The sequence below is a fragment of the Nycticebus coucang genome, chromosome X (assembly GCF_027406575.1).
Source record: "Nycticebus coucang isolate mNycCou1 chromosome X, mNycCou1.pri, whole genome shotgun sequence".
Taxonomy (NCBI): domain Eukaryota; kingdom Metazoa; phylum Chordata; class Mammalia; order Primates; family Lorisidae; genus Nycticebus; species Nycticebus coucang.
In genome coordinates, this window is record NC_069804.1 from 118,795,664 (window position 1) to 118,867,752 (window position 72,089).

The 72,089-nt window shown below is 40.3% G+C and overlaps 2 protein-coding genes across 5 annotated transcripts; one reads left to right on the forward strand and one right to left on the reverse strand.

The window, feature by feature from the left end:
• The first annotated feature begins 19,878 nt into the window (after nt 1–19,878).
• On the forward strand, nt 19,879–57,031 carry PLP1 (proteolipid protein 1). Of its 4 annotated transcripts, none has more exons than XM_053581239.1 (7): nt 19,879–20,085; nt 28,577–28,763; nt 29,741–30,002; nt 31,613–31,781; nt 32,247–32,320; nt 33,094–33,159; nt 55,937–56,990. In XM_053581239.1, the coding sequence occupies exons 1-7, from the start codon at nt 20,082–20,084 to the stop codon at nt 56,018–56,020; spliced, it is 846 nt and encodes a 281-aa protein (XP_053437214.1). In that variant the 5' UTR covers nt 19,879–20,081; the 3' UTR covers nt 56,021–56,990. The 4 variants fall into 4 exon arrangements, with proteins under 4 accessions (XP_053437214.1, XP_053437216.1, XP_053437215.1 ...); XM_053581241.1 differs by having other exon boundaries at nt 19,894–20,085; nt 29,741–29,897; nt 55,937–57,031; XM_053581240.1 differs by lacking the exon at nt 55,937–56,990 and adding an exon at nt 34,177–36,240 and having other exon boundaries at nt 19,925–20,085.
• A 4,236-nt stretch (nt 57,032–61,267) lies between these two features.
• On the reverse strand, nt 61,268–71,910 carry RAB9B (RAB9B, member RAS oncogene family). Its single transcript, XM_053581245.1, has 3 exons — nt 71,763–71,910; nt 66,028–66,101; nt 61,268–64,855 (listed from the first exon to the last, which is right to left on the reverse strand). Exon 3 carries the CDS (start codon nt 64,811–64,813, stop codon nt 64,208–64,210), a length of 606 nt encoding a protein of 201 aa, XP_053437220.1. The 5' UTR covers nt 64,814–64,855; nt 66,028–66,101; nt 71,763–71,910; the 3' UTR covers nt 61,268–64,207.
• Between the last annotated feature and the right edge of the window lie 179 nt (nt 71,911–72,089).

A 72,089-nucleotide genomic window follows, 5' to 3' on the forward strand; every position in this document is an offset into this window, starting at 1 on the left:
ATTATAGCATTATAAGAATTTCATAAAATTAAACCCTCTGAAAGATATACATCGTTATGATTCTACTTAGTTGAATATAATTATATATAGCCAGAGAGTTTTAATTTTAAATAAGTTACAGAAACAGTAGCAACTTATTTAATTTATAAAACCAAGGTAGGAAATTTATAAAGTTTGAATTATGAGTAATTTAACTCTGGTCTTGAGCAAGCCACAATAGGGCACTAAAGACTCTAAATCACACCACATATTTTCTTTTATTTTGAAACTAAAGCTTATTATTTTCTCACAGTTATAGTAACAATGCTATTTCATAAATACTGTATACTTTTCATTATATACAAAAATAACAGTTTAATAACTTTTAGAATTTTCTTTTAGATAAATTTGACTTTATCTTGATTCCATGTTCCCAGAGTGTATATGAGAAAACCAAATTATTTTTTGATCAGTTAATCTTTAATGTTTCAAAAGAGAAGGAAAAAGGGAGGAAGAGGGACAGAAAAAAAAGAACATCACAGAATGAAAGAGGGAGTCAGCTATAGTTGAATATGTGATTATTACTGTAAAAGGATAGTTGTATTTCCTCTATAAGGAGAAAGAAGTTTAACATGCAGAAATACAGATTTTGAGATATATACACTCAATAGCGAGTAGCATATAGCTGATATAACATGGGCCCTTGACAATTTTATCGAGTTGTATAATTAAAAAGCCAGCCAGTATTTATTAATCCTCAAAATATGAAAACTGAGGAGGTGATACCTCTTACGTTCAACAAAATCATCTCTCTTAGACAAGACAACACCTCATGAGGGATTCTTTCACATTTTGTTCTCAAGTACCTCTTTGTTTATGTCCAAAGCTCCTCAAAGTGGCCATTGCAATGTTAAATTGTCCCTGGTGAAATGAAATTGTGCCAGTCAGAGGGATATGTATACAAGTTAGCTCTGCAGTGAGAAAACATGAAGGAAGCAGGTGGTTAACCTGGAAGAAGTGTATTTTTAGATTCAGAAAACCTCATGAGAACTCAAAGGTCTATAAAGATGATGGTGGCAGACTTTATATCTCCAGAGTTTGGCCAATGGCCAATCATTCCTGATTGAGGCCAGATAAAGCACCCTGATTCTGAGTAGATGAAATTAAAGAAAGCAGGTCTCAGGGACATAAAGACAATATTGAAAAGTCTTATAAAGTTTTGAAATAATGATTTGACAAGTTTGTCCAATGGACATCGGTCTGAGGAGACCTTCTGAACTTGTCAGACCACAGAGGCAGCTCAAGGACAAGTTTATTGAACCTATGCCTATCCTTTCCCTATAGACTTTTCCTCTTACAAATAAACAACATCAAAGACCTTAGACATACCATACAAGCACCTGCTAGAAAGCTAGAAAACACTTTCATCAAGGAGCAATGTGAATATGATAAAATAAACCAAAAACATCCCTAGGCACTTCATTACCAGAAAAACAAAATAAACCCAGAGCTATAAGGCTTTGATGAAATACCAGAGCTCAATTCACCATGAACTTACCTCCCAGAGATGGGCTGGCTAGCACCTCAAACAGGTAGATAGAAGGAATCTCGGATGTGGTCACTATCACTAAGTAGAAGTTCTAGGTCCAAGGCAGTGTGAGCTTCAGCTGAATCTAGGGCAGCCTCCATTTTAGTCAATGCCCTCCAGTCGAAGACCAAAATCAGCACATCTGCTCTTTTGAGGGAAAATGCATAAGGTGGGGAACAGTGGGGTGTCTTCCTTTGCTGCAATGAGCAATAAATTCAACTTGATCTACCCCAAGTATGTTCCTGGTGGTCTTTGGCTGAAGGGCAATTGATAGCACGTGAAACTCGAGAGCCTTGCATTCTGCCTTCTGCCACTTACTAGCTGTGTGACCTTGGGCAAGTCATTTGAGATCTCTGACACTCAGCTCAGGTATAAATTGGACATAGAAACAGTATCTACTTCTTTAGACTGCTTTAAGACCTAGAAGTAAAATTTCTTTAAAAAACAAAAGTTTGATAGCTAGGTTGTGTCTGAAGTGGCTCCTTAGACTAAACAACTAAGGAATCCAACCCACTCTTCTGGTGGGTCTGTGATTTTGTTGTACACAAATTGCTCTGCTCTGCTGGCTCTGGAACAGGTCTGAGGGAAAGACTTATAGCCTACAGTGGATAGATCCCTTTCTCCAGTCAGGGAAGTCTGTCTGACAGCAATTTCTCCAACTTTCATCCTGAGAAGGAACACAAAGAAAAGGGGATTCACGAGGATTGGGAGGGAAGCCTGGCCTGCTGAACCAGGAAGTCTGGAGGGCCCATAAGAATGTGGATATGAAGTAAGCTAGGTAACCAATGACCAATAGAAAGAGACAATCAATGATAAATAGGAAAGGGTAATACTCCTTGCAGGTGCAGAGAAGCCAATGAAAGACTTTCAACCAATTTCAAAGGGAGAGAGTATTTACACCCCTTCTCAGCCTTTGGTCTTCATCTCTCTCACCTTCTGTCCTTCATGAGAGTGATCCTCTTCCAATTCTCCTTGGAATTGCTCTAAACTTTCTTTGTTCTTCCTAATAAAATCTCTCTTTGTTTTCATGTATCCAAAAATGACTTGTGTAGGTTACTTTTGCTATCTATCCACACTGCCTGTGCCACTTCAGTTTTAAATTTCCACTCACTTTTGCTTTTGATTACTACTGTCCCTTTATTGAACGTTTTAGCTCAGCCGAGTAATCAAACTAGGTCAACTGGGTTCAGGGAACTGGGACCCCTGACTTCCAACGATCCCTGGTGTATTTGTTCTCTAATTGTCTGTAGTACATAATTTAGTGCTCTTTGATATATTCTCTTTGCAGCAACACCCTTGGGTAGTGGGAAGAACACTCCACTCATATTTAGAACAGGGTTTGAATCCTAGCTCTTTCAGTCCTAGCAGTGGGCTTCAGAAACCTCAGTTTGCTCATATCTGAAAAAGGTATAGGGCAGCGCCTGTGGCTCAGTGAGTAGGGCGCCGGCCCCATATACTGAGGGTGGTGGGTTCAAACCCAGCCCCGGCCAAACTGCAACAAAAAAATAGCCAGGCATTGTGGTGGGCGCCTGTAGTCCCAGCTGCTCGGGAGGCTGAGGCAAGAGAATCACGTAAGCCCAAGAGCTGGAGGTTCCTGTGAGCCATGTGATGCCACGGCACTCTACGAAGGGCAGTAAAGTGAGACTCTGTCTCTACCAAAAAAAAAAAAAAAAAAAAGAAAAAGGTATAACAATCCTACCTCATGTGTTGTGGGATTAACACTGATTATGTTTTTACAAAAGGGACAGGATGATAAAATGATTATTTCATTTGTGGACCTCAAAGTTCCTTAGGAAAGGAACAGCCTTTTTTAAAGAAAATAATCTGATAATTTCCAGTGTGGGGTACAGGGAGGAGAAGCTCTGATGAAAAGAACTAGAAGACAACACATACATAGCTAAACTGCTCTTCATTAGAAATGAACATGAATTTGGGGTGGGACACAGAAGAGAAAAGAGGAAATGAAGGAAGTGAGGAAGGAGTCAGAGAGGGTCAGTGGCACTATGTTGAAGTTTGTCAAGAAATTTCAAGTGGCAATGTAGCTGAGGATGTTTATTAATAAATACAGGAATGTCCAGCAATCAATTTTTATTTTATATATTTTTTGAGATAGAGTCTCACTTTGTGCCATGTTGTCATTGCTCACAGCAACCTCAAACTCTTGGGCTCAAGCAATTCTCTTACCTCAGCCTTCCAAGTAGCTGGGTCTGCCATAATGCCTGGCTATTTTTAGAGATGAGGTCTTGCTCTTGCTCATTCTGGTCTCAAACTCGTGAGCTCAGGCAATCCACCCTCCTCAACTTCCCAGAGTGCTAGGATTATAGATGTGAGCCACTGCACTCGGCCTTAGTAAAAATGAACAATTTTTAATTGTTTCTGTTGCTGTAGTGTATGTTCCCTCCATCTACCCAAACCTTGATAAATTCTGTTACTTGCACAAATCCTTCACGTGAGTGGCTTTTGTTGTTTTATAGAAATCAGGAAACAAGAGGAGTGTTCTCAATGTGGGGGTGACAAAAAATAGAAAGAAGTGGCCATGGAAGATGAATTGTGAAATTAGAAGTTCCTTGGGAGCTACAGTTCAGAACTATGGGAATTCTGAGTTGCCTCCATGCCCTGAATTCTGAGAAATCTTGAGGAAGATGATAGACTTCCTTTATAAGGGGTGGGATGGGGGCTCCAGCCAATTTTACTTGAATTTAAAAGGGACAAGATGAGAGTGCTTGTGGCTCAAAGGGGTAGGGCTCCGCTCCCATATGCCGGACCAAAAACTGCAAAAAAAAAGGAAAAAAAAATTGAAAAAAAAAAAAAAAAAAGGGACAAGATGAACCAAGCACAGGGTAGGTGCTCAGTGTTAGTTGTGTTTGGATCTCCAATGTTTTTTTTTTTTTTTTTTTGTAGAGACAGAGTCTCACTGTACCGCCCTCGGGTAGAGTGCCGTGGCGTCACACGGCTCACAGCAACCTCCAACTCTTGGGCTTACGCGATTCTCTTGCCTCAGCCTCCCGAGCAGCTGGGACTACAGGCGCCCGCCACAATGCCCGGCTATTTTTCTGTTGCAGTTTGGCCAGGGCTGGGTTTGAACCCGCCACCTTCGGAATATGGGGCCGGCGCCCTACTCACTGAGCCACAGGCGCCGCCCTGGATCTCCAATGTTAATGGCTTGCATATGCCTTCCAGAAGAGGCTCCAGAGACCATCTCATTTCTCTGTATTCCCCTCACTGTATGACAAATTGCTGGATCTAAGTTAAGAAGGGAAGAGAAGGCCAGGCATGGTGGCTCACGTCTGTAATCCCAGCATTCTGGGAGACCAAGGTGGGTGGATTGCCTGAGCTCACAGGTTCAAACCCAGCCTGAGCCAGAGCAAGACCTTGTCTCTAAAAATAGCTGGGTGTTGGGGGCAGATGCCTGTTGTCCCAACTACTTGGGAGGCTGAGGCAAGAGAATCACTTGAGCCCAAGAGTTTGAGGTTGCTGTGAGGTATGATGCTACAGCACTTTACCGAGGGTGACAAAGCAGAAACTGTGTCTCAAAAAAAAAAAAAAAAAAAAAGAGAGAGAAGAGAAAGGTTAGGCTCTAAGTAATAACAATTGCCACTTAATTGGCTGTGTCCCAGGCTGAGGTGGACCATGGACCCAAATTGGCTGGCTACACAGCCCAAGCTCCTAGTCATTACTCATTATGCGGCCTGCTCCAGGGCCCATCTCATCTTTCCTTGCCCCACAAGATCTTCACTAGAGTAACGTATGACAGGGAGCCCAGGGCAGACACAGGATGAAGGAATTGGGAGTTCAAATGCACAGTAGAAGATGTGTCAATAGGACTGTGATTTCCTGTTTGAGGTTTCCCTAGTAACTCTCCTGGCTTTTTCCCCAGAAGCCAGCTTGTCTTCCTCGGCAGACTGCCCTTGCCTGATGGGCTGCCAGATTAACAAATAAAAATACAGGAACTAAATTAAATTTGACTTTCAGATAAACAATGTATATAATTTTTAGTCTCTCCCCTTCAGTATGAGAGGTATACTTATACCAAATAATTATTTGTTTAGTATAATTTAATCAGGCATTTTGTCTTTATTTGGCAGCCCTACTGGCTGCACATGATAGTTTAGAAAGCACAGGAACGTGGGACTTTTGAAATTTCCCACTTAGTGGCTTCAGTATGGGGAACCTAACACCCGCTATTGTTAGCAGCCCTTGAGGCAACTGCTTTTCTTTTTTTTTGAGATAGAGTTTCACTTTTGTCACCTTCGACAGGGTAGAATGCTGTGGCATCACAGCTCACAGCAGCCATCTCAAACTCTTGGGTTTAAGCAATTTTCTTGCCTCACCCTCCCAAGTAGCTGGGACTACAGGCGCCCACCACAAAGCCCAGCTATTTTTGTTTGTTTGTTTAGCAGGCCCCGGCCGGATTCAAACCCATCAGCCCTGGTGCATGTGGCCAGCGTCCTAACCACTGAGCTACGGGTGCCCAACCGAGGCAACTGCTTCAAGCATGGTACTTAGGGCAGTGTCTGGTGTTGGTGTAAGCTCACCAACCTATCTGGGTTTCCCTGGCCTTGCAAAGTTTTATTTATTTATTTATTTATTTTTTATTAAATCATAACTGTGTACATTGATATGATCATGGGGCATCATACACTAGCTTCATAGACTGTTTGACACATTTTCATCACAATGGTTAACATAGCCTTCCTGGCATTTTCTCAGTTACTGTGCCAAGACGTTTACATTCCACATTTACCAAGTTTCGCATATACCCCTGTAAGATGAACCACAGGTGTAATCCCACCAATCCCCTTCCCTCTACCCACCACCCCCATACCTCCCCCCCTCCCTTTCCCCTTCCCCCTATTCTTAGGTTGTAACTGGGTTATAGCTTTCATGTGAAAGCCCCAAATTAGTTTCATAGTAGGGCTGAGTACATTGGGTACTTTTTCTTCCATTCTTGAGATACTTTACTAAGAAGAATATGTTCCAGCTCCATCCATGTAAACATGAAAAAGGTAAAGTCTCCATCCTTCTTTAAGGCTGCATAATATTCCATGGTGTACATATACCACAATTTATTAATCCATTCATGGATCCATGGGCACTTGGGCTTTTTCCATGACTTAGCAATTATGAATAGGGCTGCAATAAACATTCTACAAATATCTTTGTTATGATGTGATTTTTGGTCTTCTGGGTGTATGCCCAGCAGAGGGATTACAGGATTGAATGGCAGATCTATTTTTAGATCTCTAAGTGTTCCCCATATCTCTTTCCAAAAGGAATGTATTAATTTGCACTCCCACCAGCAGTGCAAAAGTGTTCCCTTTTCTCCACATCTGCGCCAACATCTCTGGTCTTGAGATTTTGTGATATAGGCTATTCTCACTGGAGTTAGATGGTATCTCAAAGTACTTTTGATTTGCATTTCTATGATGATTAAAGATGATGAGCATTTTTTCATATGTCTGAAGGCCGTGCGCCTATCTTCTTCAGAGAAGTTTCTCTTCAAATCCCTTGCCCAGCCTGCGATGGGATCCCTTGTTTTTTTCTTGCTAATGCGTTTGAGTTCCCTGTGGATTCTGGTTATTAAACCTTTGTCGGAGCTATAACCTGCAAATATCTTCTCCCATTCTGAGGGCTGTTTGCTTGCTTTACTTACGGTATTCTTGGCTGTGCAGAAGCTTTTTAGTTTGATCAAGTCCCAGTGGTGTATTTTTGAAGCTGCTTCAATTGCCCGGGGGGTCCTCCTCATAAAATACTCGCCCAGACCGATTTCTTCAAGGGTTTTCCCCTGTACTCCCCTCTAGTATTTTTATAGTTTCATGTCTTAAGTTTAAATCTTTAATCCAATGAGAGTCTATCTTAGTTAATGGTGAAAGGTGTGGGTCCAATTTCAGTCTTCTGCAGGTCGCCAGCCAGTTCACCCAGCACCATTTGTTAAATAGGGAATCTTTTCCCCACTGAATGTTTTTAATTGGCTTGTCAAAGATCAAATAACGGTAAGTAGCTGGATTCATCTCTTGGTTCTCTGTTCTGTTCCAGAAATCTACTTCTTTGTTTTTGTGCCAATACCATGCTGTTTTGATCACTATCGATTTGTAGTAAAGTCTGGGGTCTGGTAGTGTGATTCCTCCTGTTTTGTTTTTATTTCTGATTAATGTCTTGGCTATTCGAGGTTTTTTCTGATTCCATATAAAACAAAGTATTGTTTTTTTCAAGATCTTTAAAGTATGACAGTGGAGCTTTAATAGGGATTGCATTGAAATTATATATTGCTTTGGGTATTATGGACATTTTAACAATGTTGATTCTTCCCAGCCATGAACATGGTATGTTTTTCCATTCATTAACATTTTCAGCTGTTTCTTTTCTTAGACTTCATAGTTCTCTTTATAGAGATCTTTCGCGTCCTTTGTTAGGTAAATTCCCAAATACTTCATCTTCTTTGGCACTACTGTGAATGGAATAGAGTCCTTAACTGCTTTTTCAACTTGACCATTGTTGGTCTATATAAAGGCTACCGATTTATGAATGTTGATTTTGTATTCCTTGATCACTTCTAGGAGTTTTGTAGTAGAGTCCCTAGTGTTTTCCAGATACACAATCATATCATCTGTGAAGAGCGACAGTTTGATCTCTTCTGACCCTATATGGATACCCTTGATCGCCTTTTCTTCCCTGATTGTGGTGGCTAAAACTTCCATTACAATGTTAAAAAGCAATGGAGACAATGGGCAGCCTTGTCTGGTTCCTGATCTGACTGGAAATGATTCCAATTTAACTCCATTCAATATGATATTGGCTGTGGGTTTGCTGTAGATGGCCTCTATTAGTTTAAGAAATGTCCCTTCTATACCCATTTTCTTAAGTGTTCTGATCATGAAGGGATGCTGTATATTATCAAAAGCTTTTTCTGCATCGATTGAGAGAATCATATGGTCTTTGTTTTTTAATTTGTTTATGTGCTGGATTACATTTATAGATCTACGTATAGTGAACCAGCCTTGAGACCCTGGGATAAAACCGACTTGGTCATGATGTATAATTTGTTTGATGTGTTGCTGGATTCTGTTTTAGGATCTTGTTGAATATTTTTGCATCTATGTTCATTAGTGATATTGGTCTATAATTTTCTTTTCTTGTTGGGTTTTTTCCTGGTTTGGGGATCTGGGTGATGTTTGCTTCATAGAATGTGTTGGGTAGTCTTCCTTCTTTTTCTACCTTTTGGAACAGGTTGAGTAATATAGGTACTAATTCCTCCTTAAAGGTTTGGTAGAATTCTGACGTGAAACCATCTGGTCCAGGGCTTTTCTTTTAAGGGAGGTTTTGTATGGTTGATGCTATTTCCGAACTTTATATGGGCCTGTTCAGTATTTCCACTTGATTCTGGCTAAGACTTGGAAGGTGATGTGCTTCCAAGTATCGGTCAATTTCCTTCAGATTTTCATATTTCTGAGAATAAAGTTTCTTGTAATATTCATTAAGGATTTTTTTGATTTCTGAGGAGTCTGTTGTTATTTCGTCTTTGTCGTTTCTGATTGATGAGATTAGAGATTTTACTCTTTTCTTTTCTGATTAGGTTGGCCAGAGGTTTATCTATTTTATTGACCTTTTCAAAAAACCGGCTTTTTGATTTATTGATCTTTTGTATTATTCTTTTGTTTTCAATTTCATTTAATTCTGCTCTAATTTTGGTTATTTCTTTTCTTCTACTGGGTTTAGGGTTGGAATGTTCTTTCTTTTCCAGTTGCTTGAGATGTCCCATTAAGTTGTTAACTTCCTCTCTTTCCGTTCTCTCGAGGAAGGCTTTCAGTGCTGTAAATTTCCCTCTTAGAACTGCCTTTGTGATGTCCCAGAGGTTCTGATAGTTTGTCTTCATTGTCGTTTTGTTCCAAAAAATTGGCAATTTCTTTCTTAATCTTGTCTCTGATCCAGCTATCATTCAGCATAAGGTTATTTAACTTCCACATTTTTGTATGAGTATGCAGATTCCTGTTGTTACTCATCTCAAGTTTTATTCCGTGGTGGTCTGAGAAGATGCAAGGAATAATTTCTATTCCTTTAAATTTACTGAGGTTAGACTTGTGACCTAAGATGTGGTAGATTTTGGAGTAAGTTCCGTGGGCTGATGAGAAGTATGTGTATTCAGTTTTGTTGGGATGAAATGTTCTGTAGATGTCTGCTAAATCTAAATATTGGATGGTTAGGTTTAAATGTAAAATTTCTTTGCTCAGCTTCTTGTTGGAGGATCAATCCAACACTGCCAAAGGAGTGTTGAAATCTCCGACCATTATGAAGCTGGTGGAAATCAAGTTGCTCATGTCAGTTAGAGCTTCTCTTATAAATTGAGGTGCATTCTGGTTGGGTGCATAGATATTAATAGTTGAAATCTCATCATATTGAGTATTACCCTTAACAAATATGAAGTGACCATTCTTGTCTTTCCTTAATTTTGTTGGTTTAAAGCCTATTGTATCTGCAAATAAAATTGCAACACTTGCTTTTTTCTGATTACCATTTGCCTGAAATATGGATGACCATCATTTCACCCTGAGTCTGTATTTGTCTTTTAAGTTAAGATGTGACTCCTGTATGGAACAAATATCTGGCCTGAGTTTTTGTATCCAGTCAGCTAACCTATGCCTCTTCAGAGGACAGTTTAAGCCATTCACATTAATGGAGAATATTGATAAGTCTGGTGGAATTTTGCGTATCGAGTTTTTCAAAGGTCCAGTGGATATTTTTAATCCTTTCGCCGTTGTGGAAGTTGGAGTTTGATCCAAAGTTTCTGAGGGAGTTTACTTTTGTGGTACAGGATTGGGTTGGTCATTGTGGGGAATTCTTCTGAGAATATCCTGAAGAGCTGGTTTACTTATGGCAAATTTCTTCAACATATGAATGTCATTGAAGTATTTAATTTCTCCATCATAAATGAAACTCAGTTTAGCTGGATACAAGATCCTGGGTTGAAAGTTATTTTGCTTTAGGAGATTAAAAGTCGATGACCACCCTCTTCTGGCTTGAAAAGTTTCAGCAGAGAGATCTGCAGTCATTCTAATATTCTTCCCTTTGTACATAATGGTTTTCGTTCGCCTGGCTGCTTTGAGAATCTTCTCCTTCATATTAACTTTAGTGAAGCTAATTATGATGTGCCTGGGGGATGACTTACTGGGGTTGAATTGTGCTGCAGTTGAAGCTGTCTGCTATCTGAATTTCAGAATCTGTAGGCATGTCTGGAAAATTTTCTTTCATAATTTCATGCAGAAGGGCCTCTGTGCCCATCAAGGCCACTTCATCATTTTCAGAAACTCCAATTATTCGTATATTAGTCTTCTTCGAATTATCCCAGAGCTCTCTGAGAGGGTGATCCATTTTTGCTCTCCATTTCTCTTCCTCTCTGAGAGTTTGGGAGCATTCAAAGCCTTTATCTTCGATGTCATAAATCCTTTCTTCTGCTTGCTCCATTCTGTTGCTGAGGGATTCTACTGTATTTTTCATATCTTTGAGGGCTGTAAATTCTTGCTTCAGTGTGTCTAAGTCTTTGGTGTTTTTGTTTTTAAATTCGTTAAATTCTTGTGACAACTTTTGAATTTCTCCTTGAATTCCTAATTCCATTTTATTAATCTTGTCTGCAATCCAAATTCTGAATTTGATTTCTGACATCTCAGCCAGTTGTTTATGAATGGGATCTTCAATTACATCTGCCGTATCTTTTCTTGGGGGGGTTGATCTATTCTGGTTATTCATGTTACCAGAGTTTTTCCACTGATTCCACCCCATGGTTATTTTACTCCCTTTGATTTTTCCCTGGGGGCTTTATCGAGGGCCCATACAGTGTTGTGGGCTGAGAAACTGGGGCCCTGTCTTGTATGGTGGGGCTAGTGGGTTCTGTATTGTTTTCAGCTGGTTTCTGTTTGACCCTAGTGTAACATTTACTCTGGGTTGAAGTCTCAGCTGTGTGGAAAAACCAGCAATTAAGTCAACTCGCCCACCCACCTCTGGCACCAATTGGAAAAGGAAAATCAAACTTTCCTACAACCGCAAACCCAGGTTACTGCCTGAAAATTCCTCAGTCTATTGGTTCAGTTCAAAAGGTCCAAATCAATTGTCTCAATCGGCACCTGTCTTGGATGGGAGAGTTCAAGAGGTCTCTGGGATCTGGATCACAGGGGTGTGGTGACTACTCTGATATGGCTTACTCCAGTGCTGCGTGGAGTCAGGAGGAGCCACCCAGCAAATAGATCAGTTTGGGAAGGTTGATGTCTCCTTCCCCACTTTGCCCCTTTGTCAAACCCAGTCACTGGTATCTCTGCAGATGGCTGACCCAGTTGCCTGTAGTGAACAGATACTCCAGGGGTTTGCACCTGCCTGAATCACAAGGAAATCTGCCAGGCCTCTGCAGTCTGCCACTATCTAGCAGGAGGATGTGAGGCCTGACATCCTTGGGTGCTTGATGCAGGTGTGGGGGGGCGGTGTTCACTCAGGCTTAGCCCCGCCCCTGATTGATGTTGCTAACAGAACAGAACAGACAACTTTGCGGGATTCTGTCTCTGTTTCTGCTAAAATCGCCTGCAGAAGACAGGCTGTTCTGAGTTCAAATGTCTTTGCTGCTGGAGGTTTGTGTCCGATTACCTCTCTGAGTTGTCCCTGCCCTGGAAGCTTCCTGGGTTTGTGAGCAGCGTCAGGCAAATCCTTTACTCATGGGTGGCCTACTCTGGTTGCCCCCCTTGCATAGTTTTAGCTTTGAAAGTTCTGCATCTCTCTGGTAACTTCTTGATTACCATCCTGGCAAACCCGGATGGTTGGTAGCCTTAGTGGTGGACATACCTAAAGGAGCCAAAGACATTGGAAGACAACTACTGCACATCAAAACTGCTAGGTAAATCTCAAAGGGTCTCAAAATTTCTTCTGAGTACATTTCCTCATCTCCATTTTAAAGACAGGCAGGTGTAGAGAAAGTCTAGGAATCCTGGATCTGAAAGGTATTGATTCTAGAGATCACTAAAGTCCAGCATCTATTTTTTTTTTTGAGACAGAGTCTCAAGCTATTGCCCTGTGTAGAGTGCTGTGCCATCATAACTCACAGCAACCTCCAACTCTTGGGTTCAAGTGATCCTCTTGCCTCAGTTTTTCTATTTTTAGTAGAGACAGGGGTCTTGCTTTTTGCTCAGGGTGGTCCCAAACCTGTGAGCTCAGGAAATCCATCTACCTCGGCCTCCCAGAGTGCTAGGATTACAGGCGTGAGCCATTACTCCCAGCCCCTCAGCCTTTATTTGTTATATATTTATCAAAGATTTCCATAGATACTTGGTTACCTCACCTGGTTATTACTATTATTGCTGTTATTGTACCTTAGCATAGACCCTATGCTAAGAATTTTATGTTCATTGTCTTGTGTAATCTTGTAAAGAGATTACAAGATCTTGTAAATCTCTTTACAAGATTACACAAGACAATGAACATAAAATTCATTATGGAGGTCACCACTATTATTATACCATTTTAGGAATGAAAAATTGGAGATTCAGAAAGGTTTAATCATTACCCCAAATCACAGAACTGCTATTTGATGGAGGTAATATATCAAGTCCAGGTGTGTCAGACTTCAGAGTCTATGTATTCTTTTTTTTTTTTTTTTGAGACAGAGTCTCAAGCTGTCGCCCTGGCTAGAGTGCTGTGGTGTCACAGCTCACAGCAACCTCAGACTCTTGGGCTTCAGTGGTTCTCAACCTTCCTAATGCCGCGGCCCTTTAATGCGCTTCCTGTGGGTTGTGACAGCTTAAGCAATTCTCTTGCCTCAGCCTCCCAAGTAGCTGGGACTACAGGCACCCGCCACAACGCCCAACTGTTGTTGTTGTTGTTGTTGTTGTCATTGTTGTTTTAGCTGGGCTGGGTTCAAACCCACTAGCCCCAGTGTATGTGGCCAGCGCCCTCACCCACTGAGCTACGGGCGCCACACATTCAACTGGTTTCATGCTGCCATTCTAATAACTTCCCTCTTGTCCAGTTATCAGTAGAGAGAAGAGATTTACTTCCAGGAAACCCAGGAATAACCACTCCCTCTGAAACTGGCTTTAACTGGAAAAGCCAGTCCCACCCTAGCATCCACTGGCCACCTCCATGTTGTTCTTTTTGAGGAAATTCTAGGACACCTGAACTTCTCCTGCTTCTGAATGGGGAGCCCTATTGGCTGTTTAGGTTCGTAAGCTTAGGTTCAGTGGCTCTCCCTAGGACCACATCCTTGTAGGAGGAGTCTTTAGGATAAAGAACTGAATGGGCCCTTTGTGGCTGGGCAGCAGTGTCAAAGCCAGGGTAGAGAGGAAGGACATCACAATGAAGATTTGTATCTCTTTTTGGAGGGAGGAGAGGCTACAGGGAACTGCTGCCACTGTGCCCTTTGAAACTTTCCAAGAGCTGCTGGATTGAGCCTGTGGAAATAATTGTAGTGCTTTAGAAATTTTGAAGGCTTCTCAAGGATAACCCAAGGAGCATGTAAAACCCTCCTTGAAGGGTTCTCCAGGGGAATTGCTTCTTAGACTTTATGGTTTTCGACTAATCATGCTTAATAAAAGAAACAATTTTTTCTCTGATGGCTAGGGTGCCCACAGCCTTGAAAAGGGCAGGCCAGGATGGAGGATGTATTAACCTCTCCCTCCTGTGGGAGCTGGGGGTAGATGGTAGCTCAGTGACCCTCAGGAACTCCTAGCTAGCACAGAGAAAACCCCACAGCAACAGGATTCCTTGGGAAGGAATAGTTGGAGGGTGGGGACTCCCACAGTCCAGAGCCTGGCCCATCCCACTTAGAGGCAGGAGGAAGTAGCAATCTTCCTCATGTGCCGGGATATAGGCTGTCACTTGGGGCACTTGCTGGTGGGAAGAGCAGCTGCCCAGGCCTCCTCCTGGGCTTGCCTGGGGTAGGGGTGGGGGTGTGGGAGGAGGTACAAGGGAAAGGAAAGCCTCAGCTAAAAGGGTGGGGCAGGTAGGGTGGGACTCTCGGTGTGGGGTATATGCTGTAAGCTCCCACAAGGCTATGTGTACTCACCTGGAGTGTGCAGCTCTCAGGAAGGAGAACTAAGGCTCTTCTCTTTCCTGACAGTTTCTCAAGGAAGGTAACCCAGACACAAAATTAGAAATCTGCTCCATAGGAGCCCAGCATTGGGTTAAGGCAGTGGTTCTCAACCTTCCTAATGCTGGGGCCCTTTAATACAGTTCCTGTGGGTTGCAACCCACAGGTTGAGAACTGCTGGCTTTCAAGGGCTCCTGTCTTCCCCTCCCACAGGGAACAGGGCAAAAGGAGCAATTCCTCTTTCCCATCCAGCTGTGCCTCCGGAGGTGTTCCTGGGAGCCCTTTCCTGAGGTTAGTTAAGAAGCAGCCTGTATGTCACAGTAGGTCAGTGTTCCAGAGATACAGGCAGAAAAAGTGCATAGGCAGTGTGGGTGGGGACAGTGGAGGCTGGGTAACTTGGTGACATGAGGGCTTCACTCTCATGATCCACCTGAGGTGAGTGGAACAAGACCAATGGCTGACTGCTGCTTCTCAGTCCAGCCTGAAGGACTTTTCAACTGAGATTTTTCAATAGATTAAGTCAGAAATGCATATAATTGCAAATTCCAAACACACTAAAGGGCATAGAGTGAAAAGTCTCCTTTCTACACCAAATCCCTAACCCTTTCCCCCCAAAATAGCCACTGTTATCAAACTATATGCATCAGAAATATTAGTGATTTCTCTTGGAAATTTTTTCTTTTTTCCTTTGGATTAATCTGAAGCGTAACTTCAATGGCTCCTCTTTTTTGACTTCACATTCAATCATGCACAAAGTAGAGAAAATAGTATAATGAACCTCCATGTACCCATCACCTGGCTTCAATAATTACCAACATTTGGCCAATGTTATTTCTTCTAACATTATTACTAAAATTTTCTGGAGAGAGAAAACCCCAGGTATCATGATATTTCACCTATAAATATTTCTCTATTCATATCTAATGGATAAAAATTCTTTTTAAAACATAATCATCATGTTATTATCACACCTAACAAATAACCCCCCCAAAAATATCTTTAATATCATCTAATCCCCAATGATTTCCACTGATTGATTTGGAATCCCACTGATTCTACAAACTGCAGGACACTTGCCTCTGCTCTGGATTTTGAACATGAGCTTCCTATTTAGCCTTAAAAGTACAGAAGGTTGGAAACCTGGGACACAGCAATCCAAAGCCTGTCTACCCTCCCCTGGGCTGTTCTTGTTCAGGGCAGAGGCTCTCTATTCAAACATTCTTCCAGAGCAGAACAATCATTAAAGCAACTTCCAAGCAATGAGTCTGGAGAGAGGCATTCTAGTGGTGGCCCTGTCCCTTGCCTGAGGTGGCATCAAGAAAGCTACCTCTGTACCTCATCAGTCATATGGAACAAATAGCATTAGTCTACCAGGTTAGGTAAGTATTTCACAGCCAAGTGTAGTATTATTTCTGCTGTACTCAGAGATCATATCAAACATGCACCTTCTCTGCAAGGGCCACACTGACAAGTGTGGCCAAGTTTTCATGGGGGTTCTGTAAAGAGATGAGTTCTGTGGAAAGTGGATTTCTCCACATTGCAAGTGGCTATGTGGTGCTGCTCCTCAGGCACTCTTTATTTTATTTTAGATAGAATTTCTCCTTGTTTCTCTGGCTAGATTGCAGAGGGGGCTTTATTAGCTCACTGCAACCTTAAATTCTTGGGCTCAAATTATCTTCCTGCCTCAGTCTCCTGAGTAACTGGGACTATAGTTTGTGCCACCACACCTGGCTAGGTGTTTTTTTTTTTCTTTGTCCCCTTAGAGACAGGTCTTTATTTTGTTTGGGCTGGTCTTGAACTCATGACCTTAAGCCATCCTCTTGCCTTGGTCCCCCAGAGTCCTAGGATCAGAGGCGTGAGCCACTGGGCTCAGCTATACATCTGATTCTTTTGGCTTCCAAGCTACTCTTTACTCCATCCCCAAACCATAGGCACCTCTCCCTTCCCAAACATACCTTCAATCCACCACCTATCCCTGTCCATCCTCACACTACCCCCTAAATCTTCAGGAGATGTAGAAGAATATGCTCCACTGCCCTCTTCCACTCCATACCAGTTCAAAGTATGTGACATCCAGGCTCTCAGCCCTCAGTTCCCTTGGCCAGAAAGGCATGGCCAAGCCGATTGGCATGAAATTGGGTGTGGAAAGTTCTAGCCACAAGTACATAGGACATAATATACTGTTTGCCTACCAGCTAGCCAGTCTATGCCAGGGCCAGAAAAGCTGCAAGAAGCAGCCTCTTGCCTTCTCAAATTTGGTCTGTGAAGATATTATGTTGGGAAGGAGAAGAAAAGCTTTAGAAGCCCCAATGCCAGCAGGTGAACGCAGGCTCTTACTGGCACTGTGCTTTCTCTTGTCCTCTCTACCATCTCCTCTGCAGGCATGGGGAAGTAGGTCACCAGGTTAGGCACTTGAGCCTTTGTCTAGTTTCTTGGAAGAAATTCACTGGGCTTTTCTAAGTTTCAGAGTTCAGTCTATACAAGTGGGAGCAAAGAGAACCCACTTGCTCTGACCTTCAGGAATTTGGTACTATGGGGAACACAGACCAGAGAGGGGGTAATATCCAGGTGTTCTGGAGTTACTTGCAAGAAAGCTGTACAACCAAACCAAGCTCTGATCAAGGGGGCCCATATTTTCTGACGTACCAAAAGAATTGCCATGAAGCAAAGTGTTTATGAGTTTCACACAATTCTACATTGTTCCCATAGGCACCCAGTGCAGACAGCAGACTGTCACCAAGAAGGCTGGCAGTGCCCTCTTGAGGAATCCCTGTGCACTGCTGGGAGTCCAGCTGGGCATTTTTCCAAAGGTACTCAGTAGAAGCAATGGAAGCAGAATCACAGAAATAGGTTAGGGTAGGTGGATAAAAATGGCCTCTGGGGGACCTGGAAAGAAACTCTACAAGAAATGCTGTGGGGAAGGCCCAGGAGAGAGGGTACTCAGGGGGTGCTGAAGATGTACAGAGCAACTGGAACCCACTAGATCCTAGGGAGTTAGGAACTGTAAGGCACTGGGGACAGCGAATGTGACACAATCGTCTAACTGAGCCCCTGTCCTGGCCCTGGGCATAAGAATGAGGCAGAGAGAGGAAGATATGTTCCCTCAAGGAACGTGAAGAGAAAAAGAAAACAGCAGAGAGACAGACACACAGAAAGAAACAAAGATGTGTAACAGATGCAGAAAGACAGACTTGAGGAGAAAACTAAATAATAGCGATGGAGGAAAGGAGGAGAGAGATGTGTGTGAGGGGAACATGGTTGATAAATTGGAATCTATGAGTTTATTTGGAACACACATTTTCTTCTGAGCAGCTTATCTATCCTCAGAGTTGTTGCAGAGACTCTGGGGAAGATTCATGAGAAGGCTCAATGTGAGCCATTTCCCCTGTGTGCAGAACTATCTCATCTATTCGAGTTCAGAAGGATCATCTCTCTCATCCTCTAAATCAGAACTCCCAATGTTTGGGCTCAGTTCCTTCTGCCATCTGATGAGCTGAGAGCACATGTTTGACAACTTCTTGCTTTAGGCCCTGCCCCTCCTACAGGGCTATTCCAATGACCACCCAGAAGTTCAATACTGGCACAACCCTACAACCGAGCTCCCACAGCAGGCAGAGTCTCTGAGTGGAGAGCAAGGCTGGGGAGGGCAGGGGCGCTAAGGCACTTTTCCATCTACTCATATGGCCTCATTCTGGTCTGCTCTGAAAATCTATTACTACACCATTCTGCAAGGGGAAGGGTTTCCAGGGATCCTTTCTCTTTAGAGCTGGTATAAGAACAAAGGATCTAGAGTTCCAATACTCTGAGCAACAATCACACACTGCAGGATTCGGCTGCCCTGTGTACACCCAGAGGCATCTGCAGAAGACTCATTTCCTAATAGCAGAGCCTAAGCTTGAAACATGTCCAAGGTCACAGCCCAAAGAGAAAACTGTAAGGCACAATCTTGCTTCTTTCCCCCATAGGAAGGTTCTAGGTTTTGCTTGATATCTGCCTCCTCTCTTCTCTTCCCCCAAGGCAAAGACACAGGAAAAGTTCCCAAAGGCCATATCTTCCTTCCCTGGAGTTCTAACAGATGCTCCCTCCTTCTATGTATATGCCAACCAGTTTCCTTTAAGGCCATCTATGGGAGGACCCTGGCCTCTAGGTCAAGAGAGCTGTGCCTTACTGAGGCTTCTGAAGGGAGAGAAGACACTGACAAGGAGCCCAGATCGACACCACTTCTGTTCTAGAAAACCTTCTCAGGCTGATCCCACCTGGCACTGGGCACTCAAATACCTTCACAGTCTTTAGAAATAACTTATTGGCAAGGAAGTTTACATATAGTATTTCCCTACTTTTTGCTGTGGCTGTTTTTTCTTAGTATTTCTTTTTCTGAAGCAAAGACTATATTTTACTTCTCCTTTTCTCCACCCTCACTGCAAACTGCTGCTTCACCCCAACCCACTCCCTGCCTGGCCTTAGCTCCCTGATGAAAACATTACATTCTCAGGATGGAATTTTGACTGAATCCCAGGTCATATCTCAACATCGATCATCCTCTTTGAAAATCCCTCACATACTCAACTCCAGCCTTTTTGTTAGCTTAGACTGTGAACTTGCACAGGACTTGCCTCGCTCTGGGTCTCTGTTATCCTAGCTGTACAATTATTACAATTCTAGCTTCCCCCAGTTTAGCCACAATCTGTTCATGGAATCAACAGCTTGCATTTTGTCCTCATTCAGTTGAAACTGAAAAGGATTTGGAAGAAATTCTTTTAAGAGAGAAATTTTTCTTCTCTATTTTGTTTGTAGAGCTGGGTGGGGGGAGGAGTGCTTATTTGCCAAGGAGGAGGGGGAGGGGAAAGGTGGACAGGGCCAAAGGCAGCTAGCTAGGTGTGAGGGATGGGGCTGGGGCAGATTTGGGAGGACTCTGGGAGACAACACCCAGGATTTTGACCCTGACATTCTGTCAGGGCTACCACTTCCGTGGCTTCTCATGCTTGTGCTGCTACATAAATACCAAATAGACCCAAAGATCATCTGGAGGCTTCCAGGACCTCTTCATTTTATTTCCATCCCCAGTCCACTTTTCCATATGTCTCGAAGCAAAGTGAAATTCCAGGCAAGCCTTAGGGAAAAAAGGAAGAAAATGAAACAATTGGCAGTGAAAGGCAGAAAGAGAAGATGGAGCCCCTAGAGAAGGGAGTATCCCTGAGGAGGTGGAGACAAGGGGAGGAGAAGGGGAGGAGGAGAGGAGGAGAGGAGGAGGAAAGCGGGCCTGTCCCTTTAAGGGGGTTGGTTGTCAATCAGAAAGCCCTTTTCAGTGCAGGAGAAGAGGACAAAGATACTCAGAGAGAAAAAGTAAAGGACTGAAGAAGGAGACTGGAGAGACCAGAATCCTTCCAGCTGAACAAAGTCAGCCGCAAAGCAGACTAGCCAGACGGCTACTATTGGAGTCAGAGTCCCAAAGATATGGGTGAGTTTCAAAAACTTTAGCATTGAAGATTCAAGCAGGCACAGGAATTCATAAGTCAGTTTCCAACTTTGGGGGGTTCGGGGTTTAAATCAGTTGTGTTTTGGCATTTGTTTTCTTTTTTAATTTCTTAGCATTCAATTAGATTAACTCCTTCTCTGCTGTACTGAGCATGATGCTTTATTGCCAGAGAATTCCAGCAGCATGTGGAGAGTTCCACAGGTCCTTGGAGAGAGTGTCCTGCAGGATGGATGTGGTCATGTGTCTTCCTATCCCCTTACTTCTCTCTGCCTTCTCTTTTCTTCCAAGGCCCTGGTAATGGCCATGCCAGCTGGAACCCCTAGTTCTGCTGGAGGCAAATGAGTGTTGACTATCCCTCATGTGTACAAAATAACTGCTTGCTTTATACAAACTTTGGACCCTGTTTGACATTAGTAAGAAGTTGGGGGATCAGGCAAGCTGGACTCAGGCTTGCCATGGCTGAGGAGCCATTCTCATGTACAGGAAATGAAAGTAAAGTCCTCAGTATCTTTACTATGGAGACAGATAGGGGTAAGGATGTACGTGTGTGTGTGTGTGTGTGTGTGTGTGTGCGTGTGCATGCACACACACATACAGATAGCCATTTCTAGCAAAAATCACAGACTTAGCATACTTCCTAAGGGCATGGCTCAGACTCTGAATCTCTGCTATGACAAGAAAGCTGCTGGGACCTTAGGGCACTTGATGAATTACTTGAGTGCTGAGGACTGCTCTAGGTTCCTTGAACAAAGAGAGAAGCTATGCAGTTCCAGTATCTGGGTCTTCTCAAGTAAGGTGTGCAGAGCACAATTGTCTTTGTCCACACGGGATGCCTCACAGGTCATGTAGGCATTGCTCAAATTTGTCAAAACAGGAGTAGCAGTTTGAATACATGCTAAATGAAATGAGACTTGATTGTCCAGTGTATTCCTCATCAAGGGTAGTACCAAGTAGATTCCAACAACATCATGGCGATAGGTTTTCAATAATATTGAGCTGGTTCAACCTTTAGATTGTTTCATGAGGCAACACTAAGCTCTTTGAAGCATACGAAAGCACTGGACTAGGAGTCAGAAAAATCACGTTCAAATCCAAGATCTTCTGCTTATGAACTACATGACCTCAGGCAGGTCACTGTGATTCACCATTTCATCTGGAAATTGGGGATAGCAATGATTGCGAGAATCAAGTAATTATGCTGTGGAAGTCCTTTTAAAATGGGCAAGATCTATAAAAATTGCAAATCATAATAATGCTGATTATTATATGATAATGTGTGTACAGGTTGACTCTTACTTTTTCCAGGGTGGTTGTGTTTTTTTGTATGTTTGGATAAGAATCATTTGACTAAGTAGGTGTGGTCAGATGAGAGGTGAATGTTAGAGAAATTGAACTCTTGCCTTGGGTAACATCAGGAACCCTTTCTAATGTTACCTGATCATTAGAAAGGGTTGTGCATTAGAAACAGAAAGGGAATAAAAAGGATGTTGAATATTACTTCCTCAGGGGTTGAAATCCTTGAAGAAAGGCAGGAACAAATAAAATGACCACAGGAAGAGTTTTTTGTTATGGAGGTTAAATGTTTTCTCCAAAGGAAGAATGACACAGGTAAAGGCACTGTAGAGGATGTGTATTGGGTCCCAACTCCTGGCACTGGGCAATACTTTGGCCAGGTACACATGATGGAGTAGCCCCTGAGTTTTCAGTTATTCAAAAACATAGACCGTCTCTAACACGATACTGTTACTACTTCTGATGTGGAGTATGTTGCCCTTTAATGACCGCAGTAGACAAATTATGTCATGGAATTTGGGATTGGAAGGAACTTTAGAAATTATCTGATCCAACCTTCACTTCAGGATTCATTTCTACAACAACCAACTAAATGTTCATACAGCCTCTGCTTAATCACCTTCAGAAACTCCCTCAACCATATAGAATTCCTTAGGTTAGGAAGCAAAGAGGAACACTGAATTCGGTAGCATCTGCACAAAAAGGTTTATGGGGGAAATGATAGCTCATTAAACACTGTTTCAGTTTGGAAGGGGCATGTTCCAAATGAATCTCTGGGATAATGAGGGAACCAGGATGAAGCCAAAGAGCAGTAGCTGATTATTCTCAGTATAATGGCTTCAGTAACACAATGTCATCACTGAACATCAAAACATTGGCTTTTGCAAGCCTGTTGTCTGAGAACAGTGGCTGTTACCCTGGTAACTGGACTGTGATGCTTCCCTCCGAAAGCGGCTGTTTGCTGAGCAGTGTAGTTTTGGCTGGCTCAGAGTAAGTGGGTGTAGCCTAGGCAAAATGTGTGGCAGCAGATCCAGTTTTACAAAATGCCTGAAGACTAACTAAATCCCATCAGAATGGCAAGAATGCCCCAAGAATGCCAGGAGCTAAAAAGAAACCAGATCCAAACTAGTGTGTTCACTTACTCTCCCTATAGACATTGACTAAAATTGTCATGGACAGTCTTCCCCATCCCACTGCTCACCTTGGCCTCTGCAGAGAACCAGGTAGAACCAGCTCTTGGAGAACCAGGTAGATTGAAAGGCCTGCCCTGCCTTGGGTAACTTTTGTCCTGGCTCTGAGCTAGGAAACCCATACATTTACTCAACAGCTTGACATCTAGAACTATTCTCTCAGAGCTGTCTGAGTAGTAAAAACCTCAACCCTGGGAGGTGGCCGGGAGGGGCAATATAGTTTCCAAGCCCATTAAGATGATCCCTTGTCAGGGGCATCTTTTTCCTTCATCGCTTTTTCATGTATCTTTTTGAAGCCTTAAAAACTATCTTCCAGGTACAGCTCTTTGTCTTGAAAGAAAAAAATGGTAGAAATGCCCTCTCTGCCCTTGGCACTTCAGGTCTAGAAAAGATCAAGTGAGGGAAGTGACATGGTCAGGAAGGGTCAAAGCAGCCATGGTAGGTGGACAGAGCAGCTTTCTTTCCCTTTCTTTCCTGCTCTCAGGCCCTACTCAGTGCCAAATTTACACCAAAATCTCAGGAAGACCTGATTGATTAATCCCTCTTGGCTATTACAAAATAGTCTCATGGGTTATCTCTCAGCTCTGTACTGGCCTCTGAGATGTCTGCCAGGCAGGGCTCTGGAAAAGAGTCAGTGAAATCCCAAGGAAGAGAATAAGGTTCCTCAAATCAGCTTAAACCTACAACCAAGGAGAGAGGAGAAATTAGTGGGAGACTGACCTCAGGATAAAGGGATGGTTACTGTTGTTTCTAGTGCCAGTTGCTTCTGTTTCATTTTCCCATAAATGAGCAAGATGGAGACAATGTGCCAGCCTCCCAATGTTTGCACATAGATTGGCATGTGTGTATCTCTCTCTCTATATATACATATGTATATATGTATATGTATATATATATATATGTCTAAAAAGGATTGGGAAGGTAGGGAACAAGGTGGTCCAGATGCTGTTTCCATGGTAATAATAATACATGTCTGAAGAGGAGGCCAAGATTCCTTTTTATTTAACCTTGTGACTATTCAGCAGGAGTTGATTCCTAGGCCCTGGAGGCTGCAGGCCCCTTTCCAGCACTTGAATGTGGCACTTGCTGATATCATGGGGGAAAGATAACATTATAGGCATGGTATTGTCTGACTAGGATAAGGCCAGAATTAAAAGTCTTTGTCTTTGGCATCTCCAGATGTTTTACTCCTAGAACCCACCCACTGATCCTCATCTATCCCTAGTACCAGTCACGGCTGTTCTAGCCTCTTAGTCTTGTCAACTGCTATGGGCCCTGATCAAGGAGGCCTCTGTTTGTGGGGTGAGGCTACAGGGTGGGTTCTGGGAGGAGGGTAAGACTGTAGTGCAGATTAGAGACTTAGGGAGATGGGGCCAGTTTCTCACTCAATGAGTCTTCCTGTTGTTTAGCTCTATTGTATACGGTTCTTCTATCTCTCCCTTTGTCAGCTGGATTCAAGGGACAGGCTGGGAATTATGCAGGGTACAATTGGTCTCTTTCTACTATTCCTTTCCATGAAAACCCTTCCTCTTCTTTTGATGAGTTCCCAGATTCATACTGAATTTCCATCATGGAGCTGGTCCTTGAGGCGTGCCCAGGGCATGGGAAAGGAGGGAGGGCTTGGGAGCTCTTGGAGTGTGGTTAAAGAGACAGCATTAAACTGGTTCCTTGATAGATCTGGATCTGTATTAGACAGGACATCAGATCTGTTAAGGTCTGTCAGGCCCCTGTGAAGAGAATTGGTGAGAAGGGCTTGACGTTCTACTACATATTTATTTGAATAGTTTTGGGAGTTGGCAGATAGATGTAAGTAGCCCTGAACTGATCTTTTGCCTTTGCTTTTATTTTGTTCACAGGACTTGGTCATACCCATTTTAACACCTGATTATAGGTAGCTTTGGTTTTTGATTCACAGACATAAGTTTGTTATCTCCAACAAGATTGCAAACTCTCTGAAGAAAGAGATGTTTCTCATAGTGTCTATGTCACTGATAATGTGCTTAGTGCTTATGTTGAAGTCACATAAACAGAAGTGAAAGGAAAACACTGGAGAGGGTCATTATTTTTCTCCGTAACTGCTCATCAGAGTCAGACAGCTTCATCCTAATAGGATGCACTGAGTAATATTATTACTATATAGTTCTTTTATGCCAACTCTTCCATGGTACAGCATGGAGATGTGAGAATGTCTCTTGAAGAGAGCCAAGGAACTTCTCCAAAATCTCTCCCAGCCTTCCTGAATCAAATTCACATTCTTTTGAACATGAGGAGTTCAGAAACGAAGAGCCTGCTGTTTCAGGCCATTGTTCACACATACCCAAGGACATTTCTTGGGCTGTGAAAAATCAAGGAGAACCCAATGGACTTTTTCTGGACTGCTTTGATTGTTACCTATTTTGATGAAAAGACAGTTTCTTGCATATTCTGAGTTTTTCTCAGTTCGAATCAAAATTGATTTTTGCTTGGACAGACTAACTGAAATTCTTCACTTCTGCTGAACTTAAATGCCCTCAGAGCAAACATTTCATCTCAATTGTGAAGAGATGGACATCTGATGGTTATTCTGATGTCATTGAACTGTATGTAGCTCAATAGTGATAGATTTCTCCAAAGGCCAGTTATTTTAGACTACACATTAGAGACTTATTAAAGCCTATGTCCTTTTTGTCCTTTGCTTTAAGCAGTAGTGAGGCAGCAAAGGGGATGCTAAGTTACCTGAATGCTAGGAAAATAAAGGAAAAATGGATGAAGAAAGACTATCATCTCTCTCAAACCTTATCCCTTATCACCCAATAAGAACATGACCCATGGCACTCTCAGGTTATTTGGCTGATGAATGAAGGATCACACTTCATTATTTTCCCTGTCATCTACACAGCCCTGGAGGAGGGCATCAGTTAAAGTGTAGAGTGGAATTCCCTGTTTGGTTAGCAAGAGTTCAAGTTCTTCCATTACTGATCACACCTGCACAACCACTTAGCCTTTCTCAGATGAAAAAGCTGGGGTGAGTGACTAGGGTACATTGCTCTCCTTACCCTGAGCTAAAGAAACAGTCCTATCATTGTTCCAAGAGTCTGACCCCCTGCCCACCCCCAGGACTGCAGGCCCCTGCAGAATACCAATGAGGCTCCTGAGATCTCAGGGAAGAACAAGGCTTCTTTGTCTGGGGGAGCCATGGAGGGCTCTGTCCAAGCCCTGACCCTGTGCTGGGGAGAGAGGGAACAGTAGGGTCACTGACCTTCCTCCCCCCCCCCAGCCTCCAGAGACCTTCTTTACTAGAAGAGTCTAAGAGTTTGGGGGTGGAGAGGAGTTGGTTAGGCAGAGAAGGAAAATGGCAGTACTGTTTACTTCCAACCTATTTTTCTTGACTTACAGGATGAATCTAGTATCTTTATCTTAACCTGTTGAGAAAGAGGAAGATCAATTTCTGGAATGTTTCCTGAGAACAAAGATCTATTTCGTCAGTTGTATTTTTCTCTTGGGTATACACGTGTGTATGTATACATACACACACACACACACACACACACACACACACACTTCCCATGGGCCAGTTCTGATGAGGCATTCTTCCCTAGAACTCTTGCAAAGTTCATACTAAGTAAACTCAGCCTCCACTTGCAGCAGGACAGCTACAAATTGACTGCTTATAGAGGCCAAGTTTTCTGGCAGCAACGCTTCATTTTGGAAAAGGAAAGGAACTCAGTTTTCCTACAAAAGTTAGCTACTTACTGTATTTGGCTTAGGCTTCTGAGCCTCATCTCTGGTGTGACATACAAGGATCTCTGAAGAAGAGGCTCTTTTTTTCTTTCTTTTTTTTTTTTTGAGACAGAGCCTCAAGCTGTCCCCCTGGGTAGAGTGCCGTGGCATTACACCTCACAGCAAGCTCACACTCTTGGGCTCAAGCGATTCTCCTTCCTCCACCTCCCAAGTAGCTGGGACTATAGGCGCCTGCCACAGTGCCCGGCTATTTTTTGGTTGTAGCTGTCATTGTTGTTTGGCGGGCTCAGGCTGGATTCGAACCCGCCAGCTCAGGTGTATGTAGGTGGTGCCTTAGCCAGTTGAGCCACAGGAGACGAGCCAGAAGAGGCTATTTGAAGGCCAGGAAAGTGCTGTTATTTCAGGAGATAATGAGTAATAGGACTCACTCCTTTTGTATGTCTGACAACAGAGACAAATACCTCTACCTTAGCTTTCTCATGATAGAGATACAATTTGGTTTTTCTTTTCTTTTTTCGCAGTTTTGGCCGGGGCCGGGCTTGAACTCATCACCCCTGGCATATGGGGCCGGCGCCCTACTCCTTGAGCCACAGATGCCACCCTACAATTTGGTTTTTCAAAATCTATTCACATTGATGCAATTCAGCCATGCAATTCACCAGGTGTTTAAGTGCTCAGGGATAAAAAGAAACTATGCCAGTATTAAGAGGGCCAAAGACTCCCTTTTCTCTGGTGCCCTGGTAATAGAGAAGTGAGCTTGGCTTAGAGAAATGCTTGAATATAAAAATCCAAACCTATGGTATCAATACAAATTATTTTCATTCTACATGATTATTAAAAAATAGCAGCTTCCTAGCAACATTTGCTTATTACTTTTGTGTGTGCATACTGTATGAATAGATATTCAAATCAGTCACTGTGTGTGCATAGTATGTGTGTATGTGTGCATATATAAACTCATAGATGTGAATTAAGGATTTTTGTCTGAAGAACTTGATAGTTTCATTTCTTCCACCTTTTGGGGATCTGGCCAAGAGGCCAGAGGGAGCTATTATTTTCCCCATCTAGTTGGTCATTTACTTGGCATTCGCTGAGTTTCATTCCATATGGCACCTTAGAGCATGGGACTAGTACTTGGGACACAGCTGTTTTCAGAGCCTGTGACTTCTTTTGTGCCTTTCCTATTTCTCAGTAACACTGGCATGTGGCCTAGGATACCAGATCGGAGGATCTCAGGGACTCTCAGCACTTTAAGACACCTGTGTTCCCAGGCCCTGGTGTGTTTTCCTAGTGCCAGAAAGATGTTTTATGCTTTGCTGACTTTGTATAAAGTCTGTCTGTAGTTGTATTGATGGAATCTTAGTATAGGACTGAGGGTGAGGACACTGGCCAAGCTACAGAATAGGGGGACAAAACAGCCATGAAAAGTGTCCAAAAATCATTAAGGCTGCATTTTTATTATTGTGAGTAATAGTAATCCTTCTATTATCGTTTATTATCTTATGCCAGTCCCCTCCTTCTCTTTGGACTGGTCCCCATATATCTAGACTAAGAAGAATTGCACATGTCTCTGCTACAAATATGCACAATGTTCAGGTATATCCAGGAGCTTGCAATTTCCAAAATTTTCTCCACCTTGAATGCTCTTTAGGCTCAAATTCTGTCTGACAATACCAACATCTGTCTGGCCTATACTCATCTTTTTCTGAAACTCCAAATGCATTTATCCTCTGTAACTACTTATTTGGCTGCCTGGAATTGTCAGTTGAAAATATTAGGTCTGCCTAGCTAATTCTTCCTTGGCAAACTAAGGACTCCCAAATGGCACAGTCTATGTCATTTCTGTGTTTACATCCCATATAACACCAAGCACAATACTGGGCACATAATAAACATTTATTTATTCTACACATAGTTGATGAACAATTAAAATAAGCATGCAAACAAATAGACTGGAATAATAAGAAAGGAGGGACTGATTTAATAATCTCTCCAGCTGGCTATTTGAATTGCTCATGTTCTAAAAAGACCACTATAAATTTTGGGAATTAAAGGTAAAGATTTATTTTGAAAAATGGAACAAAGTAAGGATTCTGGGTTGATCATACATTTCAAAAGCTAAAATCTCCAGCCTCTCCTTCTTTTGGACTTTGGGGTATCCACCCTCTCTGTGCCTATGGGCACAGAGGCTGGCTGGTCTGGCAGAGGGGTATGAGTGGTGTGAGCTTCCTAGTGTATGTGTCTGACTATTTCCCCTCCTTCTTCCCCAGGCTTGTTAGAGTGCTGTGCAAGATGTCTGGTAGGGGCCCCCTTTGCTTCCCTGGTGGCCACCGGATTGTGTTTCTTTGGGGTGGCACTGTTCTGTGGCTGTGGACATGAAGCCCTCACTGGCACAGAAAAGCTAATTGAGACATATTTCTCCAAAAACTACCAGGACTATGAATATCTCATCAATGTGTAAGTACCTACCCTCCCACACAGACCTCTTTTCCCTCTCTCCATCCTGGAGATACAGAACTCATCAGAATCTTAGTGACTAGCAAGGCACTGGGGAAGAGCAAGACAGGAATCCTGAGTCTTTCCTCTGTGTGCAGATTCCACCTCCACCACATCTGAAACCCTAAATCAGAGGAAAGTGCTAGATTCAGAAAGAGGAGGCCTATCTGCATGCCAGCTCCCTCCCACCCTCTCCTTGTTTCCTGACATGTGTTCTGACTTCTGCTAGGTGTGGTTAATATTGCCTGAGTTGGGGCCTCTCCAACGGTAGGTACAGAGAACCCAGGAGGAGGCACAAGGACGGGGCAGAGTGAGATGGCTGCTCCTAGTTTGACACGCTGCTGGAGTCTGCTCAGGTTTATTATTAAACATCTCCTGTTCCTAGAACAAGTTAGGCTCTCTTCCTTCTTCCTTGTTGTTCCTTCACCTCTCTTCCTTGTTATCTAGCTCCTTTCTCCTGTGTGGTAGCATCCCTAAAGGCTCCAGCAAGTAGAGTAGGGCACTGGTTCTGCAGATGGCAGGGAAAGAAGGAGGCAGGGGAGAAGCATATGCTGCTGCCACCCACTCCCTGTCTTTATTTACTTCAATCAAGAAAAGGTGAAAACGTGCAGGATGAGCCTAGTGATTCCTCTAAAGCAGTGGTCCCCGACCTTTTTGGCCCCAGGGATGAGTTTCATGGAAGGCAATTTTTCCACAGAAGGGCAGTGGTGGGGAATCTGAAAGGAGGTGAAGCTCAGCTTGCTCATCTCCTGCTGTGCAGCCCACTTCCTATCAGGCCTCGGATCAGTACTGGTCTCAGGTCCAGGGATTGAGGACCACAACTCTAAAGAATCCCTAGTCCTGTTAGAGTGACTGCTCTTGTGTGTACCTCACTTATGCAGGAAAGGAGCTGGGTCCTCAATTAATATGATTCTATGGTCTCTTGTTTGTTAATGCAGGATCCATGCCTTCCAGTATGTCATCTATGGAACTGCCTCTTTCTTCTTCCTTTATGGGGCCCTCCTACTGGCTGAGGGCTTCTACACCACCGGCGCAGTCAGGCAGATCTTTGGCGACTACAAGACCACCATCTGCGGCAAGGGCCTGAGCGCAACGGTAACAGGGGGCCAGAAGGGGAGGGGTTCCAGAGGCCAACATCAAGCTCATTCTTTGGAGCGGGTGTGTCATTGTTTGGGAAAATGGCTAGGACATCCCGACAAGGTGATCATCCTCAGGATTTTGTGGCAATAACAAGGGGTGGGGGACAATGGGCGTGAGTCTGTAGCCTCATCCCCACCCAAGGCTGGGTCTTCTCTAGGGACCTGGCTTTTGAGTGAGGAAGCGATGGCTACAGCCGAACGAGAAGGTCAGGAAGAACGTGGTGCCCAACTGGCTTGAAACTACCTTTCACAGTTTCCCTAGAAAATTTCATCTTAAAATGAAAAATGAGGTGGCGCCCATAGCTCAGTGGATAGGGCGCCAGCCACATACACCGAGGCGGGTTCCAACCTGGCCGGGTTCAGCTAAAACAACGACAACTGCAAACAAAAAAAAAAAAAAAATAGCCAGGCATTGTGGCGGGCGCCTGTAGTCCCAGCTACTTGGGAGGCTGAGGCAAGAGAATCACTTCAGCCCAAGAGTTTGAGGTTGCTGTGAGCTGTGATGCCACAGGACTCTACCCGGGGCGACGGCTTGAGACTCTGTCTCAAAAAATAAAAAATAAACCCAAAATGTGATTTTTGTGGGATTCTTTTTACAATCAGACCATTTCTAAGCCATCTGCTGGTGCCCCTTTACTCCCTTCCTAGCAGGGACCACAAAGTGGAGTCACAGAATGGATCTGACTGCCCAAGACTAAAATGCTGCTCATAGGATTGAGACTTAGGCACCTGATCTGAGAGGGAGGGTGGCTCTTAGAAATCAATAATTGGGCCAGGTGCTGTTGCTTATGCCTGTAATCCTAGCACTCCAGGTGGGTGCATTGCTGGAGCTCACGAGTTCCAGACTGGCCTGAGCAAAAGCAAGACCCCCATCTCTACTAAAAATAGAAAAAGTGAGGCAAGAGGATTGCTTGAGCCAGAGTTGGAGGTTTCGGTGAGCTATGATACCACAGCACTCAATCCAGGGTGATAGCTTGAGACTCTGTCTCAAAAAAAGAAAAAGAAATTAAATAATTGACTCCAAGGGGAAATGCATGCTATTCTGGGATCTACACTGTTAGAGATCCCAGAGCAAAGTAGAGTAGATCTGAATATTTTGTGTTTTATCTTTTTCTGAGGGTTATCCATGCTTCTCATAAGGCACACATTGCTTTTTAGTCCCTGGAGTTAAAGATCCTTTGGGGACTGAACCCGTGTGGGTTGTGGTGATGTCTTTTTGTCGCCAGCAGTTAGCTTAGAAAGGTTTTTATATTTGAAATTTAAATCTCCTATTGGCTTTGTTCAATGACTGGGGAACAAAAATGCTCTACAAAAATGTTCCTGTGACAAGGAACATTTTCTAAGCTTAGCCTATGGCACAAAACGGCACTACTTTCTTTCAAGATCTGTTTTGATTTCCTTACACCTTATCTGCTCCTCAAAATCTCCTGAAGCCTCTCTAACCCAGGGATCCTCCTCACTCTCACTCCCACCCATCCCCCCCACCCTCTGTCACACTTGGGGCCAATTCTTTAGTTTGGCAGAGGTGCCCTGCTCACTAATTTCATTTGGGGGAGAGCCCTGGAATCTGGTTTCATTTTCCGGCACTTGCCATTCCAGGACCTCCCAGTCTGTGTTTCAACATCTGCAGGCTAATGCTGATCTCTAACCAACTTATGTCAATCGTTTTAGTTTGTGGGCATCACCTATGCCCTGACTGTTGTGTGGCTCCTGGTGTTTGCCTGCTCTGCTGTGCCTGTATACATTTACTTCAACACCTGGACCACCTGCCAGTCTATTGCCTTCCCCAGCAAGACCTCTGCAAGTATAGGCAGTCTCTGTGCTGATGCTAGAATGTATGGTGAGTTAGGGCATGGGTGCTTTGGCTTTCCAATCCACTATGGAAGCACTAATGGCTCTTTTCTTAGGGTAGGGAGGGTGGTGAAAATGGGAAAAATATAAGATGATGAATGCCTGGGTGTTGGTTTGTTAATCCCTCCTCACTGAAACCAGAGAGGTTTCTTCCCTGGGAAGGGGATTTGAAAATGGTGGAAGTTTTCTTGGCTGTTCACAGTGCTCTGTTCTAGTTGACAGCTGTTCCCAACCACAAAGCAGCACATTTCAATAACAAAAACAAGATTTGACAACTGTTCAATACCACTGTTTCTTTTCTGTAAATCTTTAGAAAAGAAGATCCCAATTGTTGGTAGAACCCAACTTTATAGCTAGGATGATTAGAGATGGAAGAAGGGCTCTAGGGAAAAGTATCCAGGTGGCTGCATAACTCCAAGAAGCTGACCTTGGTTGATTTTTGTGTCTTATTTAGGTGTTCTCCCATGGAATGCTTTTCCTGGCAAGGTTTGTGGCTCCAACCTTCTGTCCATCTGCAAAACAGCTGAGGTAAGTGGACTATTTGGGTTATTTTACAATAAAATGTCTAATACCATACAAATTTCTACCTGTGGCCTTCAATTTTAAGGACTAGTTTCTCTTTGGTGGATTTTGAATGAACAGATTGCCTTCTACAAAACATTGGCTGAGTATGCCCGAGCCAATAAGCATAGATAGTAAAATAACTATTTTCCCTAGGGCTGAATAGAAATACTTTCATTCCAGAACTTTCTCCCTCAATAGGTAGCTTTAGGTAAAGATAGAGCCCAGTGGCAAAATCCCCCAAAGGAAAGTTTTCACTCTTTTAGTTAAGAACCTTATCAAGAGAATTAGCTGTGCACAGAGACATTATATGATTTAAAAAACACTTTCAGTTTAGAACTTCTTAATCTCTAATGAGAGGTAAAATATGTATATTTGAGAAAGGAAAGCTCTGGATTTAGAATGAGGCAAGGGAGTAAAAATAAATTCTGGGTAGGAAAGGAGTAAATTATTTCATTGAAAGTAAAGTGTTGACTTTAAATTTCGGGCACCTGGGCACAACTAGAAGGAACCAGTTGATTATTTGGGAGCACTATACTCTTTTATTAGTTTTCTGTGTTCTAGGTGCTATGGGGCCAGGTACGATGTGTACCTTAGGGAAGTGAAAATGTAGTTAGAGATGCAGAATTAACACATAAGAAATGCACCAATACACATTTAGAAAGTTGCATCCATGATTTACAGTGGAACATATTTTTGCTGTTGAAAGAAACAATTTTCTCTCTTGAATTTTTCTGCAGTTCCAAATGACTTTCCACCTGTTTATTGCTGCATTTGTGGGTGCTGCAGCCACACTGGTTTCCCTGGTGAGTTGTCTTTGAATGATCTTGGTAAATAAATGGGCCTGGGATAGCTTGGGTATAGCTGTGCTAAAAGTAAGAAAATAGACTCCTTCTAACCTTAAAAAGCTGGAGAGAAGCTCTTGGGGAAGAGACAGCAAAGTGTAGAGGCTGTGTGCTTCTACTTTGGGTTGGCAAGGCAGAAAAACTTGAAAAATCACCTAGGAACAAGAAAAGTGGCGTGAGGTAGAGGAGACAGAAGGTTCATGGTCATGAATAATAATAATGAGAATTTGCAGAGCATGTAATATTGCTGAGTACTTTTTGCAGCCATAAATTACAGTTAGTTCTCAATACATCCTGGTCAGGTCAGTGACAAAACACTGAAACATCACTAAACATGATTTGCTGTTGTCTGGAATTCTACATACTATAAGCATGAATCCATCTTGGATACTCTGTAATAAGTTCCCCTCATGAAAATACTGGAAGGACCTCCTGACGTTATTAGAATTGTTACAACTATCATACAATTCTACGTCCCAGGTCTTGCTGATGGTGTTACAGTGTGGTGTCAGTATAGTGAGCTCACTGTGCCAATTAAAAACCTAAGGCACTCAAGGGTGAAGTGATTTATCTGAAGTTACTGAAAAAGCTGGGAGGATGATGAGCTCGCAAAACTCGTGGGCCTTACTGTTGAGCCTTTCATAGAGTGTCAAGTAATTACCTACCTTTACAATAAATTGATGCAAAAAAGATAAAAAGTATAATAAATTGATGCATGAAGCAGGGGAGAGCTCGGCTGCATGGTGTGGCTGTGTGACTACAGCAAGTAATTTATAACTCACAGTCTCTTAGACGTGGATGCGGCAGAGCCCATGTATTGTTCACTTCCCTGAGGCAAACCCTGGTTTTTGCAGACCTGGGGTTTTTCCTTTATTTAGTTATGATTTTATTTCTACCCTTCCTCATTCCCAAAAGGACTGAAGGAGGGAGCACTTCCTTTCCTGCTCTCACTCATATTCTGTCTTCTGTTCCCTACAGCTCACCTTCATGATTGCTGCCACTTACAACTTTGCCGTCCTTAAACTCATGGGCCGAGGCACCAAGTTCTGATCCCCTATAGAAATCCCCCTTTCTCTAATAGTGAGGTTCTAACCACATGGCCTACAATGCTGCGTCTCCCATCTTAACTCTACCTTTGCCACTGACTGGCCCTCTTCTTACTTGATGAGTGTAACAAGAAAGGAGAGTCTTGCAGTGATTAAGGTCTCTCTGTGGACTCTCCCCTCTTATGTACCTCTTTTAGTCATTTTGCTTCACATCTGGTTCCTGCTAGAAATGGGAAATGCCTAAGAAGGTGACTTCCCAACTGCAAGTCACAAAGGAATGGAGGGTCTAACTCAATTTTCAAGCATCTCCTGAGGACTAAGAAGTGCTTTCTTCTCACAGGGCACTTCCACTGATGGAAACAGAGTGGAAAGAAAGATGCTCAGGTAGAGAGAAGGAATGCCCTCAGTTTCCTTTCCATCTATAGGGGCCAATTATATCCTCTTTGGTGTACAAAATAGAGAACTCACTCCTATCTTCCTATTACCACTGAAGGTAGAATAAGAAAAGAATGCCAGCAAAACACTTAAGAGCGTTTGCCCAAATATGCCTATTGCAGCTGGGAGAAGGGGGTCAAAGCAAGGATCTTTCACCATAGAAAGAGAGCACTGACCCCGGTGGCAATGGACTACTTAAGCCCTAACTCAGCCAATCTTACTATAGCATAAGGGAGCGTAGGGTCTGTGTAGACAAAGGGGGCATCTGGCCTTACACCTCATTAGGGAAGAGAAACGGTGTTGTTAGCATCTTCTCACTCCCTTCTCCTGGATAACAGCTACCATGACAACCCTGTGGTTTCCAAGGAGCTGAGAATAGAAGGAAATTAGCTTACACACAAAAAAAGACTAGCCTAAGGAGCAGCAGTTACTAGTGGCTAAGGGTGTAACCTGAGATGGCCCTCTGGTAGACACAGGGTAGATAACTCTTTGGATAGCATGTCTTTTTTCTGTTAATTAGTCGTGTACTCTGGCCTCTGTTATTTCTTCACAATGGTGCTCTTTTCATGGGGTATTATGCGTTCAGTCATAGTAGGTCATTTGAAGATCTTGATTTGTTTCGGAATGATGCACATTTCACCTATTTCGATTTGTTTATCACTTGTTTGGAGTTGTATCAGAAAGGCCTGGAGAATGATTCTTTGTGATCCTTCAGAAAAGGAACATTGGACATTAAGCATCACAAATGATATTAAAAATTGGTGAATTAGATGATCTATTAGGATTTACAAGTATTCTGACCTTTGCAGAAACAGATTTGGTGAATTAGAACCTCAATTTGAATAGCACGTTTAATTGTTCTTTCTAGCTGATGGGAGATGATTTTACTTAGCAATGTTGTCTTGGCAAGTTAAGAGTCAGGTTTAACATAAAGGTTATTTTCTCCTGATACAGATCATGTAACTGAATGCACCAATCGTCAGCTATTCAGTTAGTAAGCTTCCACAGAAAAGGACAGGAAGAAAGAGATTTCAGTCTTTTTCTGTTTTTGTTACCTTTGGGTTAAGGAAAAGTCTGATTGGTTTTTATTGAAGGATAGATTTTTACTGCAGCTCTTTTGTTCCAAAGAGTTGTGTTGTTCTTTTTCCCCAAAGTGGTTTCAGCAATGTTTAAGGAGATATAAGATCTTTACAAAAAGACATTTGATACTTGTTTTCAGACTAGTATACAAAATAAGCTTCCAGGCTGCATAGAGGGAGGAGAGGGAAAATGTTCTGTAAGAAACCAATCAAGATCAAGGAAAGTGAAGTAATCCATACCTTGTGTTTTGTTTTTGATTTAATAACATAACAAATAACCAACCCTTCCCTGAAAAACCTCACAAGCATACATACACACATATACACACACCAAGAGAGTTAATCAACTGAAAGTGTTTCTTCCATTTCTGATATAGAATTTCAATTTTAACACACATAAAGGATAAACTTTTAGAAACTGATCTTACAAAATGTATTTTATAAAATTAAAGAAAATAAAATTAAGGATGTTCTCAATCAAACATTGTGTCCTTTGAGTGAACTGTTCTACCCTACCTCATCATAGAAACTTAATAATCCGACCTTGTCCAAGGAGTTCATTTATTTTTCAGATCATCCAGGTCATTCTCACAACACCTCTCTGAAATAAACTTCTAATTTTATAGTGGGAGACACTAAAAAATAGAGGCAAAGTAATCTACCCAAAGAAACCCAGTAAGTACATGTCTGAGCTTGGACTAGAACTCAGATTTTGAAACCAATGTAGTGCTCATTTAAAGGGTTCTTTTCTCATTGAAGTTGAGTTTCAGAGTGTTCTGCAATTCAGAGTCAAATACGGTTACTTCTTAAATACCACAGTGGTGTCCTAGCCCCTGCTGCATTGAGATCAAAGTTATTGTTACTGCCTCTTTAAAGTAAGTGTTTGGATAGTCTAGTAATGACCTCTTAATGCTTTGTACATGATGAATACTTACTTTTATATAGAAAGTATTGTGTAAAAAGTTTACTGTTTAAAGGGCAGAATAGATATGGCAAAGGCAATGTAAATGTAAACAGGCTGTGGCAAGACAGAATTAAAATAAGTTAGTGACACTTATTACCCTGAATGGCTAGCCCACTAGCCCACCTGGCACATAGTATTAAAGCACTGTCACTCTTACACATGTCTGAGACAAAAATAAATAACTAACTAAATAAAACCCTATCACAACCTAGATTAGAATTTGGCACTCTTGAACAGAACTATGATGACCAGTCTAAAGAAAGCTGGCTTAAAATTAGCTGTAGATTCATTGTTCCATAGTTGCAGCTTGGCAAGGGATGTGATTGGAGAGAAAGGGATTGTAGCTGGGGGTGAAAGTCAGTCATTAGTTAAGAAGCTTGGTTCAAAAGTAGTTTCAATTTAATTTCCTGATTTCTGCTTCACCACAATTAATTTCCTGCAAGCAATTCTGGTTGAATGACTTTAAGACAAAAAGAATAAAAATATGACAAGAACTTATTTTTAGATACTGGCAAACAAGGACCATGCTTTGGAGGATTGATTCAGGGTGCTATAGAGTGAATGTATTTTTGCCTCAGAGGAACTGAAAGCCAGTTCCCAAGAAAGCTTTGTTTTCCATCTGCCCTTATTTGGCTCTGCCCTCTGGGACAGATCTATAGATGGAGTTTCCAGGCTCTCAGAAGCTGAGAGCATCTCCAGTCTATCAATTGAGTCCATTGTTCTTAGCTCTCCCACACATCATAAACCTCCTTTCTCTGAACTGAAAGAGCCCTTTCTGTGCTTAGATCAGCCAAAGATCAAGATGCAGCAGCATAAACAAGAAACATTTTCTTACAGTGTCAGTTGTATTGCTTTTCCTCTCTTTAGGATCAGTACTGAGTGCAGTTATGTAGAATGTGGAAGCTGCAGCTCTGTCCAGAGCAACATTTGTTCATTCATTCATTCATTCAGTGAACATTTATTGAGCACCTATCAAACTTTGTGCTAAACCCCAGGAGGTTCAAATTTGAGGGATATATGGATAGAAAGGTGATAAAGACCTGATCTTACACTCAGGACTTTCTCTTAGCTTCAGCTATGGCAGGGAGGTTTCCCAGGGTGGATTGGAGCAGAGGCAGGGAACGTGCAAAAAGCAATGTGACCTGCAGTGGGCATCTGAATTCTCCCCTCAGTATGTGGGAAGAGGTGGTGGTTGAGGGCCATGACTTCACGTGGTTCTGGTTTTCTAGAGCCCTGATAAAAACAAAACTTCAATTTAGAGTCCTGACAACTTGTGACTTGCTCTTTCTATGCCACCCTGTTTCTTGCCTTACATGTGACAGCATTTATGCACACACTGGCACAATGCATGTGTGTGCCTCCACCCACTCAGTCATTTGGAGGTGTCAGAGGGCACATGGATCAGGATTTATATAAACACAAGCTTTTCTGCCGGGTTTTTCTTCCTCATCCAGACCAAATCTGAGCAGCCCGAGATGGGTAATTTAAGATACAAACTCCTTCTTTAATTGGATTTCTTTACTGTCAGCAGATAATGTGTCTTTTTTGATATTAACAGCCTGATGAACATTAAGTAATAAATGGAGACATATTCATTCTTATATTCCTAGATGAATAAGTTCATAAGGAATTCAAATTGACATCTAGAAACTGAGAAAGATTTTCCTTGCTCACTCATTTGCTTTGAAATAAGCAGTCATGTTCTTCACAATTTTTGTTATCCTACAAAGTATGGTGTCTATATACTCTTGTTCTGGGACTCCTTGAATTGATCGACTTTGTTCTAAAGGGGAAAAAATTGGATAAAGTCGCGAGTATTTAACAGATTATTAATCAACCAAAGTAAACCCAGCCTTAACATTTTATTCGAACTTTTGACAAATATTTATTTAATAAATTTTCTGTGCCAAATGTTATGTTAGGTGTTTGTAATACAGCAGTAAATAAAAGAGACACATCCTCAGCTTGCATGGAGCTCAACTAAAGGGTTGAAGAAAGGGTTAGGAAAGAAGACAGGAAGTGTGGTTAAGAATGAGATTAACATCCTTTGACAGAAAAGTAGAAAAGACAGAATCAGGAAGAAACTTACAGTCCCATGAGAAACAAAGGGTCATAGGAAAAAGGATATGGACATGCAAATCTGTATCTACAAAAAGGGGCCTGACATGCTATGGCACTTAAGATCAAAAATTTTAAATAGTCTTGGACGGTTTTGCTCAATCAACATGGAAAGTAACCCCAATCAACATGGAAAGTAACCCCACTCTGGGTTCCAAAGGAACTAACTTTATGGGTACAGTATATTTAATAATTATGTGAAACTCTATGTTTCAAATGTCAAAAGATCAAACCACAAAGCTGGATTTTGAGGATTACAATATTACAACCAAGCATGTCAACTGACATTTTAAAATTTATAGAGGGTTTTAATTCTAATTGATGATGAACTCAGAGATAGGAAAGGAAAGTGGCTCTTGCAAATAAAGTTTCCTTCTGCGTCCCAGAATGTACCAGATATGAATTTGGTGAAATCTCATTTCACTTAAAATATGAAATCGGCCTACATTAACAAAGAAATGTGAACAGAAACATATGAATTCTCCTCTGTGCAGATGATAATATTATCACAAGCTCTGAGTGGTCTCAGCAAACAAATGGATCAGCTAATTATTGCTAGAGAGAAAGGCTACATATCAATTTTCCTAAAGACAAAGTTGTCATTTTCGGTAGATGTTCCCAACTTCTTATTGGTGAGTAAGTGTAAATAATTCCATAAAGCAAGAACCTCAGGATATATCCTTCAGCTAGATTATCTGGGAGAACACAAGTAAATTATCTTTCCCAAAGCCAAGTGGCATATGGGCACTTACCGGATTTGTGTGTGTAAGTGCATGCGTGCTCCTGTACTTGTTGTTTGTTTTTAATAGCTGAGGTGGTTACAACCACTTTGAAATATTTCCAGATTAAAAATCTTTTAGTCATGGCCTGGAGCGGTGGCTCATGCCTGTAATCCTAGCACTCTCGGAGGCTGAGGTGGGTGGATTGCTTGAACTCAGGAGTTTGAGACCAGCCTGAGCAAAAACAAGACCCCATCTCTACTAAAAATAGAAAAACTGAGGCAAGAGGATAGCTTGAGCCCAAGAGTTGGAGGTTGCTGTGAGCTATGATGCCACGGCACTCTACCCAGTGTGACAGCTTGAGACTGTCTCAAAAAAAATTTTTTTTTTTTTTAGTCGTGCTTCATGACACATAGTTTTGAAGGTCTATTTGTCTTGGTGTTAAAGAAGGCCCAAATTAGTGTCTGAAGAGAATCTTAAGGTAGCCATATCTCCAAAACTTATATCTAGTACTCTGCAAAGTAACTTTACACGTCTAATCTCGTTTAATCCTCACATCAGAGGCAGAAGCAACTATTATCCCTCAGCTCCATGCTAGAACATGTGTTCTGGTTGGTCACATCAGTTTACACACCATGATGTCAATCCTATCCTAGATCAGTTGACTAGTAAAGCTTCAGCGATTAACTGCATCAGGTGTTCGCCAGGGAGTAGACCCACAGCCATTGTAGCTCAGTACTGTGAATAAAAGTTCTCTGAAAAGGAGTATGGAGGAAATAAACTTTATTTCACCAGTTTGCAGAATGGAGAGACACAGCTTTAGGTATAAAATGAAGGGGCTTACAGAAAACAAAGGGAGGGCTTGTTTTTCCCTTCATTTATTTTTATTTGTATATGTTCATGGATCAATGGGGGCTGGTTTGAGGTTTCAGAGCAAACAGTCCCCTTACATTCCTAGTTAGGTGTGTTTATGCAAATGAAGGATTCAAACTAGCTTAGTTGTGATTGGTTGATACAGCTGAGCCCTGATTGGTCAAAGAAGTTGAGTCCTGACTGGTTGAGGTACCTGAGCTCTGATTGGTGGAGGTAGGTGAGCTCTGATTAGTTGGTTTAGGTGAGCTCTGAAATCCCCAAACTGGACAGGGGTGGGCTTTCAGGAAACTTGAGAGTGTGTGTTATCTTTACCCAGCAAATGACCACTTGGTTCTATTTAAGATTTAGTTCCAGTTAGCCAGCAGGGATCCATGTTGAAGAACTAACTCTTTTAGATTCACATTTGTTCATAGTACCTAGCAAAACCTCCACAGAGAGAAGCACTAGTTAGGGAAGACAAACTGAAGGATGTGCAGTCCCTACATTCCCCAGTCATTTCCAAACATTTTTGATTGTGCAACCCTATCACTAGAACATGCTGGAGCTCACACCCCTCATGACCTTGTTGCTCTAAGTGTGGTCTGAGGACAAGCAACATCAGAATCACTTTGGAACTAGTTAGAAATGCAGAATCCTCTACCCTGATCTACACCACTGACTTAACTGAACTTTAACAAGATCCCAGAAAGATATGTATACGTATTAACATTTGAGATTTGCTACATGTAATTATATAAAATGTACTAAAATACATAATATGCTTATGTTTAAAATACTGGCATTTCATACTGCTGTTTTAGCATGCATTATAAAGCATATTTAAAAGTATGAGATTATTATGAAATTTTAAAATAAAATTTCTTTTATTTGATAATATAAAATGTATTTGTTTTTTGAAATATGCTATTAATATTTTAGTGAAAACAAGGTGATTGAATGTGCTTTGTTAATTTTGAAATCATGTAACATTTTGGAATATTGAGTTCAGTTTAAACTGACACTTGACTCAAATGGATGTCACAACTGAAAATGACACCTAACAAAGATTCATAGATGTAAATGGACGTAGACATTGATGGTATTCGGTAAATCATGCTACTAATTTTTTGGTATTACTTTGCAGTTATGCAAAGGTTTCTGTTGAAATTTGGCTATTCTAATAAATTTCCATTCTTCCTGACATCAATCTGTGGCTCTTGCAAACTAAAATATGTTTTACAAATGAGTTCAAATTATCGTAGTAGACCATTTTAGGCAAGTTAAAAATGTCTTGTTTTTATTTTTTGCAACTATATAAATAGGCTACACACACAGTTTTTAGTAATAAAGTCACAAGATAATAAAAACATTTCAGGTTTATTTGTTATAAAATGTTCTTTCCGTGGCATATTTCTTTTGAAAGACACTTTCTCACTTATTATTGAAAGACATATTTTCTTGACAAATAACACCAGACTCAATATTCATATTAGGTACTAATAAATAATAAAACAATTTTTGTTATTTTAAGATTAAAAATTAATGTAAATACTGGTTCTAATGAATCATGTTGCAATCCCCACAGACAGCACATATCCCATATTAGAAACCATACTGTGTAGCAGTTTTTCTAAATCATTTTGAGAATGAAAATCTCTTTCTAAGGTGGTAAGTTTTCTAGGGCCTCCACCATAACAGTGGTTATATTTTTATTATCCATTGGTTGAGAAAACATTTACAAGCTACCACTAATTCAGTAACACTCTTTTAAAACTTCTTAGAGAAAATTTCAAACATACACAAAAGTAAAGATAATCATACAATTAATCTCATGCAACCATTACTCAGCTTCAGTTATGATTAATATTTTTATTTATTTATTTATTTTGACACAGAGTCTAAAGCTGTTGCCCTGGGTAGAGTGCCGTGGCTTCACTACTCACAGCAACCTCAAACTCTTGGGCTTAAGCTATCCTCTTGCCTCAGCCTCCCAAGTAACTGGGACTACAGGTGCCTGCCACAATGCCTGGGCTGAATTCGAACCTGCCAGCTCTGGTGTATGTGGTTGGCACCTTAGCAGCTTGAGCTACAGGCGCTGAGCCAGTTATGATCAATATTAAGTCACACTTTAACATGAACTTGTATTTTATTGATGGCCACACACAACAATGTATCATTCATTCACTTTACTGACAATCCTTGGTATTCAGATAGATATTGGGACTCCTTGCAGAAATGTCTCCATTTTCTTTTCTTCTTCCTTTTTTTTGAAGACAGAGTCTCACTTTGTCACCCTGGGTAGAGTGCCATGGTGTCATAGCTCACAACAACCTTGGGCTTAAGTAATCTTCTTGCCTCAGCCTCTTGAGTAGCTGCGACCACAAACACTATTTAGAGATGTGGTCTTACTCTTGCTCAGGCTGGTCTTGGTCTCCTGAGCTCAGGCAATCCACCCACCTCAGCCTCCAAGAGGGCTAGGAATACAGGCGCGAGTCACTACGCCCGGAATAATGTCTCCATTTTCTACCCCACCCATGAGAGAGGATAGAGGAAAAAAGCTTGAGGATTGTCCCATTTTAGAATCTAAAACAGCTTCCTGATTTAAAACAGATAGGTAGTAATATAGTACTTGAATAACTTCATAGTGGCTCTCTTGAAATTATTTTTACTGACTTGTTCTGTTTTGTGATGTTAGTGGCCTGTAGTAAGGGACATTTCAATAAAAGCAATCCTACGCAACAGTGGCTATGTTTACTATGGGCATATTTTGTGGATGTCATTCATTATATTATATTTATCCAGAAGGCTACAGGGGAAAGAGATTTCTCTTTCGGTCCCAGAATCAAAAATAGTTGTGCTTTATTTGAGTACCGGAGTAAAGGAGACTATCATTGTAGTTACTAATATTGTGTCTTTGATTGTTTTGGGGGAGGAACACATTAATAGCTTTAGTAGTTTAATCTGTTTCTGAGTTATTGAAACCAGAAAGAGGTTCCAAAACAATTTCTTCCTTTGTTGGAATCTTTTTATTTCTTTTTCTTCTTTCATTTCTGTGGAAGTGCTCAGGGTGGTCAGAATCAAAAGAACAAAGAAGACACTTCAGGTTTGTTCTTCTTTAACCCCCATTTCAAATACTAGAATTCAGAAACCTTTGAAACACTGGGCATAGATGTGGTTTTGTCAGTAAGTTAATAGATGGATTCAAATATGGTGAAATAACAATTTCTTTCAACAAGAACTGGGCACATGTGATATTCCAGCCCTAATAACAACTCCAGGCTCTGCCCATTTTAATACATCAGTGTGTTGGGAGGGGGGTGGTGCCTTGGTGTGTGTCACACTTTATGGGGGCAAGACATGATTGCAAGAGGGACTTTACCTAACAATTGCAATCAGTGTAACCTGGCTTATTGTACCCTCAATGAATCCCCAACAATAAAAAAAAAAATACATCAGTGTGGAAGAGAAAAATAATTCCGAAAATAGGTAGAAATTTGACTTTAAATGGCTTCATGTTCAAAACTTTTACTTTCACAGGTAAGAAAGATTTTCAATAATTTTCTTTTTTTTTTTTAACCTTTTTTTTCGGCCGGGGCTGGGTTTGAACCCGCCACCTCCGGCATATGGGACTGGCGCCCTACTCCTTGAGTCACAGGCGCCGCCCCTCAATAATTTTCTTTACCTCCTTCCCACAGTAAAACCTAAGGCAGCCAATTCCCAGCACTGTTTTCAGTATCTTGGGGTATCTCCAGTTGTGTCAAGGAGTATCAGGAAAATGATACAAATAAGATTTTAATGCAATTCAATTTTTAGAAGTCCATGGCATATAGTTTTAGGAAAAGAGAAGGAGATAAACTAGAATAAGAGAAGTGATAGGTCTGGATGTTGTGACTCACACCTATAATTCTAGCACTCTGGGAGGCTGAAGCAGGAGGATCCTTTGAGCTCAGGAGTTCCAGACCAGCCTGAGCAAGAGTGAGATCCTGTCTCTGCTAAACATAGAAAAATTAGCTGGGAGTTGTGGTGGATACTTGTAGTCCCAGCTACTCCAGAGGTTGAGGCTGGAAGATCGCTTGAACTAAAGAGTTTGAGGTTGCTATGAGCTAGGCTGATGCCATGACACTGTAGCCTGGGAAAGAGTGAGACCCTGTTTCAAAAAAAAAAAAAAAAAAGTGATATTTTTTAACTCTAAATTATTTGAGGATTATTGATTTAAAATGAGGTTACCAAAGCTCGGCGCCCATAACACAGTGGTTATGATGCCAGCCATATACACCAAGGCTGGCGGGTTTAAACCCAGCCTGGGCCAGGTAAACAACAATGACAACTGCAACAAAAAATAGCCAGGTGTTGTGGCAGGCACCTGTAGTTCCAGGGAGGCTGAGGCAAGAGAATTGCTTAAGCCCAGGAGTTTGAGGTTGCTGTGAGTTGTGATGCCATGGAACTCTACCGAGGGTGACATAGTGAGACTCTGTCCCCCCCTCAAAAAAAAAATGAGGTTACCAAAAGCATGGATCCATTGTAGGCTCTGCCTCGTTCTCTCCATCTTTGTCTTCCAGGGCTTGTAGTTAAGTACAATGATGTTCCCAGGATTAGGTTTTAATATTATTGCTGATACACATGACCCCTCCTCCATAGTGTTCCAGCACCTCATTCTCCCAGTCTGAGTACCCACCTGTACCATTTATAGTAGGACTGTCAACATTTCAAATCACTACAGCAATTGCTTATTGCTCCAGTCCCCTCCTAGGGGTATTGCTCAGACTTACCAGTTGATCCCACCACCTTTGCGGGTACCCTGTTCCTGCCAAGCAGCGACAGGGCTCCAAATGACCACTACTACCAACCTTCCTGAAACTCTATAGAAGATTTGTTTTCTGTTGGGCCCAGCTTCTGCATTCTGTTTCCTTACTGGGTATAAATAAATTACTCTTTCATCAGTGTAAGATATTACTGACATCTTGGAAATAGTATAATGGCAAGCACATACAAGATTTCGACTATGTACCAGCATTATTCTTTTTTTTTTTTTGGTAGAGACAGAGTTTCACTTTATTGCCCTCGGTAGAGTACCGTGGCGTCACACAGCTCACAGCAACCTCCAACTCCTGGGCTTAGGAGATTCTCCTGCCTCAGCCTCCCGAGTAGCTGGGACTACAGGTGCCGGCCACAACGCCCGGCTATTTTTTTTGTTGCAGTTTGGCAGGGGCTGGGTTTGAACCCGCCACCCTCGGTATATGGGGCAGGGGCCCTGCTCACTGAGCCACAGGCACCGCCCCCAGCATTATTCTTAATACTTTGTAAATATTAACTCACAAAACCTCATAACAACTCAGAGGTTAATACTATTATTATCATCATTTCAATTATAAAGATGAAGAAACTAAGGCACAGGTAGATTAAGTGCATTGCCCAAAGTTATAAGCTCACAGGTGGTAGAGCTATAATTTAAACCTAGGTAGTCATGGCCAGGCTCAGTTGCTTATGCCTGCATTCCCAGCACATTTGGAAGCCAAGGTAGGATGATCTCTTGAGGGTAGAAGTTTGAGACCAGCCTGGGCAACATAGCAAGATCCTATCTCTAAAATAAAAATTATTTATGTATTCATTTAATGGCTGGGCATGGTACCTATAGTCCTAGCTACGTAGGAAGATGAGGCAGGGAGATTGCTTGAACCCAGGGGTTTGAGGCTGCAGTGAGCTATGATGATGCTATTGCATTCTAGCCCAGGCAACAGAGCAAGACCCTGTCTTAAAAAAAGAAAATGATAAACCTACATAAGTCAGATTCCAGTCTCTGCACTTAACCACTCCTCTGTGACCCTCTCAGCATAGGGAAACATCGTATCATAGGGAAGCAGGACTTTAAAATGAAACAAAACATTTTTTCTAACAAAACTTTCCTTTGTCCTTGGAGGGGGGCATATCAAGGACAAAATGAGATTAATGAGAACAGAATGCTGAGGGCCAAAACCTAATCAGAATTTGGAACACTCAGTCTCCACCATGAGGAAGATACCTGTAGCATAAATGCCACTGCACAAGTTATGTATCTTTAAATGTAGAACAAATTTTATCAAAAACCAAATAGCTAAAAATTACATGCTACATAATACCAGCAGACAACATACAGGGATACCAGCAAGTTCAAAGTTTTTATTTAATACATCAAAGTGAGTGCCTGGGTGGGATAGGGAAATGGGAGTAGAGATCATAGGAGAAGAAAAAACAGGGGAGTGAGAAGAGTCTTGCCCCAAATGATGAAGACAATTTACTAAGAATTCAGGAATAGGATCAACTCAATTCTCAGCCATTTGAGGTCCAAATTAAGCAGTTTCCCTGAAATGGCATCCTTTGCTCTTGAGTGAACTCATTATCTTTTCTGGTTGGATATACAAAGTCCCTAATACATCTCAAGGGTAAGCAGGACTGTAATCTAGGAAGTGGCCATGTAGGAGTGAACCTTGATGTAGCCTTGGCTTTACTAGGAAACAAGCTAGGTTATTCTTTGCCTCTACTTTTATTCGCACTTAAAGATGTGAAAATAAACTCATACTATAGGTTTTCAGTGTGTGATAGGTTACTTTTAAACAACTTTATGGGGCTATAATTCATGAACAATTGACCCACTTAAAGTGGGGTTTTAGTATGCTCAAAGAGTTGTCCAACCATCATAACAACTAATTTTAGTATATTTTCATTACCCCAAAATGAAAACTCCATAGCCATTAGCAGTCACTCCCCATTCTCTCACCCTCACCCTCCTAGCTTCAGGTAATCATTAATGTCTCTGTGGATCTATCTATTCTGGGCAGTTTATATAAATGGCATCAAATACTATGTGGTCCTTTATGACTGCCTTCTTTCTCTTAGCATAGTATTTTTGAGGTTCATCCATGTTGTAGCATATATCAGTATTTTGTTTCCTTTTATTGCCAAATAATATAAATTTTAATCACTGAACAATTTATATTCTGTTGTATAAATATGCCACATTTTGTTTAGTTATTCTTCAGTTAGCATATTTGGGGTTTTCCCACTTCTTTGGTATTATAAATAGTGTTGCAAAGAAACATTACTGTACAAGTTTTTGTAAGAACATATGTTTTCAATTCTCTTGGCTATATACCTAGAAGAATTGCTGAGACATAGGACAATTCTATGTTTAACTTTCTGAGGAACTGTCAGGCTGTTTTCCACAGTGGCTGCAAATTTTACATTCCCAATAGCAATGTTTGAAAGTTCTAATTTCTCCACATTCTCGTTAACACTTGTTATTATCTGACTTTTTGATTATAGCTATCTTAGTGGGTATGAAGTAATATCTCACTATGGTTTTGATTTACATTTTTTTGATGATGAATGATGTTGAGTATCTTTTCATGTGCTTATTGGCCATTTGTGTATCTTTAGAGAAATGTCCATTCAGATATTTTGCCCAAATTGGGTTATTTGTCTATTATTGAGTTGTAAGAGTGCTTTACAGTCCTTTCTCAGATACTTGATTTACAAATATTTTCTCCCATTCTGTGAGTTATCTTTTTACTTTCTTGATGGTGGCTTTGAAGCAAAAAACTATAATTTTGATGGTCCAATTTTATTGTTCTTATTTTTGCTATCATATCTAAGAAACAATTACCTAATCCAAGGCTACACAGATTTTCACTTAAGTTTTCTTCTAAGAGTTTTATAGTTTAACTTTTACATTTAGGTTTGTGATCCATCTGGAATATACAGTATGAGGCAGGGATCCAATTTCACTTGTTTCCATGTGGATATCCAGGTATGCCAGCACTGTTTGCTATAAAGATTATTCTTTCCTTATTGAATTATCCTGACACCATTGTTGAAAATAAATTGACCATAAATGTAAAGGTTTATTTCTGGGCTCTAAATTTTATTTGATTTATTTAAAGGTCTATTGTTATGTCATCACTATACTATCTCTCTCTCTCTTTCTCCCTAGAGACAGGGTCTGTCTTTGTCACCCAGGCTGGAGGGCAGTGCAGTGGCACAATCACAGCTCATTGCAACCTTGAACTTTTGGAATCAAATGATCTTCCTACCTCAGCCTCCTGAGTACGTGGGACTATAGTACTATAAGCATGTGCCAACATGCTCAGCTAATTTTTATTTTTTTTCACAGTTTTCATTTTTTTTTTTTTGAGATAGCATCTCACTTTGTCACCCTGGGTAGAGTGCCAAGACATCATCATAGCTCCTAGCTACCTCAAAATCTTGGGCTCAAGGAATCCTCTTACCTCAGCCTCCCAAGTAGCTGGGACTACAGGCATGCACCACCATGCCTGGCCTAAATTTATTTTTTATAGACTGAGTCTAACTATGTTGTCCAGGCTGGTCTTGAACTCCTGGGCTCAAGTGATTCTCCTTTCTTGGACTCCCAAAGTGCTGGGATTATAGGTGTGAGCTACCACCACATCTGGAATACACTGTCTTGATTAATATTACTTTGTAGTAATTTTTGAAATTGAGAAGTGTGTCCTCTAAGTTGTTCTTTTCCAAATTTGCATTAGCTATTCTAAATTCTTTGCATTTCCATATCAATTTCAACATCAACTTGTCAGTTTTTGCAAAAACAACTGGCCGGGATTTTTCCAGGAAATATTGATTATGTAGATTAATTTGGGGAGTATTGCCATCTTAACAATATTGAGTTTTCCAATTAATGAACACAGGATGTCTTTGTATTTATTTAGGTCTTCTTTAACTTCTTTTCTTTTGTTTTCTTTTTTTTATAGACAGCATCTCACTCCACTGCCCTGGGTAGAGTATGGTGGCATCATCATGGCTTATAGAAACTTCAAACTCGGGCTTAAGTGATCCTCTTGCCTCAGCCTTCCAAGTAGCTGGGAGGGACTATAGGCACCTGCCACTGTGCCTGGCTAGTTTTTCTATTTTTAGTAGAGTCAGAGTTGGGCTGGTCTCAAATTCTTGAGCTGAAGCAATCCACCTGCCTTGGCCTCCTGCAGTGCTAGAATTACAAGGCACGAGCCACTGAACCTTGCCTCTTTAATTGCTTTCAATGAGGTTTTTTAGTTTTCAGTGTCTTGCACTTGTTTGTTAAATTTATTACTGAGTATTTTGTTATTTTTGATGCTATTATGAACAAAAGTCTTCCTAATTACCTTTTTGTAATGTTCATTGCTAGTGTGTAAAAATATGACTAATTTTTGTATCTTGCGACTTTGCCAAACTCATTTATTAGCTCTAATAGTTTTCCATGGTTTTTTTAGAATTTTTTTTTTTTTGCTGAACATTGATATTTATTTTTTCTTTTTAAAATAATACTTTATTCACCTAGAAAATTGGCAGATGCTATTACCCAGACCCATAAACAATTTTAATTTTTTTAAATTAAAAATTTTTATTTCAAATAAATATGAGGGTACAAATTTTTAGATACATTGTTCTCACTAATAAGGTAAAGTTCCAGTTGTAAAAATACCCCTCACTCAGAGGGTGTGGTATACACCCAATGCATTGTGCCTATTAGGTGAGATCCTGCCAAATGTCCCCTCCTTCCTCCTCCCTCTGCCCCCATACTAGACTATATTTGTGTTTTATTGTTCAAAAGAGCATGTAATTGTTTATATATGGGTTTCATATTAGTATGAGTACATTGATGTTTGTTTTTCCATTCTTGCAATATTTTACTAAGAAAAATATGTTTCAGCTCCATCCAGGTAAACATAAAAGATGTAAGGTCTCCATCTTTTTTTATGGCTGAATAGTAGTCCATGGTATACATATACCACAATTTGTTGATCCATTCATGGGTTGATGGGCATTTGGGTTGCTTCCATGACTTGGCAATTATGAATTGAGCTATAAACATTCTGGTACAAATGTCTTTGTGGTCAAATAATTTTTATTCTTCTGGGTATATATCTACTAATACAATTGCAGGGTCAAATGGAAGGTCAATCTTTAGTTCTTTGAGGATTCTCCATACTTCTTTTGGTAAAGGTTGTATTAGTTTTCAATCTCACCAGAAGTGTAGAAGCCTTCCCTTCTCTCCACATCCACAGCAGCATCTGCAGTTTTGGGACTTTGTCATGTGGGCTAATCTTAATGGAGTTAGGCGATATCTCAGAGTGGATTTGATTTGCATTTCTCTGATGATTAAAGATGATGAGCATTTTTTCACGTGTTTGTTGGTCATTTGTCTGTCATCTTTGGAGAAGTTATGAATCTGACAAAGGCTGATAACTAGAATATACAGAGAACTTAATTTAAACAATAAGAAAATAGCAAATAACCTCCTCTATAAGTGAGCAACAGGTTTCTTTACCATTTTTCACATATACTGTTACATCATTTGTTTATAGATATAATTTTATATTTTCCTTTCCAACTTGGTTACTTTTTGTTTATTGCTCTTGCCTAATTGACCTGATTAGAACTGTCATTACAATGTTAAATAGAAGCAGAAAGAATGGACATCTTGTCTTTTTCCTCATTGGAGGGAGAAAGCTTTCAGACTTTCCCCATTAAGTCTGATATTAACTAATGGTTTTTCATAAGTGCCTTTTATCAGGTCAAGGAATTTCTCTGTATTCCCAGTTTGTTGAATGTTTTCAGCATGAAAGGCTGTTCTATTTTGTCATTTATGGTTATTTTTCTTTATTCTACTAATATGATCTATTAAATTGATTGATTTTCATATGTAAACTAGCCTTGCATTTCTGGGATAAGTCCTAGTTGGTCATGGTGTATGATCTTTTTCTTATGTTGCCTGACTCACTTTGCTATTTTATTGTGTCTATATTTATGAATGTTATTGGTCTGTATTTTTCTTTTCTTATTTTGTCTTTATCTACTAGCATTGGTATCAGGGTAGTACTAGCCTCATAGAATGAGTTGGGAAGTGTTCTCTCTATTTTGGGGAAAATTTGTGAAGGATTGATGTTAATCTTTTCTTTAAAAGCCTGTGAAATTGCTAGTGAAGCCCTCTGGTCCTGGGCTTTTCTTTGCATGAAGTTTTTTGATTACTAACTTAATCTCTAAGATTTTCTATTTCTTCTTGAGCCAGTTTTTGCAGTGTGTGGCTTTTGAGAAATGTGTCTATCTCATCTAAATTATCTAATTTGTTTATGTAGAGTTGTTCATAGTGTTTGCTATAATTTAAAAAAATTCTGTAAAGTGACCTTTCCTTACTGATTTTTGCAAGTCAACTCTTCTCTATTTTCTTGGTAGATCTAGGTAAAGGTTGGCCAATTTTATTGATCTTTTCTAAGAACAAACTGTTGGTTTTGCTTATTTTCTCTATTGTTTTTCTATTCTCTATTTCATTTGTTTACACTTTAATCTTTGTTATTTTCTTCTTTCTGCTTGCTTGGAGTCTAGTTTACTCTTCTAGTTTCTTAAGATGAAAAGTCAGGTTATTGATTTGAGATCTATCTTCTTCTTCTTCTTCTTTTTTTTTTTTTTTGCAGTTTTTGGCTGGAGCTGGGCTTGAACCTGCCACCTCTGGCATATAGGGCCAGCACCCTACTCCTTTGAGCCACAGGCACCACCCACGAGATCTATCTTCTTTTTAAATAGAGCTCTTTACAGTTATGGTATAAACTTCCCCCTAAGTACTGCTCTTTCTGCATTCTATAAATTTAGTCATGTTTTAATTTCATTTTTTTATCATCTCAAAATATTTTACAATTTTCTTCATGATTTTTCTTTTTTTTTCTATTGGTTAATTTAGGTGGGTATTGTTTAACTTTCATATATTTGTGAATTTCCCAAATTTCCTTCGGTTATTGATTTCTAATTTTATTCTACCATGATCAGAGAATAGTCCTTGTATAATTTAAGTCTTTTTAAATTTACTGAGACTTGTGTTATGGCATAATATGATCTATCCTAGAGAATGTTCTTTGCACACTGGAGAAGAATATGTATACTGCTGTTTTAGGGTGTTTTCTATAGGTACTTGTAAGGTCTAGTTGGAATATAGTATTATTCAAGCCTTTTATTTCCTTTTTGATCATTTGTCTAGTTGTTCTATCCATTATTTCAACTCAGATATTGAAGTCTTCAAACACTATTACGAAATTGTTTATTTCTCCCTTAAATTTTGTCAGTTTTTTTATGCCATGTATTTTGGGGCTCTTATTGTTAGGTTCATTTATGGAATAGATTCTTGAGGGTTGCTCAGTTCCTATCTATGCCAAAGTGTTACAAGAATGTACTTAGACTTCAGGAAGAGATTTAACCACATTTCTTCACTATAGTCTTGAGGATAAGATGGGAAAACATTGATTGACTCTGATAATATAGTCACAAGTTATGTTAGCTTGTAACAAATTGAACGATTATATCCTAAAAGTGATAATGGGTTTATGTCAATCTAAAGAGCTCTGTCCTTGGGCACATCCTGTTCAAATTTTTAATCAATAACTTAGGTAAAGATATAAAAGATAGCATATTAAATACATAGATGTCAAGAATCGAGAGTGATAGCAAATATAGCGGCTGCCAGAATTAAGATAAGATACTATCTTAAGAAATTGTGACCACAGATACATTTTAACAGGACTAAATAAATTTACACTGAATATAGTAATAACCTCCTATCCCTATCTCCTCCAAATTAATTGCACTAAGACAAGATGGGGGTACGAGAAAACCATCTAGGAAGTTTAGTTAATAATGAGCTCCTTGTGCCTAGCCAGGTGCATGGCATATGATAAGTATTCAGTAACTATTTGAGGAAGGGGAATATAAAGAGAACAAAGGAATAACGGAAGAATAAAGGGAAGAAAGTTTAGTGTGATTGCAAAGAAAGCTAATATAATTTTAGGTTGAATTAACAGGAGTTGATTATTGTGAGAAAATCCTACAGCAAAGAAGTTTTTGGTAAAGCAAAAGTTATACTGGGGGAGGTCACCCTGGCCCAAAGCCTTCACTATCTCTCATGTGCCAGGACATAAACTGTCATTGGAGTCCATGCTGGTGGGAAAACAGCTAATAGTTTCATTTTACTCTTTGATGATCCAAGCAATCTGACATGACACATTTCTTTTTTTTTGCCCCCTACAGTTCTTTATTTATTTTATTTATTATTTTTTTTTTCAAATGGAGCATTTTTTTAATTTTGTCCCAGAAGAGATGATTATGGAAGTTTAGATGTATGATCCCATAGGGATTTTTTTTTTCTTTATCTTTTCTTTATTATTATCATTTATTTTGGCCACAATTCCCTGTGGAGCATTTGTCTAATTCAGCTATATTTTTTTCTTTTTTTTTTTATTAAATCATAACTGTATACATTGATATGATCATGGGGCATCATACACTCGCTTCATAAACCATTTGACACATTTTTATCACAGTGGTTAACATAGCCTTTCTGGCGTTATCTCAGTTACTGTGCCAAAACATTTACATTCTACATTTACCAAGTTTCGCAAATACCCCTGTAAGATGCACCACAGGTGTGATCCCACCGATCCCCCTCCCTCTACCCACCCCCCTCTTCCCACTTCCCCCTATTGTTAAGTTGTAGCTGGGTTATAGCTTTCTTGTGAGAGTCCCAAATTAGTTTCATAGTAGGGCTGTGTACATTGGGTACTTTTTCTTCCATTCTTGGGATACTTTACTAAGAAGAATATGACATGACACATTTTAAGAGATAAATGAACAAATGAGATTTGCTCAGAAGATAGTGCTCAGGAACCAAGTAATCATTCTAGACTCTTCCTTCATGTCACATATATAGTCCTGTCAACCAATCTTTTCTCTTATCTCTCTCTTTTTTCTTTTGTTTTTTTTTTTTGTTTGTTTTTTTGCAGTTCAGCCAGGTCAGGTTTGAACCCGCCACCCTCGGTATATGGGGCTGGTGCCTTACTCCCTGAGTCACAGGTGCCGCCCAATCTTTTCTCTTTTCATTATGACTAAATCATTGAAAAATCTTCTCTGCTCCTGTCTCCTTTTTAGCCTCAAGTCTGATCATTTTTCTGTTTAAAACTTTTTACTAAAAGCAAACACTGTCAGTGATCCCTGGATGGCCTCCTCCCCCCGCCCTTCCTTAGTTCCTTCTCCTGCCTTAACCCCCAGTGCCTATTCCTCCCATAATCAGAAGCAGGCCATCCCTGCCTCTTCCACTCTCAAGGGACTCTTCTCTGAAAGAATAACATTCCCTGGGCTTCACTGAATTGTTCATCTTTGCTGCCCGGGAATGACAAAACTTGTTAATCAAAGCCCTGAGTGAGAATTAACTATCAGGTGTAGCCTCCACCACTAGCCAGAGAAACCAGGGGGGAAAGAGATACAGTGGCAGGGCTGGAGGCTCCCCCAAAGGGGCTATGAGAGGAAGTCCCCAAGGCCCAGTGATTTGGGATGGTTAATGCCACATCTGGAGACTCACGATCACTGAATGACCACAACATTCCTCTGGGCTGTCATCCTTCTCCAAAGCTTTGGTCAAACCTGGAAGGTCTGTTCCCACCACCACTTCCCAGTCTTAGAAACTGCCCAGTCCTGAGCAGTCACAGAAATGCCAGTCATGAGATTGAAGAGACCTGGGCTTTCTGTCTAGGCTGTTGGGTGAGATGTTATCTCTGTCTTAACAGAACACTAATCCCATCATGAGTACCAGACCCTTATAGCTTCGTCTTGCCTTCTCTCCCTCCGAAAGGCTTTCCCTCCAAATACCATCACATGAAGGATTAAACTTTGACATATGAATTTTGGGAGGACACAAACATTTAGTCCATAGCATCCAGTAATTGCTACATAGCCATTTACTCAGCAGCAATTTCCACGGTGGATTGGGAATAGCTACTTTTTGTTATTTATTTTTTTTTCTTTAGATAAAAGAAACAAGGAGAATGTGAGACTGAATAACAGGATCCTGGAGATCCTCCCTGCCAGATATCTGTGTCCTTGGTCTACTTAGTAGGGACATCTATTTTGTGGTAATTTAAGTAATTTTTAATAAGACTTAAAGCCTTGAGTCACTAACAAAAACCAACAGCTCTGACTTAAACAATTTTTGGTAGCTGTTGTTTATTCAATAAACCTTGTTAGCAGTTCCAAGGCTTACTTCCTTGGGAGGAATAACAAGGGTATAAGGTGAAGTACTCTAAGGAAATTTCTCTCAACAAAGAACTTGCTGCTGTTTGCTTCTGCCCCTTCTACCATCTCTCTCAACCAAGAACTTCTTGTTGCTGTTTGCTTCTGCCCATTCTACCATCTAAAGCCTAAACCAGGCAGCGCCTGTGCCTCAATGAGTAGGCGCTGGCCCCATATACCAAGGGTGGTGGGTTCAAACCCGGCCTTGGCCAAACTGCACAAAAAATAGCTCAGCGTTGTGGCGGGCGCCTGTAGTCCCAGCTACTAAGGAGGCTGAGGCAAGAGAATCACCTAAGATCAAGAGCTGGAGATTGCTGTGAGCTGTGATGCCACCGCACTCTATGAGGGTGACAAAGTGAGACTCTGTCTCAAAAAAAAAAAAAAGCCTAAACCCTGCTTTGCTTACATATGACCTTTCTCTTCTTTACCTCTCAGGTTTATTTCTTCCCTATCCTGATCTCTCTGCATCCTCCAGACTACATTGTTAAAATCCCGGCCCCAGATGGTGAGGACTGCTGAACAGTAGCAGACTATGAAGCAGGAGATGAGTGTTTTCAGGCTTGATTGGATGCTGACTGTTGTGGAGCCTTGAGGCATTTGTTTAATTTTTCTGTTGCTCAGTTTTATTAACTATAAAAAGAGGAGATTGGAGAATAATGCTTTAGAGCTTGTTCCAGCATTTGACCTAAAGTGGCACACATATTGCCATACTTTCTGCCCCTCTTGCCTAAACTGTAACCACCTTCCTTGTTTCAGAATTCTTCTAAGAAACTGCTTTGTTTTAAAGAGGGCTTTTTGTATCTATTAAATACTGAAATCTATTGCCAACTATGTGTCCCAGAACCTTTTTAAAATGAAGTTCTTTTACATAATGTTTAACCTCCCAGCATACTTAAAATCCAGTATAAATATTGCCATACTAGTCGTGTGAAGGGAAAAACCATTCTGGCATCTATTTTTATTCTCAGTGTGAAATATATACATTAATACTAATGGGAAGTAGCTGATTAACATCTTAAAAGACAGAAATAGTTTATTTCTCATTTACTCTTTGTCAAGCATCTTGCAAGGTATATTGTTTCCAGTAATCCTAACAACGACCTGGTAGAAGATATCATTTTCTCCCTATGCATGCTGAAGAAACTGAGGTGTGGCAAGTTTCAAAAATTATCTAGTCTAAGGTAGCACATTCATTTAGTGGCAGGATTTGAATCCAGGAGATTAAAACATGTCTTTACAACATTGTGAATACGCTGAATGCAACCAAATTGTAGACTTTGAAATGATTAATGCCGTATGTGAATCTAACCTCAATTAAAAAAGTAAAACAATTTAAAAATCAGAAAAAAAAAATGTGTTTAGTTTGTGTCAATTTAACTAAATCACAATGTGGTAAACCTGAACGTGTCTACTACACAATTCTCTTTCAAGCCAGCTCTGTGATCTTGAACAAGTTGTTTAACCTCTCCAGACTTTACTTTTTCTGTATATAAAATAAGAGAGGTGTGGGCTAGGTGGGTAATTTCTAAGTGCCCATTTGACTGTAACAGTTGGTAATCAAAAAATGTAGCCTATTGCAGACCACTAATCGGTCTTTATTGCCCTCTTGTGGTTGAAAGCTGAACTGTTTCATTGTACTATATTAATATTTATACACCATTTCAGAATAATCTGTACACTACAACAATAAACTGAGTCCAGATCAGCCATTTGACGCCGTGCAGATGGATGAATGAATATTGCTCTTTCTATAAGTTCTTTTTATCGTATTGATACAAGATTAGACACTTAACCTTTCCAAACAAAAGTTAATACATATAATCTCAAATGTGATCAGGAACAAAGGACAAATCAAATAGGCGTTTCTCCTTCCTACACTCACCATAGTTTTCTACTTTATCAGAACATAATCCTTTCAATAATATGGTAGTGTATTTTAAAACATCATAAAAAATTAAAAAGTAAGAGATATGAGAGGGAATTGAAGAAAACCAGATATATGGATAAGATAAAAAATGAATGTTTCCCATTCCAAATAGACCAAGGACCATAATGGTTCATTCCCTCAAGAAAAAATAAAAACAGTCAACAAATATATGAACAACTGTTATTCTCAAATAATTAAATAAATGCAAATGAAAACATGAGATCATTTTTTTCATCCATCAAATTGGGCAAATGTAGTTGAAAAGGAAGATAATATTCCATATATATGAAAAGATAGGCCTTCTCTTATTCTACGGGTGTTGATGTCATTTGAGACAACTTTTAAGAAGGCATTTTGCTAATATATATTAAAAGCTATAAAGTACTTATACACTTTGACCTAGACATTTCACTTATAGGAAATAAACAGGCTGCTGACACTTATCCATCTATCATCAGACTCTATGTTGAGCAATGTAAGAATTAAGATTAATATTAGGGACCTTCACTGCTGCTTTAGTTTTAAGAAAAGAAGGCACCTAGAAAACAACCTAAATATCTAGCTATAGGTGTTTGATAACCTGTATTGTGGTAAATCCTTCAATAGACTATTATGCAAGCACTAAATACATATAATTCTTAGAAGACTATATAAGGACTTAGAGAAAATTTCAGTATTGTATTTATTTATTTATTTATTTATTTTTTTATTGTTGGGGATTCATTGAGGGTACAATAAGCCAGGTTACACTGATTGCAATTGTTAGGTAAAGTCCCTCTTGCAATCATGTCTTGCCCCCATAAAGTGTGACACACACCAAGGCCCCACCCCCCTCCCACCATCCCTCTTTCTGCTCAGTATTTATTAAATGAAAAATATTAAAATCAGTGTGTGTTGTATTACATCAATTTTAAATATGTAAATATATCAGAGTACACACTAAAAAATTAAAATCTGATTATCTCAGAGTAAGAGGATTATAGATGACTTTTATTTTATCTTGTTTTCCTAATTCTTTGTTCTTAAATTTTTTCTATCATGGATGTGTATAAATTCTGTAATCAGGTTAAAAAAGGACAGAATTTTAAAGCATTTACTGGTAATACTAAGTTTTATAATTGGGAACAAATGGAAAAAGTGAAGATTCATAGGCTACCGACACTTGTTCATCTATCAGCAGATTCTATGTTGAGCAATATATTACAGGACACACCCCTGAATATGTTGTTTCTAAGGCAGCCAGGAACAATATCAGGGAAAAGAGAGGATATGAGCTATCTTTTGCTTCTTCATGAAGCAAGGCATGATTTGTATTTTCATGCTAATCAATACAGCTAATGTTGGATTAAGAGCTATTTCTTTCATTAAGACAGTGTTTCCCAATTTTTTTAATCAATCAGTTAAGTAGCAGCAGCACAGCCTGGCAGTTCTGATTAAAATTCAAGAGGGCTATAGTCAGACTCATTACACATTTACCCATAGTTCATAGAGCATGAAAGGGATTGACAAATTATTTAAAAATATACACGCACACAAAATCCACCATTTAAAAAGGCATTTGTATGTGGCTAAATCATAACTCTCTGTGTTTCCTTGAAGAATACAGAGATTTATGAGGACACATGGATCACTACGGCATTTGTTATATGACTATAGATGACAGCTCCTTCACATCTGATTTGTGAAGATGCTTATTTTCACTGGGAAAATATTAAGTAACCTCTCACTCCCCTGAAAAAAAAAAAAACTTAATGTAAACATCACCACCATCAGAAAAATAAGTCAGATCCTTGTTCACTAGTTTTTTCAAGCATATCAACAAGGGAGCATTTAATAATTTTTCTTTTGTTCTGTAAACATACCTAGCTTACGTCATTATCCCTTCATTCTCTTAAAGAGAAAGGAGTAAAGAATGAGAGCTCTAGCCAGGAGTGGTGGTACGCACCTTTAGTCCCCGATACTAGAGAGGCTGAGGCTTTATTGATGATGGTAATGGAAACTTGAGGAAATGAAAGAGATCTGTTTGGAAAATGGAACATTAGTGTATATCTCAAATCATGCACATATATTAACATTTTATCAAAAGACATATGCTATAGTCTGAATGTTTTGTGTCCCCAAAATTCACTGGTTGAAGTACTAACTCCCAAGGTGATGGTGTTAGGGTTAAGGATTTGGGGACATGATTAGGTCATAAGGTTGAAGCACTCATGAATGGGATTAGTGCTCTTATAAAAAAGACCCAAGAGAGACCTCTCATCCCCTCTATACACCTAGAAGGTGCCATGTATGAACCAGAGATTAGGTCCTTACCAGACACTGAATCTGATGGTGCTTTGACTTTATAGACTTCCCAGAGTTCTGAACTATGAGAAATAAGTTTCTGTTTTTATAAGTTGCAGTTTTTGGTATGATTTTATAGCAGCCTGAATGGACTAAGGCAGTATGTTACAGTTTATTGCCCTATATATGAAAAGCACTCCACTGTAGTAAATCCTACTACATCACATCAAGGAGTTAAAAAATGGGAAATGAGGGCGGTGCCTGTGGCTCAGTGAGTAGGGCGCAGGCTCCATATACCGAGGGTGGCAGGTTCAAACCTAGCCCTGGCCAAACTGCAACAACAACAACAACAAAATAGCTGCACGTTGTAGCGGGTGCCTGTAGTCCCAACTACTTGGGAGGCTGAGGCAAGAGAATCGCCTAAGCCCAGAAACTGGAGGTTGCTGTGAGCTGTGTGACGCCACGGCACTCTACCGAGGGCCATAAAGTGAGACTCTGTCTCTACAAAAAAAAAAAAAAAAAAAAAAAATTATAATTATAGGATTGAAGAGAAACTATGTATTCCACACCCTCCACTGTCTGGAAAGATCATAGCCAAATCATTTCCCAAAAAGTGAGACTATACTATTTCTTAAGATATCATGAAGAGATTTCCTAATAGGTGATGGATGACTCAGGCAGAAAAACAGAAAAACCCGAAAGCTAGATTTCTGCTTTTAAAGTATCAGTTCTGGATGAGCAAATCCTATTTTAGGGGCTTGTAAATCTATGACCTTTTATAGCCTACAAATTGCACCATTGTAGCCTAGTCAAAATTATTTGGGGTGCTGTATTTGAAGCATGATCTAATAATTTGTTAAATGATAACCCTCAGAGTTGGAAATGGTGCATGTGGCAAAAAACCTGGGATTTTTTTCTCCTCAATTTCTACTGCCCAAATTTCCAATAACCAAAAGTAGAGAGAAGATAGCTAACTCTGTGGCACATGAAATCAATGTAATGAAATTATGTGCTACAGAGAGACTTGTCTCCATAATTTAAAAGTTGCCATTATACATATTCAAGCCATTCAATGCTAATAATGTATTATTAAAGTCCAATACATGAGAGGCAAGAAAACGAAATGTTTAACAAAATTATCCTTTGTTTTCTGAAATACTTTGCCCACATATTCATGTTTCCCCAAGGTCTGAACAATTCACAAGTCAAGAAAATAAAGGGAATAAGTATATTCTATTAATATTTTATGATGGTTTAACTTTTGTTTTAAATTGGTAAAGAAATAGCGAAGAGTTAAGATCCAGTTTCCAGTCCTAATACTCTTCATGCATTAGAAAGTGGCATAAAATAAAAGGAGCCTTCTCACTCATTTTGAGTTTGCTTCCCAATCAGTACAGCACTATCTATCTGATCACTACTAGTGGCTGCTTGGAGTTCCACCTGAAAAATAATCTAGAGGCCACATCCAATGCAGTTTTACTGATTGATGAGTACTTTCAATCACAACCCACAAATTGCTCAAAAAAAGAAAGAAGGGAAGAAACACAGACATTGTATGTTGGTTATTCAAAATGCACTTTTTATTCACTTTAACACATATGGTTTTTTACATTTGGAAGAAAATATCTGATACATACTTTTGAGTTTTTTAGCAGCACCTGCAACAAGAGGATTGTGGAATACCTCAGGATAAAGAAGAGATGGCTGAGGCAGGCACAAATTAACCTGAAATTCATCAATCCACTAAAGATATATGGAGTTATGAGGCCCCCTGAAAGTTAGCCAATACATAAATAACTAAATAAATATTCTGTATGATGTTGTAATGGACCATTGGAAAACAGTATAGTCCTAATTAGAAATATATTACTTCAAAAATCTAGTGTTCATTAAAAATCACCTATTGAAAATATTGCACTGCACATTCTAGGGTACACAGTTTCTAAACCTATATGCACAGTTCCTGGTACTCACAGATTTCAGCCTTTGGTGTTTTTTTAATCTTATCCAAACTATATGTCAGCACCCCACTGAGTATTACCAAAATGTCACTGCTTTTGTTACTTAATGTTAAGTGCTTGCACTAAGATATTATGTAGTAATTTGGCAGAAAAAAATTGGTATGGCTAAGAGGAAAGGGGCTTCAGTTGATGGGCCAATATAGTTAACACTTGTCTTGGATGGACAGGATGCCTATGAATAGGATACTCACAAAATTTCTTTACTTAAATGACCACATGCCACTCTAATACAGACAAGTACTTTGTGAGTTGATGGATGTCTTTGTGAAGGCCTGAGATCTACAAATAGAAACTATTATAAGCAGAGTGCAAGTAGAAAGAGAAGGCCCCAGGTCTCATGCACTTAAAAATAATTAGCATTTAACACTTGTGGCATACAGATTTTCACCCTAACATGACTATAGCAAAATGATCATAGAACTTGAAAACCAGTGTGCTGGCTATAGGCATAGGCAGGATAGGAACCAATACTTAAGAGCTGTGGGGTCCCAGTTCTGGCTTTGACTTCTGCCATCAAAGTTAATTGAACAATAGGGTCAGGACGAGATCTTAATTGTAAATATTGAGTACACTTGGGTTGAAATACTATTCTCCTCTGGTCTGTGTGGCCCAAAAGACCCCGAGCTCTTAAAGCACATAAGGTCCTACATGTAAGGCTGATTCTATATGTGGCTACAATGGAGAGGTCTAGGCTGTATTCCTGTGAAAGCTCCCACTCCCTTCCTGGTTTAGGTCTCTTTTTGTGTCATTTCTAACTATCACTCACTACCTTGGGTCCTTATTCTTATTACAGATGTTTTAAAGTACAGATTAAAAACTGTGCAGGAAAAACAGATCAACCAACAAGAACTAGACTACATATTCATAGCACGGTATATAACTGGTAGTCATGGCAATCAAAATTTGTCAAACCATTTTTTTAATTTTAATATGGTATCTTTGGGTTGTTCATATCAGGGCACATAAAGATTACTCAGAGCTCAAAAAATTTTCCTGCCACAGTGCAAAAACAAAAGGAAGAGTTACGTAGTTGCTGTTAAAAGCCCATCACAGAATGGTTTGAGATTTTTTTTTTTTTTTTTTTTTGCAGTTTTTGGCCAGGGATGGGTTTGAACCTGCCACCTCTGGCATATGGGGCTGGCACCCTACTCATTTGAGCCATAGGCGCCGCCCCTGGTTTGAGAATTTTTTTAAAGTCCCTCTCCATAATCTTAGCTCTTATTTTCAGATAAATCTAACCACAGGATGGCACTGACAGAGTTTATAGATTTATAGAACTTAGAGCCAGAGAGACCTTACATTGAACATGTAGCCAGTACAGAATTTTCTTTTATGGTATTTTAACAGATGGTCATCCAGTGACTATTTTCACTGGAAGGGAGCTTACTATTAAGGCAGTCCATTCCACTGTTGGACAACTCTATAAAAAAAATTAATTCTAACACAGGGTTAAATCTGCTCTTACTTTCAATGTCCTAGTTTGGCCAGCTGAACATACAATTAAACATACAAGAAATCAGTAGTTCCTTCTTCTACAGTAAATATTTGAGTTAAGGAAACTTGTGAGAAAAGCCTGTTATTCCCTAATCTTTTCTGAAGCCTTCTCCGTGAGCCCAGCATGGTGGACCAAAGGAACATCTAAATTATGAGCAGAAAGCACTGCACCCAAAGCCATATACTAAGCAGCATTGCTAAACTGATAAGAGGTTGTCAGAGAAGCAGCATCTCTATGCAGCAAAAGTAGACTTAAGAAGTAAAAGCAGACCAACCATTTATTTTCTAGGGTGGTTGGCATATTTAAGCATAATCTATTCACTAGTATCCTGTGACTTCAAACACAAGGAGTATAATCAATTTCCAGTGTCATTAGATTATCTCTTACTGAGATTGTATTTTTTAGAAAGTTCATATGGGAGCAAATGATACGTGAGGATTTAAACAAGTCAGTGTACATCATTATATTTTTGCACTCCCAATCATTACAACCTCTTTATAATTCAAGCTTAGAAATTCTAGTTTGCATTATTATGTTTATTGTAATACAGCTCAGAGTCTTATGTTTTTCCCTTTGGCAGAAATGTCAGAAACTGCTTGGCAAGAGTCTGATGGTGACATTTGTTAGCTGATTAATGGAATGCTTTAAGGGATAGCTATAGCTCTTTAAGTCCTTCATGCGGCTGGGATCTAGGTTTAATGTGTGATTTAAAAAATATTTAAATCTCTCAGGAGTAAAACTTCCAGATACATCCTGAGACACACAAGAAGGGGAAGCAGCAGAAATCACACAAAATACACTTGGTTTGATAAAGCTTTAAAAAAAAAAATGCTCTACAACTTCAATTTGAAAGGCTCTGTTTCACAATCAGAACCTTATCTCTTACCCTCTTGTATGTGTGTGCACTCTTAGACGGGCACAGTTATTTATACACTACTGACTGACCAATTTGGGGCACACTTTTAAAAGGCTCTTTGCTTTTAACAGCATGAAGATCCTGCTTTGGAGCCACTGTTCAAGTCAATGGTGTGACCTAACATGCAATGCTCCAGCTGCTCCTCTACAGCTAATACCTGCCTGACAGCTTCTTCAAAGGCCACTGTCACATTAGTATCATCTTTGGCACTAGTTTCTAGATAAGGGTAATCCCCATTTTCCATGCACCAGGTTTGTGCCTCCTCAGTAGTCACTTGCCTATCCTCTTTGTCTATCTTGTTACCCAGAACCACAAAGGGAAAGTGCTCAGGATCCTTCACATCTGCATAGTAGATAAATTCTTTCTGCCAATTACCAAGGTTCTCGAAGCTCTGCCGGTCATCCACGCTGAAGGTCAAGAGGCAGCAGTCTGCTCCTCTGTAGAAGGGTGTCCTAAGGCTCTTGAAACGTTCCTGCCCTGCGGTGTCCCAGATCTGGAGAGTTACAAAGCGTCCATCTACCTCCAGATCTCGATTTAAGAACTCTACCCCTATGGTGTGAAAAGCCTGGGAGTCAAACTTATTGGTTACATAACGGTTCATAAGTGAGCTTTTCCCAACTCCACCATCACCTAAGAGAATGACCTTTAAGAGCAGGGATTTCCCACTCATTGTTGCAGTACCAGGAGCAGAGGACTTTGTAATCAAGAGAACCTGAAAATAAAAGAAAAATTAGGAGGGAAAACAGTTAAACCTAAAATTAATTTCATAGAAAATTTCTTCGAATTATGAAGCCTTCTAATTTAACTTGACTCATGCCCATTAATTGGTATAGTACAGCAGAAGAAATACAACTTTTCTTGCATAAGGGGGAAAAGTAGTCTTGTTTTTCTGAGGTCTCTTGTCTGTGCCAGAAAAATGGCTGAATGCCATGGGTAAATGGACTAGCAGATGGTCCCATAATTTGGTTCAGTTCTGACCCTATTCTAGGAAGAGAGCCTGGAACAAGAATGCCATTCAAATGTGTGACTGTTTTAACTTCCAGTTTGGACAGTTGCAAACAAGAGGCAAATAGTATGAATTTTTTAAAAAATAGTATAACACTCATTTGGGATTTTGAACCAAGTGGAACCAAGAATTATTGAAAAGAAAAAGCTGCTTAAGCTGGGTTCCTAATTCTGTCTGCAGAGGTCTGGGCCAGAATTGGACTGAATCCCAGAATTTGGAAGACAGAAAAAGGTTAAGTTTCTTCAGGCATTTACTACCTTATACTTGCATTGATATAGACAATCTCATAAGCACAGGATCTTTCATAATCTTTTCCTTTGGAACAATGGCACTTAAGTTGATGACAGTTGACTGATACCAATATAATAACTATCATTAAGGGAGAAAATCTTGAATAGCTTATTAGTTTTTGGATTTAGGTTTTAGTTCTTTAATAGCAACATATGAAAACATACTATAAAATCTAAAATGCTAATAATTATACAGTACCTTCTTGTTATTTCCACAACATGTTTATACATGGAATACCTAGAACGCATCTTAAAATAAAAAGATCAAATGCTTACCAACTACCTTTTGCTACATTCTGCCAAGTACTTTCACATTAGGTCCATTATATGAACTCAGCAATATGGAGGATAATTGGGTGATACTTATGCAAGGGACACAAAGGGATGAAGACTAATCACTAATTAAAGGGATGTATGTAAGAGTTTCTGGAAGCATGCACCTTTTATTTGTAATTTTAAAAACTCAGTAGACCCTAAAATTATTTTAAAATTCATGTTTAAAAATTATATATTTTTACAAATATTCGTTTTTAAAGTTTAAATTTAAAAATGTCTAAAAATCATAGTGTGCCCCCATGAAATACCTACCCAGTTGGGTTTTTGTCACAATTCTAATCTTTTTCTTTTGTCCTGTTGTTGCTTTATTCCTTCTTTTCAGAGTTCTAAAAAACAGAATGAGAAACATTATTTAAAAAAAAAACTATAATAAAATAAGTTTAAGGGGGCGGTGCCTGTGGCTCAAAGGAGTAGGGCACCAGCCCCATATGCCAGAGGTGGCGGGTTCAAACCCAGCCCCGGCCAAAAACTGCAAAAAAAAAAAATTTTAAGGCTACATATAAAATCACATTCAAGTCAGGATAAAAAATAACCCAGAACAACCTCAAGTAACCTATAGAGCAGCAGTTCTCAACCTGTGGGTTGAGACCCACAGGAACTGTATTAAAGGGTCGTGGCATTAGGAAGGTTGAGAACCACTGCTATAGAGGATGCTTCTCACAAATGTACTTCAGAGTTACAAATGCTATAAATGCCTAATATAGGCAGAATAATTTTATTGCAAGAACTTTAATTTGTCCTAATTTGAGTGCACTATACACACACACACACACACACACACACACATATATTTAAGTTTTACATTGTCTCTCCATTGAATTGTTTGTTCAAAGTAAAAGTAAATCAGAGAAAGTAGACAATATTCAGGAAAGAGAAAGTCCAGGACAATCTAAGATACATTAAAATCCTACATCAGAGATGAAACTATTTCTGTTACCTATCAACATTCTCATTTCAAGAAAGTTATTAATGCACTCACCAATATGTGTCTCAAAGTTATCTCTGTAATTGATTCCATATGATCAGAGAAGAGAAAAAATTATGTTTGTGGTCTTCCTGTTTACAATACAGTATAGTCCCTAGGGTAATTATTTTATCCATTAATTTAGGTTATCTGTCTTGAACACAAGTTTTAAAAGTACTTTGTTTGTCTTATTAAATTAAAACACACCTTCATTTAATATTATAGTGAATTATGGCAAGAATCTTATTTAAGCAGCATCGAGAGCACTGGTCTAAAAAGAAAAATAGTTCCTAGATTTGTTGAGTGTTCTTTTTTACTGAGGAATAAAGAAGCTTGCAGCCCTATTCATAATTGCTAAATCATGGAAAAAGCCCAAGTGCCCATTGATCCACGAATGGATTAATAAATTGTGGTATATGTACACCATGGAATATTATGCAGCCTTAAAGAAAGATGGAGACTTTACCTCTTTCATGTTTACGAGGATGGACCTGGAACATATTCTTCTAAGTAAAGTATCTCAAGAATGGAAGAAAAAGTATCCAATGTACTCAGTCCTACCAGGAATCTAATTTATGGCTTTCACATGAAAGCTATAACCCAGTTACAACCTAAGAATAGGAAGAAGGGGGAAAGGGAGGGGAGGGAGTGGGGAGGAGAGCAGAGGGAGGGGGATTGGTGGGATTACACCTGCGGTGCATCTTACAAGAGTATATGTGAAACTTAGTAAATGTGGAATGTAAATGTCTTACACAATAACTAAGAAAATGCCAGGAAGGCTATGTTAACCAGTGTGATGAAAATGTGTCAAATGGTCTATGAAACTAGTGTATGGTACCCTATGATCACATTAATGTATACAGCTATGATTTAATAAAAAAATAAAAAAACAAAACAAAAACAAAACAAAACAAAACAAAACAAAAAAACTCTGTTGGCCAGGAGTGGTGGCTCAAGCCTATAATCCTAGCACTCTGGGAGGCTGAGGTGGGTGGATTGCTTGAGCTCATGAGTTTGAGACCAGCCTGAGCAAGAGTGAGACCCTGTCTCTAAAATAGCCAGGTGTTGTGGTGGGCACCTGTTGTCCCAGCTACTTGGGAGGCTGAAGCAAGAGAATTGCTTGAGCCCAAGAGTTGGACTCACTGTTTTTTCAAATATAGATAAAACATGTAAGGGATTTAATAGATATCTGAATCAGTAATTATTAATTTAAATAATAAATCCTAAATTGATAGGCCTTATCCTCTTTCTTGGTTTATATTTACTCTACATAATTCTCAAGCTTCCTACAATTCTTGATTTTTGACTTCTTTTTTCCTGTTTTCAAATTGCTGTCTTTGGAACTATCTCAAGTAAAAAACATTTCTTTAAATGGAGATGAAACCAGTGTTTTATTTTTTATACTGGTCTGTGGAATAATTTTACAGAGCAGAACTCTTGCACTCTCATTTTAAAAAGTAACAAAAGTACAAATTTGGGCATGACGGTATTAAAGGTCCATGCCAAAAGAGCTTCCTTAAGTTCCTTGCAAACAGGTATTCACGTCATTAAACAATTCACTGACCCTACTTTCTTGGCTGCAGATAAACTCAATAGATAGTTCAAAGACTGAGTGAATATGCAAACCAAATGCTTAGCTCCAGGAATAATGATGATATATTAATAACTATCTGAGATAATGCTGCAGTTGCTTATGCATTCCCTATTTGGTCATGTGCACACATAACTTCTGGGTAATGGGCTTTATGCCAGGGAAAATGGAGGAAAAACAATGCAGTTTAGTGTCACGAGCCCTGGACTGGTATCAATCAGGATATCAGGGTCTTCATCATTGCTATATTATTCATTTATTTTATCAGTTTGGGCAGGTTGTTTAATCTTTCTCTGTTTCAGTACCTTCTTATGTAAAAATAGACCAATAATACCTTCCGTATTTAACTCACTGCCTTTGGGGGAAAATGAATATCTTATGAAGTTTGCAAAGATCCATAAGCTTTTCTTGAAAAATCTGGTCTGAGATTTTTGTTCCTCTTCCTCCTTCACCTCCTTTCATTTGCTGGTAGGGGCCTTGTGACTCAGTATTACTCTTCTCAGGAAGGACCTGGGAGAATAATAATTTTTCCTTTTCTCTTGCTTCCATATCTGAAAATGACTTGCTCCTTAACAGTCTTGAGCATCTACATATGGCACAGAATCTCAGCATAGGAGAAACTTTAAGGGTCTTCTTGTCCAATCTGTCACCAAATCTTTGAGTGCCTACTATGTTCTGTGTCCTTACTAAGATGATCCTCTACTTTCCTCTTCTGTCTCCAACTCCTATTTGTTTGCTAGAAGTAGAAATGAATATAGTTTAGGCTTGTTTCCTTGCCTTTGGTCACTAAATCTTGCTGATTTGTCCTCAAAACATCCTCTTTGAGTCCTCTGCTACCATCTTAATTTGGGCCTGCATCTCCTCACATATAATCTATCATGAGAGTTTCCTGGGTTCTCTCTCCCTGTCTCTGGTTTCTCCCCACCCAATCTACTTTGCAAACCTTCATCTGTTGAACACCCATTGGGTTCAGATACTGTTGGAAATGCACAAATGTTTAAGGTAAGGTCTTTCCCTCAAGGAGTTACAAATTAACACATAAGCTTGAGATCTCAAGGTTTACAGTTGAAATCATATCATCATACTACTTTTTTAAAGTATGTCTTTCCTACACAACCAATTTTAAATGCCTAGATAGTAAGGTACATGTTTGTGTATATGTTTGCAGACCCTTCAGTATCAGCACTTGGATCCTCCATGGAGATAGTCAAATAAATATTTGTTTATGAATTAACTGATTAGGTAGGTGCTCAGAATTAATGCCTTGAATTGATGCCAAGGTACAATAGATCCATAGTTCTGTAAGATGTCCAAATACTATTATTTATAAGGTGACTAATGACCAGAAGTTATAAACTTATCTGGATCATTTTCCAGATGGGACTTAACAGGAATTCCATCTGTTGAAAGTCAGGAGAAATGCTCCAGTTTCCTCCATCCCCCCCCCATTTTAAAATAAGTATATACATTTCTCCATTCCTACCAAAAACAAGAACATAATAATTATTTACACTTGATGTTGTCAGTAGATGCTTGCATCTCCACTATTATTCATCATTTGTTTAAAAACGAATGTGACATCTTTAGTACATGCTTAAATTAAAATAGCAACAAAAAACTAGCACCATGTTAAGCAAATTAAATAATTTTTCTCCCCCTGAATATGCCAGATTCAATCCAAACTTTAAAAGAAGGTAGCATTAAGCAGACAAAGGAATTCTTTGATAACTCTAAATACGTTTACTAGGAAAGTCAAATACCTTATGCCTTTTTATGGGTCCCCTATTAAGCTAAGATTTGTAGTAAAATATTTATTCTAATTTTGGGTCCATTCAGAGAAAGATCTGGCTTTAACTGACTCAAATATTCAAGAGGTCCAATTCTTGTTTCCTATGCTGCACAAAACAGATTAATGAGCACTGTCTAAGGATAGTTTATTCACTTTTTTTCCCAATTAGGGTCTCAGCCTTGGACAGTAAGGTACATTAGAAATTCATATAACCAATACTCCTCAGTTCTTTGTTCTTTAAGACACTTGAGATCTTCCAAATCTGCTGTGCCTGCACCAGCAGTCTTATTAATATTAATACTTATTAGTATTTAGCTGGAGATGTTTGAGGATGGGGGTGAAGGTGGGATAGGAAGCAGTACAATGAAAAAAAAAGAGGTTGAACCTTTGAAAAAGATTACATTTTAGTATGGTGATGGAGCAAAGAGAGGCAGAAAAGCAAATTGTTAACGTCAGTTCAGTTGCCATGGAGTTGAATGATGCTCAAAATCAGTAGTGCAGATTACTGAGGAGCAAGTCTTGAGGGGGATGTGTACTGCAGGCTGGGTGGGGGAAGAGCAACAGGCGAGGGCTAGGCAGAGGATAAGAGTGGCCCTGATGAAATACTGCACAAGGGAAGAGCTATGGTTGGAGCTGTGGGGAAAGCCCATCTTTTGGCCATACACTGGTAAGTGCTACTCAACTCACTGTTGAATCCTGGCACAATATTTGGAAATATTGCCCTGGAGACCTGGGTGCGACTTTTTTTAATCTATGTAAAAATCAACACAAATAAGAAATGATTGAATCTCTGAGATCTTCTAACTTAAATGGTGTAGGTTGTTTCCAATACAACCTGATGATGCTTGATGGTGGTGGTGGGATGGTGCCCCATACCGGGGAAGCCTTCTGAGGCACTGGATTCAATTTGCAGAGCTAACAAGTTATTAGCTACATGTATGCTCTGATTCTAAATGCCACTGCTATCATGTCCTTGAAACCCTATTTCCACATTCATGCCCACACTTACATCCTATATGCAATTGGAAGGGTCCAGTGTGGAATCTTACATGTAACCTCTCACTCGTCACAACCATAGCTCTGGGGCTGTGCGCCCAAAGGCACACTAGATAGCAATTTGGCACTGTCCCCAGGCCACTTCTTCCTGAGTAGATTGCTTGGAGACAAATAGGTAGGTGAGGTTTGGATTACTTTAAGCCTGCTGAGTACAGGGAAAAGAAGCTTCCTTAGGAGACTGGGGATGCTGGTATCTCTATGACAGGGGCATTGTTAGCATTAGGGACGCAGAAAGTGAGATGTTACGCATAGTCCCAACTACCTCAGACCCAGGTCCGCTCACCTCACCCCCAGCTCTTAGAGTGAGTCCGCTCTGGCGCATGCGCACTGAACCACACCCGCTCCCCACGGAGCCCTGCGCCTCTCTGCCCCGCGTTGGCAGCCACTGGGGATTACTCAGCAACGCCCCCTTCTACCGTCACCTGCCCCCCAACTCCGACGCCAGCATCGCTTAAGCCCCTTTCCCAAGCTACGTGTAGCCCCGGGGATCACCTAGATCCCCCCTTCTCTCCCTACCCACAGGCCCCCTGCCTCCTGGCCTCTCAGGTCCTCCAGCCCCTCTTCCTGCCCACGCTCAGGCACCTCACCCAGTACGACGGGGAGACGGGAGAGACCCGCGAGCGCCGGGTTGGTCAGCTCTGCGTGCCGGGAGTCGAGCTCCTCTGCAACACCGTCACCGCTCCTGCTGCCGCCTTGTCCTCAATGGGGCAGCAAGTGCGGTTTGGACCTCGGTGGCCTGACAGCTGCCGCTCGCGCCCGCCGCTGCCGCTGCCGCCGCGCAGCGTCTCGCGCCCGCGCCCGCCAGGGGAGGGGGCGGGGCCCGCGCCGCCTCCTCGTGCCCCTTTCTTGGAGCTGGGGACACCGTGTAGCTGGCTCCCGCCTTCCCTTGTGGAAAGCGCTCCCTGGCTCGCCCA

Bases quoted from the DNA above. Each gene is read 5' to 3' on its own strand.
- PLP1 (XM_053581239.1), top strand. The intron at 28,764-29,740 runs GTAAGTACCTAC...TTGTTAATGCAG, and splicing joins TATGAATATCTCATCAATGT to GATCCATGCCTTCCAGTATG. The intron at 32,321-33,093 runs GTAAGTGGACTA...ATTTTTCTGCAG, and splicing joins CCATCTGCAAAACAGCTGAG to TTCCAAATGACTTTCCACCT.
- RAB9B (XM_053581245.1), bottom strand. From the start codon at position 64,813: ATGAGTGGGAAATCCCTGCTCTTAAAGGTCATTCTCTTAGGTGATGGT.